General features: G+C 33.6%; 10 protein-coding genes across 20 annotated transcripts in view; 6 read left to right on the forward strand and 4 right to left on the reverse strand.

The window, feature by feature from the left end:
* Positions 1-12,120: 12,120 nt before the first annotated feature.
* LOC18105004 (uncharacterized) lies at positions 12,121-15,613 on the reverse strand. Of its 2 annotated transcripts, none has more exons than XM_006375003.3 (6): positions 15,166-15,613; positions 13,832-13,958; positions 13,196-13,335; positions 13,012-13,074; positions 12,854-12,922; positions 12,121-12,478 (listed from the first exon to the last, which is right to left on the reverse strand). In XM_006375003.3, the coding sequence occupies exons 1-6, from the start codon at positions 15,379-15,381 to the stop codon at positions 12,407-12,409; spliced, it is 687 nt and encodes a 228-aa protein (XP_006375065.1). In that variant the 5' UTR covers positions 15,382-15,613; the 3' UTR covers positions 12,121-12,406. The 2 variants fall into 2 exon arrangements, with proteins under 2 accessions (XP_006375065.1, XP_006375064.1); XM_006375002.3 differs by having other exon boundaries at positions 13,823-13,958; positions 15,166-15,610.
* Positions 15,614-22,802: 7,189 nt separating this feature from the next.
* On the reverse strand, positions 22,803-27,220 carry LOC18105005 (NAC domain-containing protein 79). Of its 6 annotated transcripts, none has more exons than XM_024585262.2 (7): positions 27,069-27,219; positions 26,693-26,726; positions 25,179-25,406; positions 24,456-24,679; positions 24,184-24,348; positions 23,630-23,957; positions 22,803-23,448 (listed from the first exon to the last, which is right to left on the reverse strand). In XM_024585262.2, exons 2-7 carry the CDS (start codon positions 26,712-26,714, stop codon positions 23,171-23,173), a joined length of 1,245 nt encoding a protein of 414 aa, XP_024441030.2. In that variant the 5' UTR covers positions 26,715-26,726; positions 27,069-27,219; the 3' UTR covers positions 22,803-23,170. The 6 variants fall into 6 exon arrangements, with proteins under 6 accessions (XP_024441030.2, XP_024441031.2, XP_006375066.3 ...); XM_024585263.2 differs by having other exon boundaries at positions 24,456-24,682; positions 25,179-25,388; positions 27,069-27,218; XM_006375004.3 differs by having other exon boundaries at positions 24,456-24,682; positions 25,179-25,394; positions 27,069-27,218.
* A 3,428-nt stretch (positions 27,221-30,648) lies between these two features.
* Positions 30,649-34,422, forward strand: LOC18105006 (methyltransferase-like protein 2). Of its 3 annotated transcripts, none has more exons than XM_024584547.2 (9): positions 30,649-30,992; positions 31,078-31,392; positions 31,589-31,622; positions 32,029-32,101; positions 32,325-32,604; positions 32,678-32,767; positions 32,889-32,988; positions 33,160-33,393; positions 33,614-34,422. In XM_024584547.2, exons 1-8 carry the CDS (start codon positions 30,720-30,722, stop codon positions 33,315-33,317), a joined length of 1,323 nt encoding a protein of 440 aa, XP_024440315.2. In that variant the 5' UTR covers positions 30,649-30,719; the 3' UTR covers positions 33,318-33,393; positions 33,614-34,422. The 3 variants fall into 3 exon arrangements, with proteins under 3 accessions (XP_024440315.2, XP_024440314.2, XP_006375069.3); XM_024584546.2 differs by having other exon boundaries at positions 30,650-30,992; positions 33,631-34,422; XM_006375007.3 differs by having other exon boundaries at positions 30,652-30,992; positions 32,427-32,604; positions 33,631-34,422.
* A 1,112-nt stretch (positions 34,423-35,534) lies between these two features.
* On the forward strand, positions 35,535-38,197 carry LOC18105007 (probable NEDD8-conjugating enzyme Ubc12-like). 2 transcript variants are annotated; one of them, XM_052446785.1, is made up of 6 exons: positions 35,538-35,733; positions 36,655-36,765; positions 37,199-37,307; positions 37,411-37,467; positions 37,564-37,702; positions 37,796-38,197. In XM_052446785.1, the coding sequence occupies exons 2-6, from the start codon at positions 36,660-36,662 to the stop codon at positions 37,934-37,936; spliced, it is 552 nt and encodes a 183-aa protein (XP_052302745.1). In that variant the 5' UTR covers positions 35,538-35,733; positions 36,655-36,659; the 3' UTR covers positions 37,937-38,197. The 2 variants fall into 2 exon arrangements, 1 of the variants encoding a protein (XP_052302745.1); XR_002977697.2 differs by lacking the exon at positions 37,796-38,197 and having other exon boundaries at positions 35,535-35,733; positions 36,655-37,503; positions 37,586-37,694.
* Positions 38,198-39,764: 1,567 nt separating this feature from the next.
* Positions 39,765-41,829, forward strand: LOC18105008 (protein BRASSINAZOLE-RESISTANT 1). The gene is made up of 2 exons (XM_006375009.3): positions 39,765-40,225; positions 40,772-41,829. Exons 1-2 carry the CDS (start codon positions 39,971-39,973, stop codon positions 41,468-41,470), a joined length of 954 nt encoding a protein of 317 aa, XP_006375071.1. The 5' UTR covers positions 39,765-39,970; the 3' UTR covers positions 41,471-41,829.
* A 3,065-nt stretch (positions 41,830-44,894) lies between these two features.
* Positions 44,895-48,223, reverse strand: LOC18105009 (uncharacterized). Its single transcript, XM_006375010.3, has 4 exons — positions 47,622-48,223; positions 46,070-46,211; positions 45,837-45,978; positions 44,895-45,463 (listed from the first exon to the last, which is right to left on the reverse strand). Exons 1-4 carry the CDS (start codon positions 47,992-47,994, stop codon positions 45,125-45,127), a joined length of 996 nt encoding a protein of 331 aa, XP_006375072.1. The 5' UTR covers positions 47,995-48,223; the 3' UTR covers positions 44,895-45,124.
* Positions 48,224-52,305: 4,082 nt separating this feature from the next.
* Positions 52,306-54,129, forward strand: LOC18105010 (anthocyanidin 3-O-glucosyltransferase 5). The gene has a single exon (XM_006375011.3). It carries the CDS (start codon positions 52,415-52,417, stop codon positions 53,867-53,869), a length of 1,455 nt encoding a protein of 484 aa, XP_006375073.2. The 5' UTR covers positions 52,306-52,414; the 3' UTR covers positions 53,870-54,129.
* Positions 54,130-56,581: 2,452 nt separating this feature from the next.
* LOC18105011 (hydroquinone glucosyltransferase) lies at positions 56,582-59,931 on the forward strand. Its single transcript, XM_052447016.1, is given in 3 exon segments — positions 56,582-56,676; positions 58,287-59,382; positions 59,384-59,931. Coding segments are annotated over 3 exon segments (1,572 nt in total). The 3' UTR covers positions 59,765-59,931.
* Positions 59,932-62,552: 2,621 nt separating this feature from the next.
* Positions 62,553-63,569, reverse strand: LOC18105013 (peroxisomal membrane protein 11A). Its single transcript, XM_052446755.1, has one exon. The coding sequence runs from the start codon at positions 63,454-63,456 to the stop codon at positions 62,689-62,691; it is 768 nt and encodes a 255-aa protein (XP_052302715.1). The 5' UTR covers positions 63,457-63,569; the 3' UTR covers positions 62,553-62,688.
* Positions 63,570-66,875: 3,306 nt separating this feature from the next.
* Positions 66,876-68,739, forward strand: part of LOC18105014 (lysophospholipid acyltransferase LPEAT1) — a 4,339-nt gene continuing 2,475 nt past the window's right edge. The window contains exons 1-4 of one of the 2 annotated variants that reach the window (XM_024585053.2): positions 66,876-67,644; positions 67,952-68,071; positions 68,207-68,244; positions 68,405-68,469. In XM_024585053.2, coding sequence (XP_024440821.1) covers positions 67,111-67,644; positions 67,952-68,071; positions 68,207-68,244; positions 68,405-68,469 — 757 coding nt within the window. In that variant the 5' untranslated portion in view covers positions 66,876-67,110. The remainder of the gene's footprint in view (positions 67,645-67,951; positions 68,072-68,206; positions 68,245-68,404; positions 68,470-68,739) is intronic. The other variant, XM_006375015.3, reaches the window with a different exon arrangement.

The following is a 68,739-nucleotide window of genomic DNA, read 5'->3' on the forward strand; positions in this document are numbered from 1 at the left end:
CATCGCTAAAATCGTGCCACGTTATTCATTTTGAACAGTCGGATTTGAGCTAGATAAAGAAAGCTTCTTGACAGTGGTGTTATCCTAGTATTCGTATTCGTCTTTGGACAGCTCAAATTAACCTTAACTGGAACAAAGTTTATTGACAATTCATTCGGTGTGTAGATGGGACTTGTGAAAACATAATAAAATCAACTATTATTTGATTAAATTTCAGAGATAAACCTAAGCATATGCAACCTTTATAAGCATAAAAACATTAGTTAATTATCCCTGAAGTACTTTGCTGTTGACGATGAATATCGAGAGTAATAATGCCTCACATGTTCTTATAGAACATAAAGATAACGATTCTGTTTTAGGTAAAAGAAATTGGATCTAATTAAAGGATAATGGTGCCGACGGATTTTGGGATTCTTAAATAAATCAAGTGGGTCAGCGATCTATAAAAAAAAGTAGAGAGATTTTTATCCAAAAACGATGAGTGACAAGTAACGAAGAAAACATTAGAAGAATCCATCAAAGAAGAGAAATCTTCACTCCAAGAATCCTTGTTTATTAACTGAATAAGAATTAAAGAATCCCAACAAATTGGGGGCTAGGAATCATGTTAGGCAGTCGATTCCAATTGTGTGCGTGCGTGCGTGTAAGAGATTCTTTACAAGCTAGTGGGAAGTCTACTACCCCCATCTTCCCACGAGCACAGTAGATGTTAGCCACCATCCAATTCATCTCTACAGTAAAAATGGCGGAATGCGCGTTTGAATCATCATCACATTAATCCATAAATCATGGCTTCTCGGTCCCCCCTCTTGCCTTACACTAAAACAGACAGAATCCCATGTAAGAATTGTTGGCGCACTTGGCGTGGAAACACCATCACCATCATGACTTCCCAAACCCAAGGGTCTCCCCGTTGTTGGAATCCGCCATGGCACCGCTCAATTTCCTTTATTAGACAAAACAATAATTAGTGAAATGCTTGTGATTTTCAACTAATATTGCAACTTCATGCCATAAAAGTTTGATGAAATCTTTGCTTTAGGAATGAATTGTTTCTGCGTAAGCCCACTGAATTTTACTAGTGTTGGCTTTTGAAACTATGGAGACTGACCTCATAGAAATAATGATAGCATTTTGGTGACAAAAACAAGCTTTTTTCCGACGAGGTCCACTTAGCCACTAGCTAGACATTATTTGAATTATGGGATTCATGAGCTTGGAGAATTACAATATAAATAAGAAAAAGCTCCTCCAACCACTTAATGATCTGCCACATGAGGAATGCACCACTATTCCTCTGTGATTATATTTTTGTCAATGACATCATATATAATGTTCCATACATGTTTATTTATGCTAGATCTTTACATTATTACAATCATACGTTAATCACATCCAAAAATGATTAAGCAAGATGGTCTATAATTATTCATGATACCATGCCAAAAGAAGGGCCATCTAAAATTAATTAGCCCAAAGGAAGAGGAGAGAGTGACGCCATGGCATTAATCCGGTTGCTAGAAAATGCTATAAGCATGATAAAAATGAAAAAAAGAAGCCCAGATTTGAAAACCTACATTAACCTAGATATAAAAGTTGCTGAATACTAATCGCAAAAGAACATGGAAGTCTATTTAATCTCTGGTGATTGAGGTGATTGAAAAGTAAAATATAAAGTAATTTCTTTTTGAAAAGTAATTTTTAGAAAAGTGAATTATTTTGTGATGTTTGGTAGTGTAAAGAAAAATACGTTAGAAAATATTTTCTAGTGTTTGGTTACGTCATGGAAAATGAGCTGAAAAATAACTTATTAATGTTTTATTTTTTTCAAGTTTATTAAAATAATGAGGAACAAATCTTACAAATTAAAAAGTTGAATGAGAATGAAATTGAAAAAAAAATAATTTCATAAATTATCTCAAATAAAATAAATAATAATCAAAATAATAGAGATCAAATCTAAAAAATAAAAAAATAATAAAAGATGAAGAAATTAAAATAATAATAATTAACATTTCATAAATTATTTCAAATAAAATAAGTAACAATCAAAAGAATAAGGATCAAATTTGATAAATAAAAAATTTCAATTAAAAAATGATAAGGGAAAAGTAAATAACAATTATAAAAATAAGGACCAAAATTAATATAAAAATTAAATTTTAAGAGATGAAATTGAAAAATAAATATTCAAAACAATATATATATATATATAGTAATCAAAAGTTTGAGGACCAAATTTGATATAATCAGCAAATAATATGACATTTTTAAATTTTTCACAACTTCCGGAAAGTGTTTTCCGCCCAGATTTTCCAGAAAAACACTTTCCTGAAAACCAAGTCAAATTTTTCTTTGACTGAAAAGTATTTTCTGTTGACCAACTTTTCTAATGGCAAACAAATACAGAAAAGTTTAAAAAATAATTTTTCAAAAATCACTTTTCAAAAAAAAAAACATGGCCTAATGCTCCGTTTAGAAATGCGAGCATGGCTACATTATTGTAATTATCGTAATGCATGTTTCATAAAAAATAATTAAAATAATATTTTTAATTTGAAAAGTCAGATGAAGCTGCAGTTCTTATCCACATTTATAAACGAAACAGATAAAAGTTGAAAAACAATTCCAAAATAAATTAACCAAGGACTATAAAAATCCTCTTCCATCAACTTCAATAGAAAAGTTGAGGATTCCTTAGTGCCACCCAGGATTAATAGGCTGATTATTAATTTTTTTAATGCTAATGGTGTTATATAGCATTGATTATTCTCAGTCCCATGTGCTGTTGTCTTCTTGGTCTCCTGTTTTAACTTTAATAACATCGTTCTTCTTGGATTACACTTTCCCGAAAGAAAATGAAGAAGACAACAGGAATTCTTGGTGCGAGAAAAGGAGAATTATAAAACTATAAGAAAGAAATGGGTGAAAGGAACTCGTAAAAGATGGTGATGTAGCAACTTGTATATATGTTGGATATCGGATTAGAGTGAGATAATTAACTCAATGTCGATTCATTTTTTTTCCAGAAAAAAGTTACCTACTCCAACTAATAGCTTTCACGTTTTCAACTTAATTAATTTAAAAACACATCAGCGTTAATGGTGACTTGGAACCAATTAAATTGATCATAAAGCAGGTGCACTGATTAGGTTCATGTTGTTATTAGACCTCGAAAGAATGCTTGCAAAAACTTTAACCACGTCCTTTGTGGGTGCAATGCGGTCCGAATCTGAAGCACTAAAACACATTATTCGAAAGAAATTGACAGGAGTGAGAGCGATGAAGTATATATGATATGCAGAGTATATTAAATTATATAGGATGAACAAATAGGGCTTGAGTCGGTTTCAGCACTCCAAGAATCAGCTTCGGATTCATTAATCGCAAGGGCCATGTCCCCTTTTTGTGGCTAAATGTGTACCAGTTTGGATTCCTCTAACAAGTGCACACCTGCAATTGATTCATTCGAAGTCAGTTGCAGCCACAGTTATTTAAGATAATTTAGTGCAAAGCCGGGGTTAGGAGAGTTAACTCAGATGGATATATTTAAAAAAATTAAAATTAAAATAATATTATTTTCAAATTATTTTGAAAAAATCAATGATTTTTAATGAGATTAACTAAATTTAAAAAATCCATTTCAAGTTGAATTTTTTTTTAAATCCAATCTAGATCAGGAGCATATTAACTAAATTTTATATTGGCCGTAGAGCCGTGCCGAGTTAATAACAATAGTTTTAATAGTGATTAACGTTACCTGTGACGGCTATAAATTTGCCATTTACACTAACTATTTCCCTGCTTCTTTCAAGGAAAAAAGAACAGAGAGAGAACAACTGACATTTGACAAATATATATTCTTGAAAGTTACATGTATATATATATATATTCTTGGAGGTGGTTTGAAATTATCAAATTGGGAAGAAAAGCAGCCATCCTTCAGAATCCATGCATGCTACTTCTTTCAACCAGTAGCTACTAGCTAGACAAATGATGCCGGCTTGAGATTTGGGGAATCGTAATCTCATTGTAGCTTCTTGTACCAGCAATGTTTGCTGATCCAAAAAGAAAAAAAAAGGAATACATGCCTATATATATATATATATATATATATATATAGAAGGTTTGTCAATGGTCTTATTGAAAAATATAAATATGTGCACCATATACTTTGCAATTATTTGGCAAATTAGGGTTTATATAAAGGGTGTAATTTTACTGGGGAATCTTTCTTTGTTCGAAATGCCACTGGGTAGATGCTGTTGGTATACGCACACCTAGGCATATCTAATGTAGTTGATATTTTGTGCCAATATATGGAGGCAACTTCCTTTGCTTCGGCTGAGTTTTTTAGTTCTCTCCTTTTAAGAAAAAAAAATTAGTTTGCTCGTTAATTAAAATCAAATATTTATTTATATGATTTTAAAAATACATTTTCACACCAGTTTCATAAAATTAAAATAATAATAATAATAATAATAAATTTATTCTCATATCAACCCTTTGAGATTAAATCTTTAATTTTATAAAAAGATGTTGTTGTTACTTTAATAGATTCATATCTAGCTGTGAACAGATACGAACTCTGCAGTGGAATTTATTCATATTCTCTCACAGTCGTCATTGTCATTTGATATGCTTACATCATGATGCTTAAATTTCAATGTAAATTCCATTCATGTTAAGCTTCAAGATAGATGCGTTTTCACATGCTACTTAGATGAATGTGAATATTCCATGAGCTTTGAAACATATAATTCTTGGTGCGGGAAGGGATATTCCTCTTCTCTAAATACATAGCTATTAATTTTGATCTACGGTCGACGGATTTGTGTGGGGTTTGGATCATTGATTAAATAAGTTGATTGGGATTAATAAATAATTTTTTTTAAAAAATAAATGTTGTTGCTTTTAAAAAATAAAAATATCAAATTAGATTTTGATTTAATCAATGGATCATAACTTGATTCATTAAATTGATCGGGTCAAATAAAATTATTATAGGGTGAATTTTTTTGACACTTGGACGGAGACTGTCGACTCGACTAGGTCATGGAATCAACACAACGATCTGGCCAGGGTTAATAATCTTGGCTTGATGGATTCGATGGCAAATTCAAGAGGGTTAGTTCTGTAATCTACACTCCACTAGTACTCTTTCTGTCACGAGAGAAACTTCGAGGCGAGTAAATTAGAAATTACGTACATAGAGTAAGTTTTTACTTAGTCCTTGTTTTCTTTATAATTTGTGTGCTTGCCCTTCTAGTTTTTAAAATCACAAGTTAGTTTTGTCCGAAAGACTAAAAAACAATTAAATTATAAAAAACTACTAACAAAAGGAGTAAATTTTAAAGGAATACTAATATGCAGTGATCCAATATTAAGGATTAAAACTAAAGAGATTAGTTAATTATTTTCTAAAAGAAGTATTTTAAATAAATATTATTTTAATGGTAAAAAAAGACAGAGATAATCAAGGGGATTCCTCTCATTATCTCCCGAAATACTCGAGAAAACATTTTGGCATTTTGCAGCCACAGAAGTCCTAAGACTAGCCCTTGCATAAATCAAGGGGTCATAACTCCTATGAGAACGTAGCTATGGTCAAATATAAATTGCCTGAAATCGATAGGTTCGTGTGACTTGCTCCTCCAATTTTGACTGCAAACTCAGCCTAAAACAATCGGAACGTTCACAGAAACAAGTTGCTAGGACCTGACCATCTTCGAGACCTCAGCAATTCCATTGAAGATAATTGAAAACTCAATATTTGAACCAGGAATATTAGCTGCACAATCCATGTATTTGCGTTAAATTAAGTGATGGAGAACAGAGAGTGAGAGTATTATTGAGCTGAAATGGTCGATCCTTTCAAATTTTCCCCACTTTTGTTTTTTCTGAGTAGAGCTTGTCGACAACTGACTGCACTTTCCATTATAGTTATAAAATTTGACCCACTTTATGATCCTTCTCCATCCAAAACAATATTATTCTAAAAAAAACAAATCATATTTTAATCGGTTTTAATCATATTGATTGGTTGTGTATTGACTCGTTAAGTTAATTCTCATCTAATTCAATATAAAATCCAACTTAGATGTTTGGGATATAGAATTATTGAATTAACTTACAGTGTCAAGTCGTCAAATCACCTGCTTTACTCTCTAAGTGAGGCTGTGTTTAATAATAATGTTTTTTTATATTAAAATACCATGATAAATATTCCATTAGCCAATGTTTGAGGAAAAGGCAGCCAAAAAGAAGTGTTTTTATTTAAATCCTTTGACCAAGTTACATCCAGTCATTACATGAAAACAAAAGTTGCTTAATTTGAGTTGGAGAAAAGCTGTAAAAGAAAAGTCCCTCATCGTGGCTGATTGATTGATAACAAAGAACGTCCACGTTGTGGGATCAAATTGAATTTTTGACCAAAAAGGGTTGGAATCTTTTGTAGTGTTCTTGATCGCAATAGCGAGTGATGTCGTGGAAAACTCAATCATGGAGACTTTTCCAAGAGTAGAGACGATGGAATTGTGGAAACTAATAGCAATAAATGATAGGAAGAACCCTTGTTCTCGGGGTGGAAAATGTTTGACAGCGCCATGTAGCCTGGATAAATGCAAAAATAATCGGTTGTTGTGACCAAAACTATTACGACTTTGAAGACTGATTGAAAGCTAAAGAAATTACAATAATTGTTCTTGCTTTTTATGGTCGGAATTTCCTCCTTCCACGGTGAAAATGCCGCTGATGAAACTCTCCATTCTTGCATTCTTGATATAGGCGCTTGCATTTCATAATTAGTTAAGAGAATCATATTTACTGTGATGGGAATTGGATTCATCATCGCTATAAACGTAAAAGACAGGCGAGGACGTTAAGAACAAAAGAAAACGATGTGTGTTATGTTCCATTTATGCCGAATTGTAAAAACGAAAAATCCCCCCAATTTTGGCAAAGACACAAAATATTCTTTTATTTTTCATCCTAAATAATATGATTTTTTGAAAGTATCTATCTTTTTGGTTTTATTGAGAAATTGATGGGAAAAACCTTTAAGAATCTTTCTGATTCCTCTCCTTTTCTCTTCTAATGAGAAAAAAAGGAGAAAAATATGAAAGAAATATTCATATATCTTTTTAATTAAACTTCATCATTAACACCCACCACTCAAATCAATATTCGAACTAAACCAGCAATACAATGAAGATGGGTTTTTTATATATATAATTATTATTATTAAGAGTTATAGAGAAAGAGATGAGTTTAGAGTATTTTCATGGGATTTTTCATAAATCCTTATTGTTTAGGAATAAATCTAAAAAAATCATTTTGTTTAGGATAGAAAATCAAGGATTTTTTTTCTTTTCTGGATGGTGTTTGTTTTCTAATTAAAGTTAGGATGCTTTTTACTAGGCCTTCCAGCACCACCTCCTTTAAAACTAGTTTCCTTGCTTCTGTCACCTGGGTTCGAGCCTCAGCGTGCACGTCTGTCACCTCCGCGGTGTCTTATCTGCCTACTAGGCTTGCAAGGTGTTCAGTGGGTCCGGGGATTAGTTGTGGTGCGCGTAAACTGGCCCAAACACCCCGGGTTACTAAAAAAAAAAGAGGGGGACAAACTAAACTTTGAGATGATTTGGGCCAGATTGGGCCTTATTCCCAGAGTTAGTCCAACTAATCTATTTCGATTATGGGCCCAGGCTAACCCCTTTATCAAACAACTTCTAGCCCATTAGAAACTATATAGATTAGACACACATATCCCCATTGCTTGGAACTGTTTGTGATCGGTGATGCCATTACTTGATCATTGAGGGCCCAATTTGCTCTCTTTTTTTTTGGAAAGACTACATGATGGTTGCAAGGGTTAGGAATTTACAAGCCATCTAGAGACAAGAATCGTGTCCGGGATATCCTAGTATTCTCTGTTCTTGATACTTGCACTAACGCTTACCGTGCTGATGGTCTCCATTGTCGAGCAAAGAAAAACTCACTTCACATTGTTCACCCATGGAAAATAAGAAAACAAAAACAAAACCCTTCCGAGAAAAACCATGAGGACTTCATTTTGCTTGAGGGTTCTTAATGGACAATGCTCGAGAGCCTGCTTGTCGCCAATGCTCTGGCCAGCCCAGTGAAAGATATAGAAGATGTTGAGGCCTGAGGTCATGAATCAAAGGCTTCCTCTAGTTACGTTCTAACCCTCTAGCCCAGTTAAAAATCAATAATCGACGGGGAAAGGGAAAAACTTGAATAAAAGGAACATAACGATGTAAATCCATTTGACAATTTTGTAGGTGGAATGCATTAATCCATAGTTATAAGGTCCTGCCGGCTCAAGATGGGTTGTGAGTTTCGAGGGTTAACCGGCTTGAGTTTGTTATTTACGGTCCTTTATTGAAAACAATCATGGCGAGCCGTGTTTCCTCTCTAGCATCATTTCAAAAAATGTTTTGGTAAACTGGCATAGATAATAAAATAAAATAGTTTGGTAAAAATCCTAGTTTTCAAGTGCAGAATTTTAATTTTAAGAGAGAGAAGAGAGGAAAGAGAGAATAAAAAAAAAAAAATTTCAGTTACATTAAGTTTTGATGATGACACTTTTATTATTATTAGAAAAATCTTGATTTGATGAATCAAACATTAAATAAAATCACTAATAATAATTGAAATGAATAACAAGAATCGTCTAAAGACAACGAGTACTCCAATTATTTTCTTTGCTATCATTGAATTTCTTTCATTAAGATTCTTTCAATAATACTGAGATTATCAATATATTTATAATATTTCATTTTATTTTTCATCTTTTTTCCTCTCCTCTCCCCTAAAAAAAAAATTAGATAGCATACTTTCCAAGGATGATATTTTAATTTTTATCAAATTTAGCTACATTTTAAAATATAGTTTTTCATTTTCTTTTAAAACAAATATGTTTTTTTTTTATTTAAAAAAATCAGATAGCTGATTACGAGACTAGGTGTGAAATTTGAGGCTTCACTTGTGTCATATATACACCCAGAACCTGCAGGGAATCCAAAGATTAAGGGAGTTCCGAAACTTTAACATGACGGCATCAAACTTCCTTCAGCAATTAGCATCTATGCCATGTCGTTATCAACTTCTATTCCATATGAGTTTGCCTGACATGAACGTCAGGCATTTAATTACACCATTAATTCATTTCCTTCCCCGCAGGGTTTTTTTTTTTTGCGAAACTAAAGCTCCGAGGATAAGCTATATAAAAGCATTTGAAAAATAATATAATTTTATATAATCACTAATAGAAATCATGCTTGAAATTAATGAACTGCTGATAAAAACTACGGTTGTGTTTAGTTTTCTTGCTTTCTTCCTAATCCTTAATCCTTGCACCTTTCCGGTAAGAATTCATAACCTTCTTGGACCCCGCATAGATTGACTCCTTTTATTATAACCACATTTTCTACTCTCTCTTTCTGTTTGATATTTCCCTCCTCTCCAAACAATGACTGTCGATCAGCTTTGAGTTGTCTCAGGTATCAGTTTATATAATTATTAATTTTAAAATTTATAAAATTAATTAAGATATACATAAATAAATTAACCTGAATATCTACATTAATTTAAAAAAAAAGATCGATCACCTCACCGATAACCAAATCTTCAAGTTCAGTAAAGCTTTCAGTCTCTTAGCGATTGCCTCTTCTCTCATCTCTTTTTATTTCTTAACCTCTTTCTTTCTCGTATCTATATGTTATTTTCTCGTTTTCTCAAGAGTTCTTGGTTTTTTTAGCTTGATTTGTCGACGTAACACTGAAATATTATTACCTGGAGCATGTATTGTCAAAGATCCATCTAGATAATTTTCTCTGATTGAAAATATAATAGCAAAAACCAGTCAAAACAATTTGTTGTACCCGTTGCTCCAATAATCAAACTAAGGCTTGCCATGCTGTGGAAATAAATGTAATTGTCAAAAGGGGAAAGAGAAATGTATTGTGGGGTTTAATTTGTTGAATAATGTTTGATCATAGGGACTACGAAGAAGAAGAAGAAGAAGAAAGAATTTGCTGGTATTGTCTTGCTTCTTAGTGTGCCGGGGGAGAATTTTTGATGCCTAGCTTTGAAAATCAGGTAGAACCATTGGCTTTCGAGCTCGTCCAACATGCATGTTTAGTGCTACTTGACCATCTCTCGTCCATGTTACCTTTTATCAAGGAAAGAAAAAAAAATGATGTATGTTTCAATCAACGCGGGGTCCAAGAAAATTAGGAACTTGAGTTAGAAAGCTGCAAGGGATAAGAAGGAAGCAAGAACATCTACGAATATGATAGACATGGAAACGAAAGATGCAACCGCTATTTTCATCAGCGGTTTTCATTAGCTGAACCGCAGTTTTCATTAGCGCTTATATGCCATTTCGCAATTATTCTTTTATCCCAAGCTATATCCTTGGAACTCTTATCATGTTAGTTTCGGAAAATACAAATATGGCAACAGTTTTCCATCGAACTCACTGTTAATGTGACCAAAACTATCAATGATCATGGCCCAAAGCAAATAGGTACGAAGCTGAGCTCTGGAAAGCAGTGTATTAAATACACACAGGAGTCATCGAAAGCAAGGGGTTCAGGAAATCTCATCCCTTGATCAGTCCTCTATACCGACAATAAAATAGTCCTAATAACAAGATGGGTCCCGTTTCGATACGTAAGATCATGTTCTGAACTTCTTCCGAGGCCTAGAAAAGGACCCTTCTCCAATCAAACAGTGCTAGCACAGCCACAGCCATGTATTTTAATCAAATTGAAAATGACGTTCACTGCCTCTGGTCCTCGGCAAGGGGATGGAGGGCGCATGGCAGTACCTTCCCACTACATTTGGGATAGTTACGACATTAAAACTTTTATATTTTTTTTTCCATTTGAATACATCAATTTCATACAGTATTGCCAATAAAGTATTTTCACTGCCTAAAATACTGAATTATGATTTTACCCTTTTCTTTGTTGGAGGGGACTTTCCCTCCCAGATGATTTGGAGCGTTTTCGAGTAAAGCTCCCATTCCTTCCATCCTTCATTTTCCAATCTTTCAATTGAACGAATGAAAAGTTGACCACTACCAATTTCAAGCTGTGCGCCCATTTGAAGAAAAATGGAGGCTGTAATATTTCCATTTGGATTGATCCCCCAATGTGTGAAAGAAGCAGAGTCATCATCCCTCGCTTATTGAGAAAAATCAATCAGATTAAAGCCGAGCTGTAAAGGAGCAGGAGAAATAGTAGAAATATTTGGTTACGGGTTTATGAATCGCCTTTCTTTATCTTCTATTTTTCAATACTGTTGACGCGGATTTCGATCATGGTAACAGATTATTGTGGAGGGAGGTGTAGTAAGTTCTATGTTATGACGATTGGATAAACCTAGCAACAAGTAATCGGCATAGTATTGTGTTAGGGGTAATCTGCGTAGCATGTGTTATGGGGTTTTAGACAACACTAACAATGTACATGACATGCTTGTAGAAATGCTTCAGTGAAGCTATTGTGTATATAAATGAAGTGAGAATCATGTATGAAGATGAATTTAAAACATGTCATGGATAAGAGTGGTCTTAAGCCCTGCCAATTTAATGCAAAATGCTTCTTTTGAAGTATGAATAATCTGTTTGTTAAAATGCTTCTTAGAAACAGTACAATTTAACAAGATCATTTGGGAGGGAAAGTTAGCTCCAAAATTGTTACATGGTAATCTGGATAACAAAAGGAAATTGACGGAAGTTTAACAGAACTTGTTTGGTGGTCTTGAAAAAAATAAAAATCCACGTATTCCGTCGAGAAAAACTTGAAGAATAGACATGCTTGTAGTGCAATTATCCCTTTAATTATTAGCTAATCACTTCTTTGTTGACCTAGCTAGTGGAGATTTGTTAAGGGTTTTCTTCACTTTAAAAAATATTCACCATGTACCCCGCTTTCCATGGCCAATTAAAAGTTTCCAAATCTAAAGCGGTAGCTCCCATTTCATCTTCAAAATTAACCAGATTATCATTTATGAAGCACGGGACCCGTGGCACGAGGAAATCAAATTGGCCTACAAAGATCCAAGAATATATACACTTTCAGAAACCCATTTCCCTCAAAGTCAGCAGTACATTAATTAAACCAAGCTTAGAAGACAGCCACGGGGACTTACTTCTTAGAGGTCCAGTCACCTCACCAGTTTTTACATATATCTACATAGCTACACTAACAAAAAGAAGGAACCTCTATAGCTCTGACAGGGTAAAATACTAACCTAGTGATAGATACGATGATAAGCAAGCCAGGGATACATATGTTACACATGGGGGAGGGGTATTCAAGTACCAAGTATCTGTTAGCATGGACAAAGAAACTCAGATATCTCTGTCTCAGGGTCATTTGCAGACGGTCTTCAGTCTTTTTGCAGCCTGGACAAATCCCACAATGACCTGCAACTCGTCCATTTGCTGCACCAGCAAAAGACATAATGTTCAGATTATGATTGTCTGAAAATCCGAAAACTATTAGTAACCTTCCATTACAGACCCTTGTGTTTCAAAACAGAAAGGGAAAATAAATCCTGATTAAAATTCATGAACACTAGTGTTTCAGAGAAGCAAGAGTTTTTCAAATCTCCAGTTCAGCCAGCAACTAGTTCGCAAATATGAGCAAAGTGTCCATCAAATATACTTGCCTACCATTTTTTTTCAAAAAGCATCTAATTCTCAGTCCCATACAATACATTTAAATCGATGAATATATATATATATATATATGAAAGTAAATCACGAGGAAATAACTGCGAGAAAACCATGGCATGAATTGTCCAATTTTTCAAGTACCTGCGACATAAAATGCCTCTGAACAACATCAATCAGTTGCTCCTTAGAAGGGTTGGGGATGGCATCCACCTAGAAAAATTCATGATGTTAATTAAGTTGGGCATGCGACAGAATGTATTGAGTTAATTGTTTAAGTTTCCCTCTAAAAAAACACTCACAAGATTAAAATGTCGCCAATATCTCCACAGAGCAGCCATCTCCAACTTGCTGAGGTCAACCTTCTGTAGTGGGAAGAGTCGATAAGAAAAAGATATTAATACATTTCTGTAGTTATTTCTTGTTAAAATTAGATCATGAAAGGAAAAAAAAATGAATAGAAGTACTAAGTAAAGTTTTATTTACCGTGGTCCCACGAGGTGTTGAGACAGAGCCCTTAGACTGCGAGTCACAAGAGAGAGACCTGCTCATAGTCTTGTGAGATGATCCTGTTGATTTATGAGTCCGATTCCTTGATCTATGGGACTTTTGAGTGTCATAGGATGCTGGAAAATTAGGGATGACAAAAAACAAAAAATTAAAAGGGAGGTGGACCCAACCAAAAGAAAAGGAAATGATACAAGGGAGCTTTTAGCAATAGTGAAAAGTAAAAGGTGGGAGACAGAATGGATCCTATGTGCCAAACTTTACCCCTTTCGCTAATAATAGCATATACTATTACGAACCTACGGTAAGAGTCCAAGCAAACATTTAACTACACCGAAAAGACTAAGGATTCCCCTAACCAATGCCATACGTTTTTTACCAAGACGATAGGAAAGGACACAGGTATCAATTAAGAAAGTTTATGCAGAAACATGGGTGCAATTAGCATAAACCAGCACAGCAGTGCAAGGTAATCATGAGATTGATAGCTTATTTTCTGTTGAATACCAGGATTGTTTCCACAACTTTTAACAGAGCTCTGCTAAAACAAGTCTCGCTAAAATTTGGGAATCAGAAGACATTATTTATGAAGAGAGATTTACTAACCAAGCTCACCCATATCCAATCCATTCCATTGCACATTATCAAATTCCAGATCATCATCATCCTCATTGCCCGTGGGAGCCTCAATCACACTAAGGGCATTCCTCTGTAGCTTGACTTCTATGCCATTTGTCAGGACCTGTATTTTTAGTGATCAGAGAATCAAAGATATCAGAACATTGCAAATGCCTGGAATGACATCATACAGATGATAAACTGATTCATAGACAAGTTGGTAGACATCAGCAAGAGAGCAAAAGTCAAGAAACGGTTGAAATGAAGCAGTGAAGTAAATAAAATAAGTTCCATTTTGGAGTTTAGGCAAAGATACATATTTTAGACTTTCCTGATCATTATACTAAAAATATCATGACAAGCAATTCACCTAATAGGTAAAATGCTTCACTAAGCAAAAAGAAACAACAAACCACAGCAGAAAATGGGAACAAATACCAAATCTTTTTTTTCCCAATAATAAAAAAACCAGTTAAAGAGAGTGATCAAACGTTTAAAGGATATTACCTAAAGTGGAGTGGAACATTCTTAAAAAAACCAGCTTTATTGTCTTTAGCCCGTATCGAAAGATGTTTCAAATTTCAGCAGTAAAAAATTGAGAGGTATATATCAAATACAGACGCTAGATAAACAAATAGAAGGGGTATTCGAAGGCAAAATTAGGGAATTCCATCAGTAACCCAGGAAGCAAAACAAGTTTCAGAAGATGTTAAAAGAAGCCTGAAAAAACAAGCATGCAAGAGAACTACGGAATCTAATAAATTATTTAGTCCAAGTGAATTCAGATAATGTCTGAAAAAACAAATTTGCATAACCAAAAGAATATCATTTAAAAATGAATCAAAACAAGATCCCCCGGCATAGCCCCATCATGCAAAGCTAAGAAGCAATCCAAAGCAGACGAAGAACACCAAAACAATCAAAATAAACCTAAAAACCTCAAAAATCATACATTTGAAATCCCACATTACAAAAGGCCCATCAAAACACCAGATCCATGAGTAAAAATCCACATGCAATGAAAACCCATTTCCTGAACCCCTTAGTTATAGCTTCCAATTACCATAAAACGCCTTAATTCTTGCAAAGTTTGACATTTAAGCATTCATTCTCCACAATTTTATCTTCTGTGATAAGAAAATGAAAAATTAAAGCAAGTGGTCAATAAAATAGTATCACATTAACACAAAATCCAGACCCAAAACCATTAGATTGACCTGCATTGCAAAAGATACTACCAATCAAAAGCAAACCAAACCACAGATGACAGTACATAAAAAACCCATTTTTCCTGGATTCTTAAAACCCAAAAAAAAAGTCGAAAAATTTACCAGCCAATGCCACCCGCCAAGCCCAACAGCCTTCTTGACAACACCTTGAAGACCCACAAGCACCGACTTGGTACGGTTATTCCCAGTAACTACCACTTTAGTATGACGTGGCAGCACAGAAAGCTCTTCTTCACTGCTGTCACCACAGCTCTGTAAGTGAGAAAACCCTCCTCCAACTCCTCCTCCATTGACTGAACTCTCCATTGTCTCGAACATTATTAATAATGAATAACTGTATCTATAAACAACTCAGTGAGTCAAAATTCGAGTTTCAAAACTCGAAATGAAGATCGTGCATTGCAGAGCAAGGCAGTGAATGTTTTGCGGGACGAGGGGAGAGATGTAGTAGTGAAATTTAGAGATTTTTGTAGGAGAAAAAACACAGTTTTTAGAGAGAGAGAGTTTTGTGTTTGTGTGGGAGAGAGAAAAGATGAGAGTGACTCCTGGCTATGTTTATTGGTTGTGTAACCATGAATCCCGACGAGAGAGAATGGACCAGTAGGAGGGCGACACGTAAGAAAGAGAAGATAGTGTCGTTAATCATGCATAAAAGCACTTCCTTAATAGCGGTTTTGGATTGGATTGTTTATTCAAGTGAGTTTGACTGTTTGACTTGTTGCAAGAGGCGAGGCTAGTGGGGGTGCGACTTGAAATGACGGAATTGACCTTGCTCCTGGTGCTGTGGTGCTTTTGAATTTGGAGTTGGTTTTTTTTTTTTTTATCTTGAATAACTAAACACAGGAATAGAACAAGAAGATATAGAAATTGGGGTTCTTGTAAGGCAGGAGTTGGGATATGTACCTTCCTGTGTTCTTGTTATTTTCAATTGAAGAATCATGATGTGATAGAGAAAAATAATTCTCGGGAGAAAATTATTCAGTAGTTATTTGGGTAGAATATAATTTTTTTAATTTATTTTTTTAGTATGTATTTAATATTTTAGTGCATGACGCTTTGTATAGATATTTTTTATTTAAAAATATATAAAAATATTTTTATCTTTATATTAACATATTAAAATACTTTAAAAAACACAAGCTCAAACACTTCCTTTATCTAAGAATTGAATTTTAAAAAAATATAAGGTAGAGTGGCAATTAATATAAACTTTGTTATTCGTCTTTGGTATGGATTCAAATGATTAAAGTTATGCAAAACAAACCTTTAATGATTCGATGAGGTGTCAAGGAAAGAAATAATTTCTTTGATTTTTCAGAGAGAAGGAGCATGTTTATATTCAATTAGTTTCATCTACGTATATATCTTAAGTTTTTTTAAAAAAAAAATTATCTGAATATCCTCACATTCTTTTAAAAAATGAGACCAGTTCCATTCGAAGTTCGTGACTGCCCTTCTTAATAAATACATTTTATGAGGATCAAACTTGTATTTTCATCCTTATAAAGATATAGTAGTGTTTTAACCGTCAGACCAATACTTCATTGGTAAGGGCTAATAATGATTAATTCTTAATATAAGTAAATTGACTTTAATTAGTTTTAAAATAGTAATACACTTAGGGGAAATTCTCATAATTTTTTTTTATAGTTTAGTTGTTTTTATAGTTATTTTTTATATTCTTAAAAATTATTGTTTATATTCTTGTTGAGTATAAAATAGACTAAGTTACATAATAATTTATAATGAAAATCATTACAAGTACAATAAAATTTACAATGAAAATTATAATTTTTAAAAACACAAAAAATAAATATGAAAATAACTAAACTATAAAATAACAAGGCTATTTTTTCTTAGATTTTACCATTGTCTATGTTTCTTTCCATGGTCGTCTATGAATGAGATAAAACAAGGGAGAGTTGTGTTTTTTTTTTTTTTTAAGGAAATGAAAAGATCTCAAAGGAAAAATGGTGTTTGGTAATTTTATCGCAGAGACAACAAAAGTTTTTTTCTTTTAAGAATAAACAACAAAAGCAAACGGGATGGAAAAAGGAAAAGGGGAAACGGCAGAAGGGAAACGTAACGGAAACCCGAAATTCATATGCGGGGCCCACGAGCGGGGAAGGCGCTACCTTCCGTCGGTGTTGTCCTATCCACCACGAAATACCAAATTTATTTGCTTTGCCTCCATATTGAAAATTAAAATACCTAAAAAAATATATCTTGCCTTTATTTTCCCTCCGGATTTTCCCGCCACAATTGACGACCATCAACAGTTGATTTCTAGTGACTGTTTAGGATTACAATTAGACATTGCGTTTAATAAGTATGTATTAAAATTGTGGTTGATTTGAAAAAAATATTAAATTAATATTTTTTATAATTTTAGCCTGCTAGTATAAAATAAATTTTAAATAATATTTTTATATATTTTTAAATAAAAAACATTTTTTTAAAATACTCTGAACTACAACACTAAACACGTACTTAGGTAGTATTTTTAGAGTGCAGTAACAGTAACGGTTGCTTTTTAAAATATTTTTTTTTTCAAAAATACATAAAAATAATATTTTTTTTATTTTTAAAAATTAATTTTAACACCTGCACATTAAAATAATAAAAACATTAACTTCAAGTAAAAAAAACTCAAAAAATTACAAAATCCGGTTTTAACTACAACAATAGTTGGATTAAGTGTTTTGCCGGACGGTGTAATCATTATTTTGCTAAATTTTGAGTTTTTTATGTTTAAAATTACATTTTATATATAGTTTAAGATCGTTTTGATATATAGATTTTAAAAATAATTTTAAAAAATAAAAAAATATTATTTTTATATATTTCCGAGCAAAAAATTCTGGCATCACATGTCCTACCTGATCATCAAACCATTTAATTGCCAGTTATGGGTCCAATACCTTATGTATTCTTTAATCCGGGGAGTGCATCATTATAACTTAGTGCACCACAGGGCACATAATCACTTTTATCCATTCTTGATTTACATACACATGCTCAAATAATGAATGCAATCAGGCTAAATTCACCGGAATTAGCTATCGGTTTGGAAATTAAAATCCGGTGCCGGTAGCCTTGACGTGTCGACAGGAAGTGGTTGAAAGGATAGTAACTCAGGGAGCGAGAACCGAAAAGATTTAGAAGATACCAGAGAATGGGGTGATAGCTGTGGCACCGGGCAGCAGGTAGGAACCCTCAGATAAGGTGTGATAGCTAAAGGAGACAAGACACTGGGCTCCACCATGTAACTAACCTTTTCTTTTCCCCGTCTTCTCTCTCCGTTGTGGTAATTCCGTAATTGTAGTAAACCTTTTCTTTCATTGAGATGAAACTTCTGCCAAGTTTCTCCGTCTGCCTGGATTTGTTTTGATTTTTAAAATATATTTTATTTAAAATGTATTAAATTAATATTTTAAAATTTTTAAAAAATTATTTTTAACACTAAAAAGTTGAAATAATTTTAAAATAAAAAATAAATTTTAAAAACACAGCTGGATTGAAATGTCAAGCATAATCTAAAAATACTTAATGTTGTGATACATGATATTTTTTTAAAATATTTTTTTATTTTTAAATATATTAAAATATAATTTTTTAATATTTTACATATGAAGTATTGAAGTTAATTAAAAAACATCAATTTATTATATTTATAATTAAAATACATTTAAAAAAAACAAAAAAATACTATATTCATAATACTTCCTGAATTTAAGGACAACTGTGGTAAAATAAAATGAATTTATTGATAAAAACATGTATAATTTTTAAATTAATTATTTTAATGACTAAGATTTTATGAGATTCTTTCATGATCATTAGATGAAAGTTGTTGTTTCATCATTTTTTTTAATTTATTTTCTAGTTAGATTGAAATATTTATTTAGCTTGATTTCTATTTAGCTTATTGTTTAAAATAATTCTTCAAGCTATTAAAAATCAATTATTTACATTTAAGTCTTATCAAATTAGAATGCTGTCTATAATTGAAGTGATTTTAAAGTTCGTGAAAATCTATTTTTACCACGTGTCGTGTATTGTTTGGTTGCTAGAATTGAGAAGGAATAATTGATCTCGATGGATGACTTGATGATGTTTTTTACTATGAAAAAAAGAAAAGGAATTCCAAATTAATCTCAGTATCTACCGAGGCCATTATCTTTGGTTTTCAAGCCTTATGCTAGGTGACATTAAATCGCTGGCACTAGTGTCCAGCTAGCTAGCTAGCTAGCTCGCTCGAGACTAGGGCTGAGGTTACAAGTTTGCTGGGAGGTTTAGATGCATCTGGATGGAATTGAATTAGAGGCGACATGTTTCACTGTTTGTCGTCTCATCGTAAATCTTAAAGAATGTCATCCACTGATGAAGCCATTTGAATAGCAACAACGTTTCTGGTGAAAATGGCAGTGGCAGGTTTGTAAGTGAGTGAAATCCCTCCTCCGAGTACATGTAATTACCGTACAAGACAGTTCCCTCGGCTTCCGATTTCACAATATTCTTCAAGGGGGATACTGTACACCTGAACCGCGACCCACTGCTCCCACATTACCTGGACAGGAGTGGCTTTTGCTACTGAAGTCCTGAGGAGGGACCAGGCAGGAAAAAGGCCCTGCTTTGTGCATCTGGCTTGGACCCATGGCATGCTTGTTTATTATAATTGCAGTTCCTGCTGTATTTTACTATTTTTGGCCTTCGAGATACATACAGTTGCACGCTATTTTCCCATCAAACTTACATAACAAAACAAAAAAAGGACGAGGGGAAGCCACGAGCCCTTTACTTGGAGAACATGTTCGATGCCCCCCCCCCCCCCCCCCCCCCGCCGGGGAACTTGATTTCAACTCAGGCCAGTTCGAAGAGTTAGGCACGGGCATGTGACTGGGGATAAATCGGATCAACAGTTACTTGTTCTGGGTCCTTTTTTTTTTTTTTTTTAATCAGATGGCTACAACACACATCGACACGCTTGGTCCCCTGAGTTTTTATATTTTCTGTTTGGTGATGTTAGCTGGCTTTATTCATGAAGGATTTGCTTCAGGCAGCAATATGTACTCGGATAAAGTTGCTGGCTGGTCCCATTACCTCGCATCCTTCCACCATCACTTCTGGCAACAGAGCTATCCAAATTACCGTAGTTCGGTCCAATCAAATGATTCTTGTAATAAATTGTTGTGCCCACTGTCAATGTGCACCATGAGGGTCATTGAATCACAGGGGACAATTCGCTCCAGAAAAAATAACAATACAAGAGCTAACAACAATGAAATAAATTATGCTGATCCAGGCTTTGAAGGAGTTCCATCTATGGTTATGAACCCGACTTGGCTTGGTAAGATAGATTTGGAGCCTAGTACAAGCCCGGTTTTTTTCTAATAATCTTGGAATTTGACTCATGAGAATCAACCATTTCAACTCTAAGAACTTTGTTTTTTATTTTTTATTTAAAATGATATTGTTTTTATTTTATAAAATTTTCTTCCAGATAATTTTGTTTGATTTTTTTTAAAAAAATAAAGTGATATTATATTATTTTAGGATGGATTTGAGTTTACCTGTTAATCTCGACTTGACAAGCACACAACCGGTACCTTCAAGCAGGTCTGATAAATATGGTTCCATAAGAGGACCCCTCGGACCAGACAGTGAGCATAGCTGACAAAATCCATGTAGCGGAAGGCCCATCTGTGGACTGAACAGAACTACACGTAATGAAGGCTTATCAAATCTTTGGATTTGGCAAACAAGGCCCAGCACTCGATCCGCAGCCCAGCACCAGGTCCAACAGCAAGTTCTGATTCAATCTTGTTAATAGCGTGTTTGGTATTGCGATAGCTGTTGTGGTTGTGGTTTGAAAAAGGTTGTTTTATAAAAAGTACTTTTAGTTGAGGTTAGTTTGATAAAATAGGTGTTTGGTTAAAACTGTGGTTGAAATTGAGGTTGAATAAAAAGTAGTTTAATGTGTTTGGTTAAGAATGCTTTTGAAATTGAAGTTATAAAATAATTTTAAAAAATATATATTCATATTGATGGTTTTTAATTTAAATATTATAGATTTAACTATTGCTATTACATCATGAAATAAATAATATTTTTTATAAAATATTTTTTATTGTTTCATTAAACTATCCACAATTCTATCACGTATGAAATATATCCGATAAAGACTACAGTTTTCATAAATTTTTTAAGAGCACAACAATATCAGGTAAAATATAATCAGGAACAAAATTGAGATTGCGATCAAATTCTATAAATGCAACGTTATCAAGCGATTTCCGTCTAATTTATGTAGTCATTAAATAATGTTTAACACTAGTTTTTTGAATAAAACACAATTAAAAATAAAAAAAATATTTTTTTATTTTGTTGGGTCAGACCTGGTTCAATGCATTTTTAGCTTTGATAAACTTAGTCGGCCTGACTTTTATATCTAACTGGATGAAAATTAATTTAATTAAAATTAATCAATTAAACAGGTTAATTTATGAATTAATTAAAATTAGAATAAAACTTAATTTAATTTTAAAAAAATTAAATCAAAACTTTATATTTTAAATTAATTTGAGTTAATTCATCAAACTTGTAACTTTAATGTTGGGTTATAACTATAATAACAAGTTATGTAACTTTTGCATTAATTTTTTTTTAATAAAAAATCATGTTTACATGGCATTATAAATAAAATCATGTTTATATTAAATATTACTGTTTTATGCTAAATATGACACAGATGATAAAAATTTATTATTAATTTATGATGTAGAATTATTTCTATTTTTTGGATATAATTATTTTATAAAATAATGATATAAGTAATAAATACAAATAAATCTTACTTGTAATAATTAAAAAAAAATACCAAGTATTTCGGACTTCCATGTGCTGGTTCAAGCCCTCAGCAACAGAAGCATTGTATTGCGTTAATTTTTAAACATGAACAGTGGAACATCTCCACTACTCATCCATTTTCCCATCACAAGAAGCAATTCTTTGTTGGTGGGACTCATCATTAAAAAATTGTGGTAAAAGCATAACCAAACGATAAAAATTGTGGCTGCGGGTGAACTTCACCCGCAATCACAATACCAAACAACCACTAAATCAATAAGAAGAAAAATGAGTGTTATTAATGTGGTTTGTATCTTAATAGCTTTTTATGGTTTCAATTTGAAAAATTAAATTCAATAAAAACTATAAATTATTATTATTTTATTTTTTTAACCAAGATCCTTTTAAAATATTTAAAATAAAATTATAGTATATATTAATTTTAAAATATATAATTGAAGAATACTAACCGCACTATCTCACTTATAAATAATTGAAGCAAACCGCATTTTTTTAAATTTTTTTTAAAAAATTATTAATTTGATTTATTTTTTTAATCTCAAAAATAAACTTTTAAAAATAAAAAATTATTATTTTTATATATTTTAAAAAAATATATTTTAAACCACAACTACTCACAATTCTAAACAACTCAGCACGTAGCCGCACCCTGGCCTAATGTCCCATTCGTATGTTTTCAGTTCACTGATTCTAGTGGCAATGGGAAAGCAGTGAATCACAAGGCACAAGGCATGATTAGTTGTTTTTTAAAATATTTATATTTTTTTATTTAAAAATATATCATAATATTTTTTTAAAACTATCAACATAAAAAAACATATAAAAAAATTTCAAATAAAAAAAATCAAGGCATTCCGAAAACGCTACCATTGCTGAAAACAGCAGTTTTATTATATTACAAAAATCACAGGAATAATTAACAAATACAAGCTTACAAGAGGGAAACGCACAGGATTATTGTATCCTTGCATGCAACAGAACAATCAGTTTCCTATCTTTTTCCATCAGTGTCCGCTTGCTACTCTTGACCGACTCAAACACCACCACCTATGTATACCCTATTATCCTTAAAATCTAAAGTCCATTGATCATTTGAAAAGAAAAATACCTGACGACCTAACTATACCAGCTTCTGTCACTGACCTGGTAATTTTAGGATACACTAAGCAAACAAGAATCGTTAATTTACGTGCTAAGATAATTTGATTTTATACAAATGCTCAATGAAAAACTGATATCAGAAGAAGAAGTAAAATGGAACGAAGCACAGATACTTCTTCTTGGACTTTTTCCTTCTGCGTCTAGCAGCCTTCTCCTCTTCATCTGGAGATGCAACATGGCCACCTGATGATGCACCTACAGCATGAAAATTTGATGATGGACCCTCACCCCAGTGATTTGCACCTTGATTTCTGACTGCTTGTTGAATATCTAAATCTCTATGACCATTTCCATTGATGGACGAATCAGTTTCAACAGCATGTGGCTTGCCTCCTTCATTGCTGATATATGATCCTGTTGATAAACCATAAAAACAGTCTAAGCCTCCTCACATTCAAAACTTATAAAGGTAGATGCATGAACTAGTTTGTTTTTTTCAATTTGAAGATTATGTGCATTTCCCAGGAAAGCACAGAACAGTGTAGAGACGAGCAGCAGGGGTGGATAGGAGCGGGGAAATTGATAATTGACGTACCATGAGAAGCTGGAAGCACAACCACCTCATCTGGTCTGAGAGATGCAGCGACACTAAGCTTGCAGTCCTTATCCTTTTGTGCCAGGGCCTGATTACTTTCAGATTCTAGGTCTCGCAACAAAGCGATTGAGTCAAAGTATTCATCCGATGACATGGTCATGCAACTCGAATTATCTGAACTAGAAGAACGTGAAGCTGGATTATCAAGATCCAGCAGTTCCAGGTAGTCACCTCTGGAAAAACAATCAATTTCAGGCAGATTTGCGACCGGGAGATTTGGTGGTCTTCCTGTTGCAACCATGTTTTCAGTTTCATCATCCTTGTTCACCTAAAAAAGCATTAGAATTCAGCACAAGAGGAGACCAGTATATGGAGGAAACACTAGCACGCATGGACATTCACACATTTTGCTCTACGATCCAATGTAACCATAAGAGAGCAATCCCTCGACGAGGACTCTGTTACAAGTCCAAGCAACCGGTCTAGAAGGAAGGAAATATGAAAATCGAAATCACAAAGCAGACGTTAAACAAAGGCCACAATCAAGGTCACACCTCAGGATTGCTTGAGGAACCATGGCTTGTATCAGCAAGAGTCCCTGGACCAATTGATTGTGTAAGGTCAATGTGGGTATCACTGTGGGGGCTAGCAATCAGTTGATTTTCATGGTCTAGAGCTTGTTCACCACCCAGAAATACTCTGCATAGTGATCTGGCTTCCTGCAAAATGTCCAACCAAACTGGCAGTTGACTGGCAGGTTGGGAGGAGAGAATAAAATACAAATGTTATTTAATGAGAGGAGAGGGTTGCATATTCTATTAAGTACCTTGGCCTTTCTTTTTTCAATATGTTCCTTCTGAGTTATCCAGTATTCCTGCATCAACCAGTCAGTTTTACGCTCATGAGGCACTTGGCCTTCAAAAAACTCGAAGGTGGTTCTCCAGCCAGTGATGGCAGAATTCGAGAACAGCTTACAGGCCTCCCCTTTGACCTTCCAGAATCCAAGTCCTGTATCATCATTCTCCTTGACGCGAAGCAAGTACCAAATGTCTTCTGCATAAGCATCTTCATCAGCTATACTATTGCAGTGTCAATCACACCCTAGCATGTTACTTTTGGCATGCAAACTTAGCATGTTATGGTTAATACACAAGATCCGGTAGACAATGCCCAATAATGCATAATATCCAGTAAATGAATGAAAATTGACATGCTCGATTAAAAGAGATCATAAACCACAAATCTGTGACATACGGTGGCTTGTTTAGCAGATAACTGTAATGACATTTTTCATATCATTAAATCCAATACATGGATCCATTATTCATGGCTACAGAAATAAGCCTTGATTAAAAATGGAATAGACATTCTATTCAATCAGGATAACACAAGTCTGATTAGGCCACAACATTGGATGGTGATTTGTAAAGAGGGAAGACAAAGATGATGGATTGTTCGGACCATGATGCTACATTGCAAAATGCACAGTAATGTTGAATAATTCAAACCATTAAATCCTACCACCTTTTTGAAGAAAAATTACTCTTACCTGGTAGATTTGATGGTGCATAGATGTAAGGATTGACATCAGTAATCACATTTCCTGGGAGAGGGGATCCACTAGTAAGTTTATACAAAAACATAAAGAGCTCCTCATCTCTACAATGAAAATCAATATCTGCAACTGGAGAAGAAGCTGGAGGGCACATAGTGGCTGAATCCAAAGGGAAGCAAACAGCACGGGGATCAAAATATCTCTCTGCACCTTTTGTAGTAGCTAAAAAAAGAAGAAGAAAAGCAGTGAGTTATGAACTATCAAGTTGCAGATCAGTCATAGTAAACAAATGAAAGGGATGAATCACACAAATAAGAAACCAAATGATAATTCAATACACAAGTTCAATTCACATTAATGGAAGTGCATGTCTATCAACTTTTAACATTGTTCATTTTAGTTTATCATCATTCAACTAGACAAGAACGATGCAGGCTAAAACTAGCGACAGCAAAAGATCAAATAAAACCAAATACCCCCCCCCCCCTCCCGGCAGAAAAAGAAGTCTCAAATGCCAAATAGAAAACTAATTAACACTCTCAGTTCACAAGGAGAAGAATACACAGATTCAGGTGGGATGAACATTTATAAAGGGTAGAAATATGAGCAGAACTCTCAGATCTTCATTAGTCGGATTGGTGAAAAGAATGTTGGCAGAAGGACCAACAATATATTACATAATGCTTGTGTTTCAAAACCAGTGATGCTAGGAAAAATAGGAAATTGTATTATAAATATTGAAATGAGAGAACCACACAGGCCAGAGGCAGAGATCAATTCGACCATACATATGAGTTCCAAGCTTGGTGAGATTGTCCTTTTTCCTACAATAAGTCATGTTCCAGCCAAACTTTCTATGAGTTGTTATGGAACTAAATCCTGTTTCTTTACATCAGGAAACACCTCATTGATTTAACTTCCATATTCTTTGCTCCTACTATCCCAGACCGAATCTGATCACTCTTTTTATACAGATGCATCCATAAGTCCAGGAACCAAGTTATTTAAGAAATAACCATGGTTTTCTAACCCTAATCTGATCAACATGAAAGACCGAATAAACCCTCGAAACAAAAATATGGTCACCATAACAATAAATCTGAAGCAGGATCAATAAAACCTAAAAACAAAGGAAGCAGAATAACAGGGAACAAAAACTTTCTAAGCTCTTATATGATATAATTTTAAAAATGGAAACAACTCAATCGTTTTCATAGAATCGAAATTCACAACCAAATTTAAAGAAAATTTATTCCTTGGCATAAGTAAGATTATCAAAACTTTCTATTCAAAACATACGAAAACCAGAGCCTCCTTCACCCAGCACCAGTGAAACTTTTGAATTCCAGGACACATAGCAGCAGAAGCTATATAACTTTTACATCATTTTCTAATCAATCAAACAAATGGTTTGCTAAAGCAATTGCCAGATTTGCAACAGAAAAGGATCAACATAGCTGAGCCAGAAATAATAATAACAACAGTAATAATAAGGGTAAAACAATTACCTGGAATTGCTTGCAAGAGCATCCAGCGGTGAATCTGTATCACAAAATCAAAACCCCAAGATCAAGTTCAAAGAAAACGAAGTTCTCGACAAACAATCAAGAATCATTTCTCAGTTTCCAAGAAGAAAAAAGGATCAGCCAAAGCATAAAATGTCATTTCCACTCAATCCATTCGCTTTGTTAACATAAACCCTTTTGCTTTAAAGCAACAAAGTTTCTTTTCGTTTCCTTTCTCCGTCTCCCACTTCCCATCAACCAAAAAAACGATAAATTAAATCTTTAAAAAGAACAAAAAGTACCAGAATAAGCAAGAATTATGATATTCAATGAAGATACAGTACAGAAACCTACACGTTTAGATGATCAGAGTTCTAACCTTTTAGGACCAGAGTCCCTGCACGGTTCCTTCTTAGCTACTCAACTAGCTCTAACAACCGAGTAGAGTGGTGGTGGGGTATTTGTAGGCCAGTAACACTGTTAGTTAACCATGGTTAATTACTTGCCGCGCACACAGTTAGCGGTTTTGGTTTCTTTGTCTTAATATTATAGTTTTTGAGTCATCTGGCCACTAAGAAATAACCACATAGTATTTCGTCATTGCCTTAGCTCATGCAACTCTAGTTTGTAAACCCCACCGTGGTCCTTTCTTGGAAGTTTCTTTCTTGGATAAACTATACTTTACCCCCTGAATTTCACTATATTTCATTTTAGCTTGCTATAGTTTAAAGTTTATGATATATGTCCTCCTTTAAATTATTACATGCTAAATAATATTTTAAAAAAGCCTCGTACAACTAAAAAAATAATCCAAAATCATCCCTTTTTTCTCTCAAAATAACTCTTATTAGTGGTATCATTTTTTCAGCTACGTGTCTTGTATAGGCATACTTTTTATATGACAAGAAACAAAGCAACAATATAAGATAATGGAAAATATCTAAAATCCCATTTAATGCGATAATATTTTTTTTGTAAAATAAAATGAGATTTTATATATTTTTAACTATTTTATAGATATTTTATTTTTGTTTGTAAAATACTATTATTTTAGGAGATAATAAGAAAAGAAATAATAAAAAATAACCATATTGAATATGCAGTCCTTCCTGTCCTTTTTCTTATTATTCCCTTTTAAGTTTGATTTGCCTTTTCTAGTGCTCTCATGTACTGTACGAGCTTGCTTTTGCTCCTTTTTTTAGTAGCGTACGTCTGGCTACTATTATATTATGGGTACGAGAGATAAAGATAGTTGAGAGAAATATGATATTTTTCATGGTTTTTTTTTGTTTTAAAATTATAAAAAATTATTTTAAAACTATCTTGGATACATTTATTTTTATATACTCACCTCTAACCCTGCAACCAAAATATATTTATTTATTTATTTATTCATTCTGTTTCAAGACAGAAACTAACTTAAGACAACCTTGTGTCTTCTATCAATCCACTTTGTCTTGTAAGAAAATATAAGAAAAGGGTGACATTGAGACTTTTGGAAAACTATAGGGTCTATATTGAAAAACTCTGATCTTTAGGAACGTTAAAATAAATAGCTTATCCTTCATTCTTCAACTCGCGATACATTGACCAGACAGTGCCTTCATCCACAGCAAGAGAAAATTCAAGACCTTGGAACAACATGACCCGTGTTCGAACAGGACGTTGAAATGTTAAACGTTGTTTTAGTTAATCCTTCAAAGTAGATAAACTGGTTAGGTTTGAAGTTGTCATTTAAAGATCATCAATTAATTAAGTATTATAAATCTTATGATTATTGAAAGTTTATTTGGTTTTTAATTTTAGAATTTTATATATTAGTTGAGGCGTGTGTAAGTTAACAATTAAAAAAAAATTGTTTTGGTTTGTTTTGTATTTTAAAAATATTTTTTAAAAAATGATTTTTTTTAAATTAATATATTTTTTAATTTTTTTAATAATTTTAATGTATTGATGTTAAAAATAATTTTTAAAAAATTAAAAAAAAATTTAATATATTTTTAAATAAAAAAATACATTAAAAAACAATCAAACTATAATCTCAAACTTAACTCACTGTAGGCTTTCCACAAACCAGCTTCGTGTTCAAACATATCGTGTTTTAAATATGTTTTCTTGGGGTATTTGAAGGATCAACAAACAAATCAAAGCAGCTGCGGGACTCGTTCTTTAGCTAGTTTTATATGGGCTGGTCAATTAAAGAAAAGGAGAATGAAGGGAGATTAATAGAGCTAGTTGTCATATGCCCGCCACCTGCTTCCCTCGAGATGAGATGGTTGAGAAGGGAAAATTATAGCCATAAAGCGATCCGAGAAATCCAAAATATCAGTCAAACTGTCGAGCACTGCCTGATAGTGTCACGTGCGTACTGGGGTTAGTTTTCGCTGTCCAAGTTATCTATATATTATTGCGAGATTTGGTTTCTTTAATTTGTCGCAATAAATTGACTCTTATGTTAATTAATTATTTCTATATATTAAATGACAACAAAATTATACATTTATGAGTTTAATGGGATTATTATTATATAAATACAGGGATTTGATCTTTGAATTCACGCATTAAAAATACAGATTTTTACTTACAGGATACACTTTTAAATCTTGAGTGTGTCAAATATTAGAAATATCAAAATCTTTAAAAAATAATATGAGAGTGTTTTTCATCAATGACATGAGATATATTTTGATCTATTTTATCTTCTCGTATAAGATCTAAATATAGATTATTTAGAAAACATATTTAAATTTATCAAGTTTAACGGTTGATATCATAGTTTATAATAATATCTTTTTTTTATATTCATGTTGATATATTTATTTGAAAATTTATGAGCTTGAATAAATTAATTCATCTGCTTAATTATACTTTTCAAAATCTTTAAAAAATAATATGTAAGTGTTTTTCATCAATGACATGAGATATATTTTGATCTATTTTATCTTCTCGTATAAGATCTAAATACAAATTATTTAGAAAATATATTTAAATTTATCAATTTTAACGGTTGTTATCATAATTTATAATAATATCTTTTATTTGATATTCATGTTGATATATTTATTTGAAAATTTACGAGCTTGAATAAATTAATTCATCTGCTTAATTATATTTGTCATTGGATTTGTAGTGGTTAATTGATATTTTGATTTCATCATATTTTACATGTCCAATTTCAGGAACAATCTGATTCCAAAGTGAATTAATGATTAACTTGACTTTATTTGTGGCTTTAAAGTCTAATTTATAATGGAATGAGTTTCATAATTGCCATACATATAGTACCTAATAGCAAATAAAATAATTGCCATCAACATGGTGTACGGATAAATTGAATTGATCGTGTTTGGAAATGTGATTGTTATTCAAAGTACTTTTCACTCAGTAATGTATCAAAATAATATTTTTTATTTTTTTAAAAATTATTTTTATCATCAGCGCATCAAAATGATCTAAAAATACAAAAAAATATTAATTTAAAACAAAGAAAACAATAAAAAATTTCTAAATTTTGTTAAAAGCGTTTTTGATACGCAAAAATAAACATGACCGAAAATTATTTGTGCCATAAATAAATATTTGAGGGTTTTTATTTCATGGGTTGTTGTTTTGATGTTTCATATAATTATAAATCATTAGAAAAACTTATTTCTAATCACTCAATGATCGGGTTATCGTTTTATTTTCCTCTAGGATATGGGATTTTAATTCACATGACTGTCACTTTGATTTTTACGTTGTTTATTTTCATGGATTTTTTTTTATTTGGTGTTTCTTTTATGATTTTTTTAAATGTAGCACATTATTTTATGTTATATAAATATAATTAGAATAATTGATCAAAGTTGATAACCCCCAGTCAGGTCATCCAACTCGGCACACGAGTCAAACGCCTCACTGGAAGCCCACGCAAACGTTGTTGGGCCTGAAATAATCTCACATCTTAATGAGCGCAGACCTGATACCCGAAGCTGCAGTTTTTACCTTTTAGCAGTAGAGCTAGAAAGTGAAGACACTTGAAGTGCTAACCATGGAGAACTCGAAAACAAGCGACAAGCTATCTGCCTTTTTAGAATCTGGAATTTACAGATTCGAGAATTCAAATGTTGTTTTTATTGACCCGGTTCGAATGTTAAACCGGTCCTATACCCGCTTCAGGTCTTCACCATCTGCCTACTATTCTCGTTTCTTCGATTCCAAAGAAACTATTGTAACTTCAGATTCAAAGAAACGAAAGCGAAAGGAGAAGAAGACACCCCACGACTTAAACGAAAGAGAACAAGCTGCTACTCTGCGTCACCAGGTAACCATAAATTCGCTGCCCATTTACTATTATTTGGTGTTTATGATTGTGTGTGCATTTATTTTTTATTCTGATCCTGTGGCAGCAAGCGAGGCCTATGTTGTTGAAGGCCCATGGATTTTTGATGGAAGCTACTGATCTCTTAGCGATTATGAAGGATTTAAGGGGTGGCAGTAATATCTGTTCTTCAACAGAATTGAGTGAACAACACTCTTTTATTGAGCTTGGAAAGGTCTGGCAAGCTCCTCTCTATGAAATCGTTCTTAAAGGTGCTTGGAAGGGGTTAGAAAGAGTGGTTCCTGTTTTTAACAATTTGGTTGTTAACGAGACAAGTGATGATATGGAGGCAGAATTTCTAAACAATAAATATATATTGCCAAGAGAGAGTTGCTTCTACATGGTATGTTCTGTTGATCTTGTCTACCTCTTTTAAAGTAGCCAGCTTTAGCTTCATGTGTCTATTCAATTTGGTATCTTTCGATTTATGATTCTTTAAGGCTGCTTCTTTTTCTGGGGGAGCAGTTGATTGGCTTTCCTGTGGAGTTTGTCTTACTTATTTTTTTGCATGTTTTTTTTTTCCTTCTACCATGTGGAAGTCTGATTTGGGGCAGGTTCACAACCTTATTCACGGTAATTACTTTCTAGTAGCCATTGTTCTGCATATTTCTTTTCCTGATCATTTGACTCCATGTTGCATCGGAAGAAAAATATAGAGAGCTTTGGAGGTTAAGCATCAAGATATAGGGTGTTGAATCCATTCTAGCAAGGAACATCCTTTGTCTGCTAGTCTTGGGATCCATTTGTATTATCAGGCAATTGCTAGTCCTGCCAATATGATTTGATAAATGGCAGCTCTATATCCAGCATCCTATGTAGTTTTAAGAAACGAGTGCTAGTTTACGCATAAAATTTCTTACTTGTTCTATTGATCAATGGCAGCTCCATTGCCAGCATCCTTTGTAGTTTAAGAAATGAGTTATGCATAAAATTTATTACATGTTCTATTTGTCACTCATTTTTGTTCTTAACGTTGCAGAATGCAATGTTGGCTTCAATCTTATAGTGATCGATCCACCATGGGAAAATGGAAGTGCTCGTCAAAAACTTAGGTAGACATTTCCATCCATATAGGATTTCATTAATTTCCATCTGGTTGGTTAAAAGTTAGCTTTTAGTGATAGTTGTTTCTTTTTCCTGTAAGTGCATTTTCGGTTATAGAAGTATTTGTCAAACAACGTATGTTTTTGGTACATTACTCCAGCATGTGGAAATGAGCTGACTTGTGAATAAATGATGGGAAAAAAAGTTTCACTTACTTGACTCTGTACGTAGGAGAAATTTTGAGCTGCAATTGCTGTCTTCAACAAGTACCTTTTGCCCCAATTTGAACATCAGTAATTATGTCAACCTCGTCCTTTTTTTCTTGTCATATAGGTACCCAACTCTGCCAAACTGGTATTTCTTATCCCTTCCTATTAAGCAACTTGCTCATCCAGATGGTGCACTTGTAGCCTTGTGGATGACCAACAGAGAGAAATTGCATAATTTTGTTCAGAAAGAGCTATTTCCTTCATGGGGAGTCAGTCACGAAGCTACTTATTACTGGCTGAAGGTGATCCCTCCCTCCCTCCCATACTTATTAATGGTTATCATTCCATTGATTGTGTTTTACTCAAACATTACAGGTGAAAGCAGATGGCTCACTGATTAGTGATTTAGATCTCTTTCATCATAGACCTTATGAATGCCTTCTATTGGGCTATTTTCATGGACAGGTGAGAGTATGAAGTTTCAATGGATTTGGATTTAGTAATAATACCTGAATGTTCTTTGTCTGGTGTTTCTTTAAACTCTAAATTACTGGTTCATAGCTCATCCTGTTGATTTATTTTCCAGGGCACAAATTCTAAACAGCCGCCAAGGCTGAGACCTATAAAACATGATCAAATCATCATAAGCATCCCAGGGGAGTACTCGAGGAAGCCTCCAATTGGAGGCAAGTTTGTTCTGACGTGGTATTAACATTTTCACATGCACACACACTATCAGAAATTGGTGTTGGCAATCACATCTCCTCTTACCACTTGCCGTCAAGGTTATTCAATATGCGACTTTTTCTGTACTACTCATAGATTCTTAATGCTTGTTCTTCCCTTGATATCAATAGAGTTGCTGCTGGAGCATGTTCCAGACTTTAAACCTGCTCGATGTATTGAACTATTTGCTAGAGAGATGACAGCTGGATGGACTTCTTGGGGAAATGAACCTCTTCATTTTCAACAGTCGACATCTTTTGTAAGGGATGAGATCGATGATACATCCTGATGAAGGCACTTTTGTAGTGAACTTGCAAGGGAGCCTGGAGCTGTTGGCATCCCTCTTTTCCAAATATATGCTCCTTGTAAGTTGTTATTATTATTACTATTATTTTTCCTTTCTCATGTCCTTCTGAAGTGGTATCGTTATAGATTGAGAGGTTTGGACTAGCCTTCCAAGTGTTGTTTTCGCTTGAACAGGTTTCCTTGATTTTTTCCTTTTTGTATACGTATTATTACCCATGCCGTTAACAATTCATTTTGCCTTTTGTGAAGCCTTGTCTGGATTCTCTCTTCACTTCACAGATTACATTTGCGTGCAGGTAGCAAGCAGGTGGTGAACTGGTTTGGTCACCATGTTCAAAAGCCAACCAGTTCCGGAACAAGAGTCTAAGTAGTGTGTTATTGTGGTCACTTTGCCGGTCCCAGCTAATGGAAATGATTTTTTTAACATGTGCAATGAGTATTCAGATCAGGCAAACGAGATTAGGATAGTGAAGGAGGAGAGGATGTTCTGGGATATTCATGGAATGCTTTTCCTGATATTCAAAGATGCATAAAAGTTTCACTAGGCAATCTGGAGTAGATTGAAACAACCTGAGCCCTTCCTTGTGTTTGTATCACTTCTCCCAATTCTGTACTTGAGACCGTGAGGCATCTCAGAATTTCCCAGTAAAGGATGTACTTGGTAGGTCTAGAGAAAAAGGTCCCACAGAGAGTCTAACATCGTGCACGCTTGCGAAGGATTTCTGACCACCGGCAACTGACCTGAGGGTTGTTTGTGATTGCTATAACAAAATCACCTGCCACTATACTATCTCATGACCTATCTGGGCAAGTGATCATCCATGCCGTAACAATCCTATCCATGTGTTCTTGTGTTTGTCTCTCATGTGATAAGTCTGTAATGCAATCTATCAAATATTTCACGAAATAGGTTCTCCTGTAAAGAATGAAAAAAAAAAGGTTACAGGAGAAGGAGCTTACCATTCTGCAGAGCTTTAAAAAGAAAACAAAGGAAAAGGACTGCAACTAGAAAAGTTTCCAGCTCCTGCAAATAGCATAAAACTGGCTTTGAAATACATGTATCGGAAGAAGCTTCGTGTTGTGGAACTTGTACTGAATCTCTTGCTCAATCCAATTAACTAAAGAGCAGCAGCTGTTACACTTGTCGCCATAAATTCGTCCATTTCTTTTCTTCCATGTGCAATAAGTTGCAGCATTTCCATGCAACCTCGTTAAGACAACAAGAAACATCTGTCTTGCAAGTTCATTCTTTCCCACTGGTATTTAGCATTTTACATCCTCTTCATCCGAACTTTTACAAAGAACACAGGTTGTATCCATTTGTCTACCCATAAGAATTCGAATGAGCATGAGAGCCCAAACCATTTAATGGTGGGTTCGGATTAAGCTTATCCGAGCCCACCATTCATATGATTTGGGCTAGGATTTACTCCTAGAGATACACCAACTCGAGCCCGAGAGAACTTAAGATTTAGCCTGGATCTTACTAACCTGAATCCACTCCATCTTGGTGGTTTCGAGTGAAGCTTGTCCGAGCTCATTACTCATGGAGTTTGGCCCTGGGTTATTCATGAGAGATCCACCAACCTGAGTCCACGAGAGCTCAACGCTCAACCCTGGTTCGATACCGGCAAAAGGGATTTTTAATGTTGAATATTTTGCTTTTGGGAAAAAAACGAACAAGGTAAACTATAAAGAACATAATCACGACTCTTTCAATTCATTTTTTTTTTTATCTCCAGCTAGTTGTCCAAAGCTATTTAAAGGATATTTAAAAATGTAGATTTTTTTATTTAAAAATATATTAAAATAATATATTTTTTATTTTTTAAAAATTAATTCTACATCACCACATCAAAACAAATCTAAAACTATAAAAAATAATTTTTAATTAAACCCTAAATAGCAATCCCAAACCAACACTTCACCTCGAAAAAAAAGTTTAAACCTGCGGTTTTAATGTGCAGAGGCAACGTGCAGGAAATAAATTAAAACAATTCTAACAAATAATAAATTTGGGAATTTTACTGATTGTATTTGCAAACAAACATTGCTCTTCCGGTCAGCAAATTGACAGTATTTTCATGGAATAACAATACATGCTAAAATTAAAAAAAAATTCCAACTAATGAATTTCTTGTAAAATCTCAACAATACCCCTACTACATGGCGGCATACCACGTCCGACTGCACAGCATCTAAGCAATACGCATACTCTCTCGCACTCAACAAACGAAAGCCAAGAAACTGCGGAGCCGTGCACTATAAATGCGAGTGCGAAGCAGTTTCTCTGCAGAATAGGAGAAAAACACACTAGAGAGACACCCCGTCTGCAAACTCTCTCTTCGCTTACCTCTTCAAAGTCTAAAATTCTCATTGATTTTAATTTGCTCGAGCAGGTCTGATTCCTTTTTTTTAATGTTCTTAATTATAATTTTCGGAGTCCTATGTATCTGTAATCAATTCCCTTGTTTTCTTTTCTTGAGTAATTCTTAGTCTTGAAATTTGCTTAAACTTATCAGGTTGATCAGACAAAGCATAATCAATAGATTTTGGAAACAAAATAATGGGTTTACTAATCTTTAGCTCTCAATACAAGAACAGATATTAGTTAATCAAGCCAGGTTGTTTGAGTTTGAAGATCAACTCAGGCTATACTCAAGCCACTAAACCCTCCCAAGTCCTGGCTCAATGGATCCGATTCTTAGATCCATAGGTTATTTTCCTTTCTGGGTTATTGTTAATTAATTAGCACGAAGAATGTTTTGATACCTAAGGAAATAAGTGTTTTGGTTGTGTTTGTTGATTAGGATAGGTAAAATTTAGCCAAGAATTTATGTTATGCTATCATGTTAATCTTCTTTTCATGATAAATTGGCTCAAATAAGGAAAAAAAAGTATTGAAATATATTTTTATTGACCAATTAGAACCTATTCCTAAGATTCATATGGGTTTAAAAAGGTTCAATATACAAACGTTGTGAAACTTTTTGAAGAACAATCAAGAAAACCTTATGAAAATTGAATGTTTTTGCATAGAAGATGTAAAACATATATTAAATATAGACATATATTTCTATTTTTTTTTCAAAATTTGAAAAAGTAATTTGAATCTTTAACATAATCCATATATTCGTAAAATATACCAAAAATCTAATTGAATAAATGTTATCTGCAGTGAAGCAACTATTCAAAGAGAAAATACTAAAATTATTATTTAGTATAGTTTCATTGGAAATAACTTGGTGCACGAGGATACAGAGTCGTTGAATCAAGATGTCAATCCATTACTAAATTTTCTGCTCCTTTTCTTCTGGCAGGCATAATGATTAAATTGTTCAAGGTAAAGGAAAATCAGAGGGAAACTCAGAGTGCAGATGGGAAGCCTCCAGTCAAGAAGCAAAGTTCTGGGGAATTACGTCTTCAGAAAGGTAATTCTTGGTTTGATATACTCGGTTATAACAGCATCATGAATGACACAAAATTAGGCACAATTCACACACTTTGACAAGAGTTTGAGGGAGCTGAAAATGCAAGAACAGGACCAAAGTGCACGATACAATCTACTAGATCAAGGCTGGAACTACTGAAGGAATGTGCTTATTTCCTCAGCCCATTCTTCTGTCCACTATTTTATGGGCACTTGGTTCCATCTTTGGCTAGAAAGATCAAGGCTGGAACTACTGAAGGAATGTGCTTATTTCCTCAGCCCATTCTTCTGTCCACTATTTTATGGGCACTTGGTTCCATCTTTGGCTAGAAAGTACAGAACGGCTGCAGGAAAGTTTTCTATATGAGAGATTATACATGAATATTTCTATTTCCTCTTAATTCATATCTGTATGTTTACCCTTTGGCTTGCAGATATAACTGAGCTGAACCTACCGAAATCATGTTGCATATCCTTCCCCGATGGAAAGGACAGCCTGATGAACTTCGAGGTCACCATTAAGCCTGGAGAAGGATATTACAAGTAATTTGAAAAACCCTTACACCTGTGCTCAAAATCTCTGGCTCATTCCCTTACCTATGGAATTGCCTTTTTCTTCAAAAACTCTCTTTTTACCTTGTCATAGGGGTGGCAAATTTGTGTTCTCATTTCAAGTTTCACCTCTCTATCCTCATGACGCGCCATAAGGTCAAATGCAAGACGAAGGAATGGATGCGATGTTTGGTTCTGCCATCAATCTCTCTCAACGACAGTACTTGCCTAAGCATTGTGATCACACGGAATTTCTTTGCTGTTTGCAGGTCTACCATCCTAATATTGATCTGGAAGGCAATGTGTGCCTAAATATTCTTCGAGAAGACTGGACACCTATCCTAAATATAAACATCATCATCTATGGATTGTTTAACCTATTCACGGTATCTACTTTACAACTAACTTTATCTAACCATTTAGCCCACAAGAAACAAGACCCTTTGATGACTTGTGATCTTGAATGTCTTAATGTGCAGCAACCAAATCATGAGGATCCTCTGAATTCTGATGCAGCTAATGTGTTGAGAGATGATCCGGATGAGTTTAAATCGAACGTGAAGAGGGCAATGAGTGGTGATTCTTTAGGAGATGCTCACTTCTCTTCCTGCCTAACTTAGCATCCTAAGGCATAATTAAGTAGCAGTATAGTCATCTCTTGGTGGTTAATCAAAATTTAATGCATTCAAATTCTCTAGCAAGCTTTGTGTGTTCTAAAGTCCGCCCTTGCTGTTTGCATGGATAAAATATTCGGGCATTTTATTGATTCACAATCTTGAATGTGTCCACGCCCATAAACTTCCTAGATGAAGAGAGCCTTGCTGAATTGCAACCACTGATCTTTCCAATCAAGCCAAGAGGATTCCAAAGATTTTGTACTGTATTCTATTTTAATTTTCTCCCTTGCCATCGCACAATCAAGTGAGTTTGGCATGATTTAACCTAACTTTTCATTTTGAATTTCACCTAATTGTTAAATAAAATATAACAAAAAAGAGTTAAATTAAGCATGTTTGGTAAAATCTAATGGCTAAATGATTCAAACCTTCCCCGAATCTTTGTTATATAAAAAAATTTATAAATTTTATATAAATAAAAATATGATTTAATTTTGAACAAACTTATTCATCTAACTTAAAAAAAATTTCTAATTATATAAAAAAACTGAAATCGCTAAAAATCTATGAATCAATACTCTTATGACCATGTAAATTTATTAATTATTCAAGGTATTATTTAATCAAGGTGTTATTTAAACTTCAAATTTAAATTCAGACCCAAAGAAATATTATTTAATAAAAAATATTAATTTATTAAGATTATATGGTATTTGATAAAAATAATTTCAAATAATTCTGATTATTTGAGTGAAAAAAAAGACTAAAAGAAAAGAAAAGAAAAGGTGAATGTTTAATCAAACAAGGATAAGAAGAAATTGTGAAAGGGGAAGTGTACATGGAAGGTAAGGGTGGATCGGGTCCCAAGGAAGCCGGAACAAATCTAGAGGGTTTTAATTCGTTCAGTGTCTTTGGTCTTATCAGTTTCTAACAACTGGGAGAAGAGACACGTTCTCTCAAATGTTGGGTCCCACCCTCAACGGCTTGGACCCCATGTTTGAAATATTAGGTTATTACATGACAGGTACCGTAAACATGACATAAACCCACACACGCGGCAAGTTCCCCGGCCCCACTCTTTCTTATTTTTTTCAACAAAAACAAGCGCCAGAGCAAATTCGCGTGCTCAAACAGACACACACCAGTCCATGGTTGCTTCAGCATGGAGGATTAGCCTACAGAATTCGTGATTTCGTCCTTTTAATACTATTTTCTCTCTCTCAAATATCATTTCTTAACTGGATAAAATTATTTATTTTAAGTGTTTATTTGTTATTTTGTTAGTTTATGCTTTTAAAATTATTTTTTAAAAATTATTTTTATGTGTCAAAATATCAAATGGATTCTTCTTAGATATTTTTGATATAAAAATAAAAAAATAAAAAATATTATTTTAATTTAAAAATACTCACTCGATATTACTCAACACGCTAAATCTGATAGTTTGATCAATTTCAATTATTTTACAAGTTAAGTCATAATTTAATTAATTTGATCAAATATGATTTATTCTTGACTTAATCAATATTAATATTTTTTTTAAATAAAATAATATTATTTTAAAAATAATTAATTTGAATTATTAGATCTGCAAAAATCCATGATTCTGCCATGATTTAATTAACCTGACCAATACCGACCAAGTCAACATTAATAATTTTGTTATAAAATGAAATAATATTTTTTTTTTAATAAAAATAAACAATTCAAATTAACTTAATGACTCACAAATTAATCTAATAACCAAGTTGATCAGACATGAAACTGAGTCTAGCATACAACCTTTTCATGTAATGAAACACACCCTATCATTTCTAGCGGTAGTAACAGACTTTTCCTTTTTCTTTCTCGTCTTACTATATAAAGCTTTATTAAAATAAATCCCCAGAGAGAGATCCTTCTATTATACTTCCAGCCAATTAAAACCGTCTTCCTTGTGAACTTCTCTTCTCTTCTTCCCTGTCTTTTCCTTTTACTCGAGGGAGTTGTGTATACAGAGAGGGAGAGGGAGAGTTTGTGGTGGGCTGTTGTCGGAAAATGACGTCAGATGGGGCAACCTCGACGTCAGCTGCAATGGCGGCAGCTACAAGGAGGAAGCCATCGTGGAGGGAGAGGGAGAATAATAGGAGGAGAGAGAGGAGGAGGAGAGCTATAGCTGCAAAAATATTTACTGGGTTAAGGGCTCAAGGGAATTATAATTTGCCTAAATATTGTGACAATAATGAGGTATTGAAAGCTCTCTGTGCTGAGGCTGGTTGGGTTGTTGAAGAAGATGGAACTACTTATCGCAAGGTATGCTATATATATGCCCCTGTTTTTCCTTTTATGGATCTGCACTTATTGCTTTCCATTCACCTTGTTTTCCTCCCTTTTTTAGTCAGATCAAGCTTCTATCTCAGCTTAACATACTCTTTTGTATTTGGTTTTTTTCATGCTTAATTGCTACTACTACTCTACTAGGTATTGATTTGAGCATTAAGGAATCTAAGATTTAACATCCGGTCAATTGATGCTTAAAATGTTAATAAAAATGGCTTTAATCTGAAGGGTTCTTTTTTTAAAAAAAAGAAGAAGAAGGGAAACTTGAAATTTATTGAATTAAGTGTGATTAGATATCCCTGATCGATTAAATAGGCTGTTCTCTGTTCTTTTTCTGTTTTAAAGCGCTTAAAATCCAATTAATTAAGCTTGAATTGCTGTGATCTGATTCTAATCACCTTTCGTTGCTTAACCTGAAATTTCTTCACCAATGTTTTATTGTCTTTATGACCCTTTATGGTTAGTGGTAATGATTTCTGATAATAGCAGTGCTTTGTTTGATTGATTTTTAATGTCCAGGGACACAGGCCACCTCCTATTGAGATAGTAGGTACTTCGACGAGGGTAACCCCATACTCATCCCAAAATCCTAGTCCACTATCTTCGTTGTTTCCCAGTCCAATTCCTTCCTATCAAGCCAGTCCCTCCTCCTCCTCGTTTCCTAGCCCTACTCGTGGCGATAACAATGCCTCTTCTAATCTCCTTCCATTCCTTCGAAGTGCCATTCCATTGTCTCTTCCTCCTCTTCGAATCTCAAACAGTGCGCCTGTAACCCCACCTCTCTCGTCCCCGACCTCAAGAAACCCCAAGCCAATTCCCAACTGGGATTTTATTGCCAAACAATCCATGGCCTCCTTTAGTTACCCATTCAATGCAGTGTCTGCTCCGGCTAGCCCAACTCATCGTCAATTTCATGCTCCAGCCACTATACCTGAATGTGATGAGTCTGATACATCCACTGTGGAGTCTGGTCAGTGGATAAGCTTTCAAAAGTTTGCGCCTTCTGTGGCTGCAGCAATGCCAACCTCTCCTACCTATAATCTTGTGATACCCGTGGCTCAGCAAATTTCGTCTAGCAATTTGGTCAAAGAGAGTGCAGTGCCCATGGATTTTGAGTTTGGTAGTGAACAGGTGAAACCATGGGAAGGAGAGAGGATTCATGAAGTAGGATTAGATGATCTAGAGCTCACACTTGGAAGTGGCAAGGCTCAGAGTTAGAGCGAACTAATACTATATATCAGTAAAAGTCATGGCAAGGAAATGCAGGAACATAAGTGAAGTTTTCCTTTTCTGGTTTGTGGTTCGCAAGCTTGGTTTGGAAGAGCATTTGCAGTTTGTTTCTTTGGCGCGAAGTACATTTCCCGAATCAATATTGGTTCTTGAAAGGAAGTAAATTTTCATGTTTATTTAGTTTCTGTTTCTTTTACTCATTTGATGATTAAATTTACCAGCTGAATTGTTTGGAATGTTTCACAAGCATTACATGTAGATAGTGTGGGATATTTCTCAGTGTGATACAGACTTTGAAAGAACCTGCTGACAACATTAAATCATTTGTTGATGTTTTACTCCACTAAGTTAATGAATGTTCCTTGCTACAAACACCTTTGTATTTCAACGCTGCTTTCTTTTGTCTTTCAAATCTGTTCTCCCGGCTACGGTATATGGTCATGGTGTTCATGATCCTCGCAGCATATCGCGTGCTCATCAAATGAGGCTGGATTTTGAATGGCATTGCCCGACAAATCCCACGTTCACTCGTATAGAGACTCAACACTAAAACAAGGGAATGGGAATTAAGGAATTTAAATAATGATTACATGAATGGTTGTTATGTAGCAATGTCATCTGCTGTCGAACCAGAGGGGTCTGGTTGCCATCCGTATCTTTTTACTGGAAATTTCTATGTCGCTTATCATTTGCACCGCTCGTGTTATCCGCCAAGCTGAATGCAATGATTTGTTAGCACGAAAGTTTTCCAGGTTTGTGCATTGCATCCAGCCCATTGCTGTGTAGCCCTTCATCAAACCACCCTGCTTGATAACGTCACTTTAAGTGTATTTTTTATAAGCAGTAGTTTTTGGCGGGTGTAGTTTAAAAAATTAAATCTAAAAAAAATTATAAATTATATTTTTTTAAAAGACTTCAAAAGAGAGTTTTTAGTGAAAAATATACAAAATTATAATATATATTAATTAATTAAATATTTTTTAAATTATAGTTGAAATAAAATATAGTTTTCAACTATACCTACCACACTTCCAAAAAAAAAATCCAAAATGATTATAGATGTGATTTAAGAAAATACTAATCTTCTTGCAGGGCCTTCATATAAATTACTAACACATACCGAGGGAAGTAGAGCATGCAGGAACTCCTAGTGTAAGCAATTTAATGTAAAAAAAACACCAACAGATTTTTCCTCAAGGGGGTGTGTGGCCTCGTGTTTTTAAAAATATTTTTTTAAAATTAAAATTTTTAGTGTTTTTAGATTGTTTAGATATATTAATATCAAAAAAATAAAATAAAATATATTATTTTAATATATTTCTAAATAAAAAATATTTTAAAAAATAGCGGCTACCAATACTACAAGCTTTCTCTGCAGTAAAGATTTTCATGATCGAAGGATTTTAAATATCGTTTATGTCCCTACAAAAATGATGTATAATGACATTTATAAAACGTTATGATACGCAGAAAATTGTCATTATAGACAGTGGCACGGGGGGAGCCCCTGCAAGAAAATGCCCCTTCCTTGTAAATATTTTGTAATTTTAATAAAAATAACTGAATTTTTTTCTTTGCCCCCTCTAATTTATAATTTGCCCCCCCTAGAAAATGCCCCTCCCTTGTAAATATTTATAATTTTAATAAAAATAATTGAATTTTTTTCTTTGCCCCCTCTAATTTATAATTTGGCCCCCCCTAGAAAATGCCCCTCCCTTGTAAATATTTATAATTTTAATAAAAATAACTGAATTTTTTTTCTTTGCCCCCTCTAATTTATAATTTATTAAAGGTTATTGCAAAAGTGTCGCAATTCTCTAGAGTTTTGTTCTTTAATTCAAATTTTAATATGAAATTCTCATTTATTTAATTCATTTTCTTTGAACTAATATAATTGTTGATTCATAAATTTGATAAATATTAGAATATTTTTAATAATTTCTTTTAACAACTGATCGATAAATTGCAATATAGCAAACTTATCAAAAAAAAAAACCCATAAATAATTTTCAAGCTAATTTTTTATTTCATAGGTAGTCCTTCCCTTCTAATGCTTCAAACACCTTATTTTCATTAACCTTTTCAGCTTGTGTATTAGTATCCTTCAATATCTAAATAAAAATTTTATTCTATAATTTTGTGGGGAAAAAAAAAACCATGGTTAGTTTAGTGAATTAATTAGCTAAGGAATTCAAATTAAAAGCATGAATCCTTGCTTTCCCCTTTCCGTTACAAATGACTTGCCAGTCCCGAAGATAGATTTTAAAAGAATCATGCTTTACATGAGACATGGAAAAGAAGGTTTGCAACAATATAAATCATTAGACAGAGAATTTGTTTTTTAATAAAAACAGAAACAGATGGTAATGTGTTGTTAGGTGCATCAAAAGCTTCATGCTTTTAGTGTCCGACAGTATAATAATTTTTGTTTTTGATACATTTTAAAAGTGTAATTTACTTAAAAAAATATCAAATTAATACTTTTTAGTGTTTTTTTAGTTTTGATATGTTGATATTAAAAATTAAAAATTATTTTGATTTATTTTCAAATAAAAAAAATCATATACCACAATACCAAACATATTATTCTAGCATAATATAATTATAATTGTTCAACATGACTGGTAACTCAATTTGATAAGAAATAAGTTCATCTAAGAAATTCCAAACAAAATTTAATCCAAATTGATTTTTTAATAAAAAAAATAAATATTAACTTGATAAATTCAGTTGATGTGCTGAATCCGATCAAGTCAATAATGAGGATTTTCTTTTTCTTTCAAAAAGAATAAATAATTGATCCAAGCTGATAAGTTATGCAAGCCTTTTTCCAAGGTTAATCCTTCAATCCGACAACCATGAACATAACACACATTTTCCAATTGAATTTGTTTATAATTTCGCATGAACATTACACGTAGATTGTAGATAACGTGAGATGTTTTTGGTCAAGAAGGAGGAGCTTTACGGGGCTGGCTTTGAAGGGATGGCCAGACAACACCCACGTTCAGACATTTAATAACGAAACAAGAGCAGAGAAAGAGAGGAATATAGATAAGAGGGGATCGATATAAATATGATTATATGATTAGTTGTTGTGAATCAAGTCATCTCACTGTCTGTATGGAGGGCTATGGTTTTGATTATTTATTAGAGATTCATTAATAATCAAAATAAATCTATTTATTCTTCTTGATGAATAGGTTTTAAAAAGTTAGCCAAAATAATAATTATAACTAAATAAATATTCATAGATGGTAGAACTCGAGGACCACAAAGCGGTGATGACTGAATGATGAGGGTTTTTTTTTTTTTTACCTCCCATCTAATTTGGTGCTGGATTTTGAAGGAATTAGTGGGTACATGCTGAGTTATTTTTCATGCAAACTTAAAGTTAACGAGATAAACAGCATGCTTGAACACCAATTTATAAAATTTACCACTATCAAATAACAATGATTTTTTTTTATTACAGTAATGTTTGGTTAGGAAAAGGATACACAAGTGGAAGAAGAAACTATGCTGCTTAGAAAATCCAGATGAGATTACTGACATTACAAAAGAACAACTGCTCTGCTACTTGTCTTGCTATAGTTTTATGAGTGTGATTAGTCAGGGAAAGGGATATATGGTTCAGACGGATTAGTTATGAGAAAAGCATGTGTTCCCCAAAGCTTTAGTAACTATCTCTATCTCTTGACTCTTGGGGGGTTTGAAATCCTTTTCGACGTCTGCATTGCATTCTTGGTATCGGAAGCATGATATCAGATGATCATTAGCAATTCCTGCCACTTGCATGAATGAATAAACAACAGTGGGTCCAACGCAGCGGAACCCTCTTTGCATCAGATCCTTGCTAATCAGTTCGGCTTTTGGGGTCTTTGCAGGTACTTGGCGCCCATAGCGAAAACCATTTCTTAATGGTTTCTGGTTCACAAACCGCCAGCAATAGTTGCTGAAGGAACCAAATTCCTGCTGAATCTGCAAATTAAGAGCAAAAAGAAGCTCATTAGCTTCTGTCATTTGTGCAAATGAATTTCAACTTGATGCAGCATTGGTCCAAGTCCAAAACTTAGTTGCTCTTGGATTTGGATTGCCCCCTACCCCAAATCAGCCAGCGAACAAAAAGACAAGTTCAATGTTCTCTCGTTGACACTGATAAGATGATCCTCTCTGTTTTCGCATTTCTAGTGTCATTAGAATGATGCGAAATCCAAATCTTGAAAACTAAATTAAGATAAACCACGAATTGAGCCCTTTAAATTTGTCTATGCTTGCAACCTCCACTAAACTCTGCCTCCCACAAGCAATTTGCAACAATACTGGGAGGCTGTTGGATTGATAACTTAATTACCTTGAGCATCTGTTTAGCATTCTCCACTATTGCACGAAGCTTTGGTTCAGATAGCAACAGATTCCCATTAACTTTCAATGATAGGAGCTTCTTCTCAGTAAATTGTGCAATGGATGATGGGTCAAATTGGTCAAACAGCTTCCTGACAATAAAATACAACAAAAACATCACCTAAAATTCATGAAATCTATTTTTTTAAAACCAATAAACATAAAAAGTGAAGACCAGCATACCTGAATATGTCTCTCATGTGAAGAATTGCTAGCCAGCTGAGTTCTGCTAATGCTTGTGAAAATACAAGTAACTCAAACAGCTTCCTGTCATCATGAACTGGAACTCCCCATTCTTCATCGTGGAAAGACATATAAAGTGGGTCTGTGAATAAAAGTACCATGAAGCAGACCTTAAAAGTTAGTCAATTTAGTTTCCAATAAGATAGGTTGACAGTTCAGGCAACTTGGAGAAACTAGGGAAAACAATAACCTGAAAATAACACAAACTTGTAAATTGAGATAACTGACCAAAACCTATACCATGTTAGTAGAATTCAATGAAATTACCCGTACGTGATTCTACCATCTTGATAGGCGGCCCAAAAGCTACTCTGCTGATTGCTCATTGACACGCTATTAGAACATCTAGCACTAAAAACTATTCATGGTATTGGTTTTTCAAGGACTAGTTCAAACTCTCCATTTTGTCAATAAAGTGAAAACAATCCATGGAAATATTTTGCATCTTCTAGGTACTTTGTTCATCTTGTCCATGTACTTCAGAGATCTATATGTAATTGCTAAGAAACTTTGTGATTTTACCTCAGTTTATTCAATAACAATTTGACGAGTCAATAATAATCTCACGGTATGTGCAAGAATTATCTCTGGATCTGGGCTTTTAGTATGGTAATAGATTTCATCAATAGTAATATGTCACAATTTGAAGCTGATTCAACAAGAAACTTGTTATGTCTCAACCTCGGTGCAAAGAAACTCATATTCGCTACTTTGGCAGTGCTACCAGTCACGTTATAAAGGATGCTATTATGCTAAGCTGGATCAAAGAAAGACAGCAAACTCAAATTTATGGCAGTAGCATGGCTCAATCTCATCTTTTAGTACGAAAACTCCTTTTCCAAACCTGTAAAATGATGCCTATTTAAGAAATAAAGACAGGATGAACACAAATTACCACATTAAGCAAATAGAAAAGCATCTTTGACCAAATAATGACACAATTGCTGGTATAACTCATGGATTTTCAGTCTTTCTTAGTGTTCTACAGTTACTAAGAAGCTATGCCAAGTAAAAACTTCCCAACAGCCCCATCATCTCAAACTTCAATACCTTGGCTGGATTCTCATCTTCCACTTCACCACATTTGTTGCTTACTCGCCCTGTTTAATTATTAACCAAATCTTGCATCTAACTAACAATCCAGGAATAAAACCATTCGTAAACTGCTGCCATCTTCACTATTTCCAGCTACCATTTCCTCAAAATTAATCAATTATATGATCTCAAACACTAAAACTCAGCTAAACCAACCAAGAAAAGCATCAACCTTCTTAATTTTAAGCAACTAAACTATCCCCTGTTTTCTATTGTTAGAGAGTGATATAAAATCTTTAAGCTTTAGTTTTTGGATCGGTGATTCTTTGAAATGCTACTAGAACCTCAATGATCAAGCGATCAGACGTTTAAATCTCATAACTCCATTTAATTAATAATAGTAAGTGCACGATAACAATAAAAATGCATATAACCTTAAAATTCACTAATTTCTTACCAGAATTCGGAGTAATCCAATCACACCTTTTAACCGGCCCATCTTTCTTCGACGAGGCATCCTTAATTTCACCTCCATTAGGAACATCCTTGACTTGTTTTATTCCATTACGCTTCACATTCCTTCCAGAACTTGAAGAAGAAGAATAAGAATCCGAAGAACACGTGCTATCCACTGACAAGTTATTCTTAACAGCAGCTTGAGACATTTTCTCCACAGGTTTCTTTGGTTTCTGCAGTGATTTCTTTAAAACCTCAATCTTCCTTTTAGCCTCCTCCGAAACCCTAACTCTGTTTCCTGCCGGACCAAGTATCGCTCGTGGTGGCTCCTGCATTTGTTTTTCAGCCGATCTTAGCTTAGTAGCCCCAGACATTGCTGCAAATAACTGAAATTGAGTACAAATTGAGGTCTTTTGGGGCTTCAAGAAATGGAATCAGTCAAGAGAGTCAAATGCAGTGGTTTCGAAAGGAAATTTGAAGGGCTGGAGAGGGTAAGATGGGAATTTAAAGAGAGAAAGGGTTCGGGTAGCAGGTGGGCAGAGAGAGCAGATGTGAGGGGAGAGCAAGGGAAGGAGGGAAAGGGCATAAAAACGGTCTAAGGCTTCTGGAGGTTTTAAAAAGGGAAGCCTGGAGATGGCAAGGCACCGGTTACAGCAGGTCATGTTGCTTGCGTGTCGGTCGCCTGAGACCGTTTTGGTGTTTGAAAAGGACGGGGATATGAGCTCATTTTCCGAGTTTGCCCTTCTTGAATGAATACAAATAAAGGTCATGGGATTTAAATTAGTTAAATCTTGACTTTGCATATATCTTTAATGGACTATGAGAGTTACATTATAACCACCTCTCAAGTGCCCAAAAAAAGCATAATCAACTAAGGTCATGGATGTATTAATTGATAATTATGGTAATGATTTCATTCCTTTTTCATTAGATTTAAGGTTTCGAGATAATGTTGAAAAAAGACAAATCTAATGGTCATTAGCTTATGCCAAAATAGCATCATTATTTGGAATGAGAGGAAATGCATGATCATTACCACTTCAATAATGGCATCCTCCTTGCCTAGATGATCCCATGAACCTCATTTCTTTTAACCATTAATGTAATATGAAATGTTGAAAACAATTACGATTAGTTTAGAATATAGTTATTAAATCCAATCATGTCTGGCTGGTTGATATAAAAAACTCGCAACTCGATGAATAAAATTTTGTTTCAACTAGAAAAAATATTGACTTAGCTAAAAACTAGATTGATCCATGATTTGATTAATTTAATCAAATTAATTAAATCAACACTAATGATTTTATTTAAAATAAATAAATAAAATGATGTTTTAACTAGAAAAGAGATTTTTTTTCTTCTGATCAAGATCTTGGATCGGGTCTGACAAGTATGCAAACACTACAATGAAAACATGAAGAGTAAAGTGGCGAGGGTAAATGTGGTATCTTGAGGATAAAGAGCAAGACTGGGAAATGGCGGTTAGAGTAGGAAAGGAGCAACCTTAGGCAAGGTGTCAAGATCAGTTGGCAATGCAAAACTGGGTGTCGTGTGAAGGGGGCATGGCATGGTGGTGAAGTTCCTTACCGTTAAGAGAAAGAATCCAAAGACTCCCGAGCTCACCAGAAGAAAAAACCAAAGCAACAACAAGAGTGGGCACCTAACGGCTATGTAGTCCTCTGCTCTATCCAGAAAAATACGAGAATGGGCCTGGGCTGCTTTTGTTTGCTTTAATGATAAGTTTCTAGAGTGGGCTACAAGCGGATAAGGAATTTGAACCTTCACTGCTGCTTTTCGTGCCTGCTTGGCAACATGCCAGGTGCAGCTTTCGCTTTTGTTTGGCTACGATGCAAACTACGTTTTACGTTTAAAAACATCTTTTTTTTGTGCCTTTTTTTTTCTTCAAACGCAGTTTACACCGTAGTGAAATTAATATATGGTTTAGAAATCAAATTGAAATCATGTTTTTTAAAATTTTTAAATTTATTTTGTTAAAAATTATTATTTTTATGTTTTTAGATAATTTTGATGTGTTGATCTAAAAAATAATTTTTAAAAAATAAAAAAATACTATTTTAATATATTTTTAAACCAAAATAATTATTATTATAATTTCAAATAAACAATCTCGGGACCTATTTAATGTCTGTGTTATCCCCATGATGGTTAGAGAACTTATTCAAAAAATACATGAATTATTAGATTAACTTATGTATCTTCAAATAATCACTTTTTATTAGAATTAAATTATTATTATTATTATTTTAAATTAAGTTAGACCATCAAGTTTGATGGTTTTGCTCCGCGTGTAAAATGAAAAAAACCAAAACCAACTCTGAAGAATTTAGTAGTCTTTGGGTATGATTTTGTTTTTTTTTTAATAATTTATTTATTTTTATATTTTTATTATTATTTTAATGTACCGGTATCAAAAAAATCTTTTAAAAATAAAAAATATTATTTTAACATATTTTTAAATAAAAATAACTTTAAAAAATAATGTCTATTATAATGTCAAAAGGTGAATGAAATCATCATTGTATATTTGTGTTATTGCGTCTTTAGTCTTTACGATGTGCTTTTGTTGACTATTAAAAATATCTTCTAGTGTAACAAAATACTCTTCACCTCGTTTTCCAGTTGCAAAGCCAAACAGGCAACCAGTTGTCGTTGATCTATATAGACCTTAACGAGTATTGAATGAAGATTGGTCCGACAATACATTTGATATTCTTGATATTTTTAAGGAATCTTGAGATTTATAACATTTTTATGAATATCTAATCAAATATAAATCTCTTTAAACATCTGAACAAACTTGTTGTAGGCATTCATCGAATATACATAGCTGGAGTTCTATATTTTTTTAGAGGTACAAGTTGTATTGAACTGTATTTATGGGATACAAAAGCTTTTCTCTGAACTGAGTTTCTTATATTTGATTATTTTTATGTTTTTTTTTTAATTTTATATTTTAATATTAAATTTATTTTTTATTGGATTATCTTATTTTCATGTCACGGATCGCAGGTTTAGCGGGTTAACCCGATTGGATGAAGTTTTTTTCTTTCTTATTTAACTTTCTCCCCTCTCAATTTCATCATTTGATATTGGATTAATTACTTCATAATTTTTTTTATTTGCTTTTTACGAGGTTATTTTGATTTTATAACTTGAAAATAGTGCTTAACATATTAACCCAAATTGACCCGAGTTGTTTTTTTACAATGCTATCGTTTAATATTAAGTCGGTTGAAAATTAAGTTTCATAATTTTTTTTGATTTGTTTTCTATTAAAATTTCTTGATATCATGATTAAGGTCACGAGTTTTGATATTTTAACTCTAATTAAATCATATCATTTTTTTTTCTTTTAATGAGGTTATTTTAATTTCATGTCCTTCAACATTGAATTTGCTTTTTAATGAGGTTATCTTAATCTCATGTCCTTCAATATTGAATTTGATTTTTACTGGGTTGTCCTTATCTCATGACCTAGGTTACAGACTTGACATGTTAATTCAATTGACTTAGTTTTTTTTAATTAACTTTTTTTTTCTATAATTTCATCATTTAATATTATGTTTGATTGAGAATTAGGTTTTTTTTATTATTTCAGTTTGATTTTTATGAGGTTATCATGACCCGAGAATATTGCTTAATGGGTTAACCTATATTGACTTGACTCATTTTTGTGTCAATTTTTTTAATTATTTTTTTTTATATAAATTTCATCGTTCAACATTAGGTTCGACATAATCAATTGAAAATGAACTTTATAATTTATTTTGATTTGTTTTTTATGGGGTCTTCCCAGTCTCATGACTAGAGTTGCAGATTTGACAAGTTAATCCGGGTTAAATCGGATTGTTTTTTTATATTATTTCTATGAGGCTATCTTGGTCTCATAACTCGAGTCATGAGTTTGACAGATTAACTTAAGTTATTTTTTTAATTGATTTATCTTTTTAGTATCATCCTTCAACATAAAATTGATTAGGAATTGAACTTTGTCATTTGTTTTGATTTTCTTTTTATATGGTTATCTCAGTCTTATAACTTAAGTCACGAGTTTGACAGATTAAACCGAATCGCTTTCTTAAGGTTTTTTTTTAATTGATTTTTTTTTTAATTTCATCATGCAACACTAGGTTAATTGAAATTAGGCTTTATAATTTGTTTTGATTTGTTTTCCATGAGTTATCATAATCTTATAACACATATCAAATTTTTGATAAGTTAACACAGGTTGATCCAAGTAAATCCAATATGATATTTCAATATTAAAAAAAATATCATCTTGAATTTATTATAGTCAAACTATATTTTTATAGATCATTCGAGTTATTTTTAGACCCATAAAGTTAATCATGTCATATCAAATTAATCCCACATAATTTAAATTCTTTTCCATTAAAAAACGTTGACAATATCTTACATTAAAGCAAAATTTAACTAGGCCACGACATGTCACGATAAATTATCTAGTATATTAATCTACATTAGGAATAAAGATGGACGGTTCTTCGGACGAAAATATAACAATCATTTCGAGCATGACCAGTAAAATTGGCTCAGCCTTCATGATATTTTTTTATTGAATTTAATAAGAAAAATCAGCCTTGATCTCTAGTCTTTTCAACAAATGAGATCACATCTCTCCCGCTTCTTGAAAAGGAGATAATGGTAGCCAATCAGCTAGAAGAAGCACGTGATAAGGGAGGATACGATGCTTATATACACATTCTGAGCAAGGCTTTGGTCCTTCCTTCTCCTTATTAAAAAAAATATATGGTGTCTGTCAATAACGAAGAAACAATGGCAGTAGTTGAAAATGAAACCGCAAAACCCCATGTTGCAATCATGCCAAGCCCAGGCATCGGGCATATCACCCCTCTTCTCGAGATCGCTAAACGACTGGTTGTCCTCCATGACTTTCATGTCAGTTTCATTGTCATCGCCACCAACGAAGCCTCTGCGGGCCAAGGCAATCTACTCCAATCATCCACCCTACCTCCAGGCCTTGACGTGGTGTACCTCCCTACTGTCGATGTTTTTGCGGTCACAACAAATGGCATGCCGTTGGCCGCTCGTCTTTGTGCCATAGTAGAAGAAGCCATCAAGTCCCTAAAATCTGTCCTCGTAAAGTTAGGAAAGATCAAAGCTGTTGTCGTTGACTTGTTTTGCACCCAGGCTTTTGACATCTGCAGCGAGCTTTCAATTCCAGCTTACTTGTTCTTCACTGCATCCATTGCCTTGCTCAACTTTTCTCTGTATTTACCGACTCTTGACCGTGAAGTGGAGGGCGAATTTGTTGATCTCCCCGAACCTGTTAAGGTCCCTGGTTGCCCTCCAATTCGACCTGAAGACCTCTTGGACCAGGTCAAAAACCGTAAGATTGATGAGTACAAATGGTATTTATTTCACTCCAGCAGGTTCCATTTGGGAGCTGGAATATTTCTCAATTCCTGGGAGGATCTTGAACCAGCGAACTTTAAAGCTATCACAGAGGATCCATTCTTCAAACAGATCCACACACCACCGGTTCACCCTGTTGGACCCCTAATCAAAATAGAAGAGCCTCTGACTGCCTCAGATGCTGACTGCCTGGCCTGGTTAGACAAGCAACCTCCTAATTCAGTTCTTTTTGTGTCACTAGGCAGTGGCGGTACGTTAACAGTTGAGCAACTCACTGAATTAGCATGGGGACTTGAATTGAGCCATCAAAGGTTCATTTTTGTTGTTCGTATGCCAACAAATAGTAGCGCCTCCGCAGCATTTTTCAATGCAGGCAGTGATGTCAGTGATCCAAAGACATATCTGCCAACAGGATTTTTGGAGAGGACACAAGAAAGGGGGCTGGTGGTGCCATCATGGGCCCCGCAAGTTCTGGTGCTCAAACACCCATCAACCGGCGGGTTTTTAACACACTGTGGGTGGAACTCAACGTTGGAGGCTGTGACTCATGGTATGCCTATGATCGCATGGCCGCTCTATGCGGAACAGCGAATGAATGCTACAATTCTTGCAGAGGAAATTGGAATAGCTATCAAGCCAGTGGCGGAGCCAGGAGCGAGCTTGGTGGGACGTGAAGAGGTAGAAAGAGTGGTGAGACTTGCGATATTAGAAGGGAAAGAGATGAGGAAAAAGATTGAAGAGCTCAAAGATAGTGCTGCAAAAGCCATGGAGATTGGCGGGTCGTCTTATGACTCGCTAGCTTGTTTGGCCAAGGAATGGAAGTCTTAATTAGTCCACTGTAAGCTCCTGAGGATCATTCTGGCTATTAGAAAATAAATCTTTGTTTCCATGCCAGTGGCTCCATCACAAGTTCGTTTAATTTTCTGTAAACAATCAAGCACTGCAAGTTCTTGTAATAATAAGCGTGCATGTTTCCGTAATTTCTTAGTGTAGAAAAAGCTCTTAAACGCGCGGGGGTATAATTGTCTTTACAATAGTACATGTTACTCATTGGCAAGTTTTATGTGTTAGAGGGGTGTTTTCTGGTTGTTTTTGCGTAGTGTAATGACATAAATAACCTTAGGAGCCACAAAAGTTAAGCTTCCGTCTAGGCGCTTTATTGACATCAAAGAATTTAAAACTTCGTTTCAGGGGCTTTCTGATACTTGAACCTTGGTTTTTTTTTTGCATGCTCACTTGGGATTATGGGTAATTTGGTCTTTCTAAGAATATATGGAATTATATAAAACTAATAATTTTTTTTATGCACAATATAATTACTTTGGTGCCCCTAAACCTCAAAATTTCAAAGCTATGAAAATTTTTAGTATTCTACCCTTGGCTGTTTTCGTTATATTCACGTGGGATTAGAGGTAATTTGATACTTTTAAAATATAAAAACTGTTGGCTCGTGACGCGTACATGCCAGCAGATTGACGCCGCCTGCGCCCTTTATGCATCATGTACAAAGACGTCCAACAACGTAAGTAGTTCAATGCTTGTTAACATGCTTTATTTAGTGGTGTGATGTGTGTCCCAGTTAGACTAGTAGTTAGGTTTCGATGAACTTTGTTATTTTTCTTCATTTCTCTCTCTTTTCTTTGCCAAAATATTATGTCGTCCTCTCATTTATTTTGTGAATCCAATTTAGTCATTTTTCTATTAATTACTTTTTTTTTGTTTTTATCTTCTTTTTATTATTATTTTTGTTTCCAATTTTTCTCTATTATTTAGTTTAATTTGATTTTTATATAGAATTTGATCATTATTTTTTTGATTTTTTTTAAACCTTTTTACTAATTGCATCTTGTTTAGAATTTCATCACTCGGCATTTGATTTTAATTTATTTTTATGTCAAATTTAATTTTTATTTTTTTATTGTTATTTGTTTTATTTTGGATCCTTTTCTATCATATTATTTTTCAATTTCATCCCTCAATATGTTTTTTTTTTATTTCTCTTGTCTTCTTTAGGTTTTAGTCCCAACCTCATAACCAGGATTACAAGTTTTGAAGGTTAACACGACTTGACCTTGGTCTTCTTTTTAGGTCCCTTTGTAAAATTGATTTATTTTCAATTTCATCATTTAACATTTGATTTTTTAGAATTGGTCTCGGGTTTTTTTTTGTGGGGTTATCTCAATCTTATGTCTATGTTTAGGGGATTAGCAGGTTAATTTGAGTTGGCTCAAATTTTTTTTTCATTGCTTTTTAAAAACTTTTTTCGACCCATGTCATCACTCGTTATTGTCATCACTCGATTTCGACCCATGTTTTTTAATATATTCTCAAAAACACAAAAAAATAACAAAAATCATAAAAACTATATTTTCAACATGTTTCGCCCAATTACATGCTATTTTGTGATTTTAGACCCTTATACCTTATTTTATTTACAAATTTTCTAAAAATTAAAGAAGTAAAAATAAAAACAAAATTTTTTTCTTAAAAAAAAACAAGTGCACGAAGTACACGACACTAAAATACAAGAGCATTTAGTGCGTCGCATCTAAGAGCCTGTTTATTTTTGCGTTTCAAAAGAGCTTTTGAAAAAAAATTTAATTTTTTTTGTTTCAAATTAATATTTTTTTGGTGTTTTCATATCATTTTAATGTGCTGATATCAAAATTGATTTTTAAAAAATAAAAAATATTATTTTAATATATTTTCAAGCGAAAAACATTTTAAAAAACAACAATAACCACATTTTCAAAGGCAATTAGAAAGACACGCCCCAGACATGGAAAAGAAAATTATAAAGGGGTCAGTGTACTAAATGTGGTGCAGGATGACTTTCTCTTTCTATATCGGGATTTATTTTTTTTATAAAAAATTAAAAGTAAAAAAAGTAAAATTTGATATCTAAATTGAATTTCTAATAACTAAAGGGCCAATTTACATGTAAAATAAAAAAAGATAGGGATCAAACTAAACTTTTCGTATAAAATTCAAAGATGCTATTTTTTTCCTTCTAGTTTTCTATATTTCAATTCCATCATTTCCTTTTAAGAAAAAAAACAATTGACTATTAATTCATGTATAAAAAGATTCAATTATACCAAAAAAAAAAACTCAAGAACCGAATTGAAAACTTATGAAAAGTCATAATGATTTTTTGATTTTTTTAGAGGCTGCATGTGCAAAGTGAACAATAAAAATGCCTCACGGCCTAGTTTTTTGTGTAATATAATAATAATGTTATATTTGTACTCCTAGGCAAACCAATAATTCATGTTAAAAAAAGTCTAATATTTTTTTTTATTAACATGGATTTTCAGACTAATTTATACATTCTTTAATTAATTTCATGAGCTTTAAAATTAATAATTATATAAGTTTTCAGTGACTTTAAAATTTATAAAATTCAAATTAGTAATTTTAAAAAATATAAATTTAAAATCTAGTAAGTTAAGTTAAAAAACCTAATATTTCATTGATCAAATAGGTGTTTAAAGTCATGGCCCAGGTTGATTCTGTCAGTGATTCGTGTTTAATTAACTAATGGAGCTCCGCTGGCGTAAGAGTTTGGATTATCTTAGTGTCGGTTTGCCTGCTTCACCTGCCCTTGACTTATCTGGGGAAGAAGAAGAAAGAGGGCGAGTCTGTGTATTTTTTTCAAAGGGAAAAGCTTAAAATTATCCCCTCCATTCAGATAAAACAACTCCGTCTTAAATAATAAAGATTCCCTGGCTTTTTATTTTATAGAACATGAATATAATAATATATATATTTTTTTAATTTATTTTAACTAAAACTTAAATAGCATGGATGTGGAAGCTTTAAATGAACAATGAAAGGACAATATTTAGTATTATTGGGTAATTGTTAATTGTAATTACGTGTTGTAGACTTGTAGTTTGAACTGTTTATTTTTATTTTAAAAACGTTTTTTTAAAAATTAAAATTTATTTTATTTATTTTTTTATTTTAAATTAATATTTTTTAATATTTTCACATATTTTGATGTAATTATATTGAAAATATTTTTTTATAAATAAAAAAATATTATTTTAATATATTTTTAAATAAAAAATATTTTTTTAAAAAAATATTACTACACTCAAAAACACCTCAATTACATCATCACGTGAAAACCGGAAAACCATGCGCATATTATGTTATCAAGTGTTTTTTTTTTTTTTTTGGGGGACTCAGTAGCATTACTCTAGATCCAAAGGCACGGAGGTGCTATATAGATGGACAGTGCATGCCCTCGCTAGCTGCTCGCTCATTGCTAATCAACCTCCTCTCCATCCACCCCTCACCGTTAATTGTCAAACTCTTCTTGCAAAAACCATTTCACAGTGTTTACTTTGACTAAGAGACCGTTTGTTTGCGTGATTGCTTCTGTGTTTGAAGCAATCACAGCAAATATAATGTTTAATAATATCAAAAATGCTAAAAATAACTGGTAGGATCCATGGCAATTCACGTTTTAAACGCGACATTGACGAAGCAGCTCATGGCTGCTTTTTTAAATTTTGTATTCGCGTGCACAGTGCAATTCACTTGCACTGTGCACGCAAACAGTTAACTGGTAGGATCCATGGCAATTCACGTTTTAAACGCGACATTGACGAAGCAGCTCATGGCTGCTTTTTTAAATTTTGTATTCGCGTGCACAGTGCAATTCACTTGCACTGTGCACGCAAACAGTGCAAATTCACTTGCACTGTTCGGGTGATTTTTTTTTTTAGTGTGTATAGTTTTTGTATATATTTTTTAAAAAAAACTAGTTTTACATTGTCATGTAAACAATATTTTTTTCCTGAAAAACTAGTATAGAGCGAATTAAATTCACTCGCACTGTAATATCAAATTAATTTTATTCCTGATAATATTTTATCTAATTTTATTGCACGTTCAAAAAATCATAGAAACTGTAGTTCTTGTCGAATGAATTTTGTATGTAATGGAATTGTAGATGGTTTAATGGCATAATAAAAAATATTTTATATAAAGTATTATTTATTTCATGAAGTAATAGTAATAGTTAAATCTACAATATTTAAATTAAAAATCATCAATTTTAATATATATTTTTTAAAATTATTTTATAACTTTAATTTCAAAAGTATTTTTAACCAAACACATTAAGCTACTTTTTCTTCAACCACAGTTTTAACCAAATATCTATTTTTTTCAAACCAACCTCAATTAAAAGTACTTTTTATAAAACATTTTTTTCAAACTATAACCATAACAGCTACAGCAATAGCAAACACACTCTAAATGTATCTGAGATTGAAGCCACAAAACCCCATGTTGCCGTCGTTTCAGTTCCACTCATGGGGCAAATCATACCCCTTCTTGAGTTCTCTAAACGATTAGTCGTCGACCATGACTTCCATGTCAGTTTCCTTGTCATCACCACCAGCAACGAAGCTTCGGCAGCGCAGGACCAGCTCCTCCAGTCACCCACCTTCCCTTCTGGCCTCGACGTTGTCTACCTTCCTCCCATCGACGTGTTCTCTGTCACCACAGATGACATGCTTATGCTTACTCGCCTTTGTGTCATGGTAGAAGAGAGCCTCAAGTCCCTGAAATCAGTCCTCAAAGAGTTGGGGGAGCTCAGAGCAGTTGTCATTGATAAGTTTTTTACCCAAGCCTTTGATGTCTGTTGTGAACTGTCAATTCCAGCGTACTTATTTTACACTTCAGCCATTGTTATGCTTACCTTTTCCTTGTCTCTACCAACTCTTGACTGTGAAGTGGAGGGTGAGTTTGTTGATCTCGCTGAACCATTGAAGGTCCCTGGTTGCCCTCCATTTCCTATTGAAGACCTATTTGACCCACTTAAAAACCGTAAGATTGATGAGTACAAATGGTTGTTGTTCCATTCCAGCCGTTTTCACCTGGCAGCAGGGATATTCGTTAACTCTTGGAAGGAACTAGAATCTGTGACCTACAAAGCCATAACTGAGGACCCATTCTTTAAACAGATACCCACACCTCCAGTTCTCCCAGTTGGACCGTTGATAAAAGGAGAAGAACCACTAACTGCCCGAGACATTGAGTATCTGGCTTGGCTTGACAAGCAACCATCCGATTCGGTGCTTTTTGTAGCACTTGGCAGTGGCGGTACATTAACAGCTGATCAACTCACTGAATTGGCATGGGGAATAGAACTGAGCCACCAAAGGTTCGTATTTGTTGCGCGTAAGCCAACAAATAGTAGTGCATCAGCTGCAGTTTTCACTGCTGGAAGTGATATTGGCAATCCAATGACTTATTTGCCGGAGGGGTTCTTAGAGAGGACTCAAGAGAGGAGATTGGTGGTGCCATCATGGGCACCACAGGTGGCATGCAGTGCTTAAACATCCTTCCACCGGTGGTTTTTTGTCTCACTGTGGGTGGAACTGATCAACATTGGAGACTATTATTAATGGAGTGCCTTTGATTGCTTGGCCACTTTTTGCTGAACAACGAATGAATGCCACGATACTTGCAGAGCAAGTTGGAATAGCCGTCAAACCAGTGGTGAAACCAGGGGAGAGCTTGGTGGGACGTGAAGAGGTTGAAAGAGTAGTAAGATTGGTTATCGAGGGTGAAAAGGGGAGGGATATGAGGAGAAGGACGGGGGAGCTGAAAGAAAGTGCTGCTAAAGCTCTGGAGATTGGTGGATCGTCTCATGATGCGCTTGAGCGAGTGGCTAAGGAATGGAAGGCTGAGTCTAATGTCTGATCGTTCGTACAACGAGTTTTGTTTTTTTGTTTAAGTGCAAGAGTTGCTTGGTGTTATATTTGCAATAAGGATACGCATGTGAAATAAGTTGTCACTTCTCTTTTGTGATATGTTGCCGATTGATGCAAGAATTATATATATAAAAAATATTAATAGGCATCAGTAAACTACCGTGGATTCTCATTGCATTGTGCATCACTACAGTGCATAGTGCAAACCAAAGAAGCAAAATAGTCTTTTTCTTATAAGGTTAATTAAACTGATCAGGATAAATTGATTTTTTATTATTTTTTTAGCAAAGTAATATAATTTAATTACCCTTTAAATATGAAAACTTAAACTAACATCCAAGAAAATTTTAGTTTTTTTTCATTTTTATAGCAATACCTCAAAAGCAAAAATTACTAAACTTGCTTCCAAGGGCCTTTTAGTAATTTCATTTAGGTTTTTTCTGTTATAATTAAGTTGATTTAGAGGTAATTTAATGTTTTAATAAATAAATAATATTATTAAAAAATAGTAGGTGCATGCAATGCACACGCTATCATGTGGACCATCTTTACGCTTTTCAGGAGGCATGTGAAGTGTTGTCAATAGCAATATCTTTTTCTTTTTTTATTCTCTTTCCCTCGAAAAATAACAAAAAAAAACTAACTCTAATTAGCATGCTAAACACGCGACCAACTTATGAAAGCGGGATAACTTCGGAATAAAATAATGGAGATAAACCCCTAGACAAACAAAATAATTGAAGGCAAAACTAAAAAAAATATAAAAAAAATATTGAGTCAACTCGACCAACCATAACTTGAGATATGAGATTGGAATAACCCCTAGAAAAAAAAATCGACAAAACTCACGAACTTGAAGGCCTGGTGATATAATATCGATTCATGAAATTGAAAAAAAAAAGAACCTAGAAAAAGATCGAAGTCAAACCTGGCTAATATTTGAAACTCGTGTCCCATGTCATGAGACCGGGTTACCCTGTAGATAGTAAGCCCAAAAAAATCACGAACAAAATTCTCAACCATCCAATTTTTTTTTTAAATAACAATAAAAAAAATAACAAAAAAATGATACAAAAATCAAATGAAATAAAATAATGATGGATGAAATTGAATATAAAATAAATCAAGAAAATGATAAAAAAACAAAAAGATAACAATAAAAAACAAAAAGTAATTAAATCATTTTATTGTTTTTTAAAAACTAAAAATACCAAGCACAACACCTGAATGTTAGGCAAAAGAAATTTGCTTTTCAAAGCTAATTTAGTATTTTTAGTGTGCTAAAAAAATTAAAATAACCAATTTAACCACAATTAACTTGATAATGCCAAGTTAACCATGTGAAAATATGATTTTATCCTCTAATTTATGCCTTCCTGGCTTGTATCGTAGAGAATAAAAACACCATTTCACTCTATCAATCCATGGTTGTATGAATCTTGTTTCAGGGTGATTCAATGATACCTCTTTAGTGATTTAATGAGACAGTCGAGGTTTTATTCGTTCACCTAATATGTTTTTTAAGAAGTGAGGTTTCTCAAATTTTAAAAAAATAAAAATGATACCTCTTTAGTTTTTTCAATAATTAGTTTGCTAATGGTACTATTGGATTCTCTAACGAATATGATAATAGAACAAAAGCTAGCGAGTATGAAGACCATTATTAGGCAGCAAGATTAACCCCCACCTCCCATGCTTACTTGTATTTATTGTAATAGGGTGTTCGGTGTACCATTAAAATAAATAAAAAATTTATAATGGTCAAACTTTAACTAAAAATATTTTATTAATTACTCAATGAAATATCTTTACCTACTCTCTGTTACTTGTATTTATTTTAGAAAATTTCTCATTAAATAATTTATTATTTATAAAAACAAAATAAAAAAAAGTAGAGAAAATTATTAAGATCTTCCGAAAGTATGCACTCGATTTCACTTTCCTCTCATAGTTTTAGAAATTACATATCAAGAACGCAAATTCTAGTGAAAAGACGAAAATACCAAACGATATATCAATCTGGTGTACATAAAAAAAATCAATTCTCTATCTCCACGATTTCTTCTCTTCTCTCCCTCTTCACGAACATAAAATAGAATATAAATCAAAACAAAATTGTTTATGTTGACCTGGTATATAAAATCAAGGGTGAGATAAATTTTCATTAGCTTTCCCATTAGGTTATCTTTGATTGGTGCCTTCAAGAAAAAATTCTCTCAGTGTTAACTTTGCAGACATGGAGACAAAAAAATTGGAACTCTACTCCACTTTTGGATTATGAACTGCAATTTGATGCTGTGACATTCAGTTTAAACAATTCCAGAAGCTATTTGCAATTGTTCCCATATCCATTATAGATGTCTACGAGAGTGCAAAAACCCACGAGTTCAAAATTGACAATTTGTTCATCACTTTGGCAAGAATCACAGTTCAATGGATTAGAGGTATTTGAGTGCTGTCTAAGCATTGCTATTTTGAACCTTATTAACAATCACGTAGAGAAGATATTTACGCATCAAGAATTCACTTGGAGCAAACATTCCTGGAGAGAAAACTTGAAAAATCAAAATGCTCGTATCTCGTTCGGTTGGAAGGGTAGCAAGGACAAGAACAAACCAGGAGCAGGAGCAGAGATATCCCTTCAAACCACAGTTTGTTTCCTGTAATGCTGTAGGCATCTAGGACTCACTTGGAACTGACATTACCGCATAGAACATGATTCAAATTTGATGTCTTTTATGTACAACTCTGAAAACCATGTAAAAAAAACGGTATACTGATTTCCAAAGGCTATCACTTTATTATTCAAATCCAACAGTTGAAGAATTAGCACATCTCTTATTGCAATTTGGAATCAATTAATTACGAAGAAGAATTCCTTAAACAGCATACCTTCCACGATGAGTGACAATCTCAGCAAGAGACCCAATTCTTATGAGTACTAATAAGAGCAGATAAAAGGCCTGCACAAGATACCAAAAGGGGGCCTGAAAATTGCCCTCTGCCGTCACGAATATCAGCCAGAGCCATTAGCCCATCAGCAAAATCCTGCACAATTGATAATTTCTTCATCAGCTTCTTCTCTCTCAGCTTCCACAATCTCCTCTCTTCCTCTTGACGCCCAACTCCTCTCGTGACTGCAATTTCAACGCTGGATTCCAGGCACACCTCATCTTCACTCAATTTCTTTAAATCTCTAAATTTCAAAGAAATACTCCCAATATACCCAACAAACTCCGCCCAAGCACTGATTTTTCCTAAACTTTTGGAGTGTTTGCTATCGATCAACCCCGATTTAGCCAACCAAACAAATTGCTCAACAAAATAATACAAACCTTCACCTCCATAGGCAATGAAGGAAAGGATGATTTCTTGTTTTGAATCAAAATGAGAGCCTCTTAATGCGTTGACATCTTGAACGAATTTCCCAAGTCGGAATGCTTTGCGACTGAGTCCAACACTTGATTCGAAACTCTTGAGTCGTTTCGTTACGATTAAGGTTTCGGGGAGGACGGATGAGGCTAAGATGATCTTGGTTGCGTAACGTGAGATCTTGAGGAGCTTGTCAACCCCATCTCGCTTTGCAAGGTATACCTCTAAATGATTCAAAAAGTCTCTTTGTCCCTGTTTATTAGGGATTTCATTGGCGTTTTGTGGGGTTGGTGAAGGCTTGGGATCCATCGTCACAGGAATTTCTTAGTCGGTAGAAGTCTTTCGCGAGAGAGAGAGAGAGAGAGATGCGAGGGGAGATGGAATCCCTCGCTCGCTTACCTGCCCTTCCTTTGTCTCGTCTGCTTGCTTCTTGTTCTGCGTGCCACGTTCACCAGCGAACTAAAAAGCAATATTAATTTAGTCCTCCTTCTCTTATTATTTCTTTAATATAGCCATTCTATTATTTTCTTAATTTATTTGGTCCCTTTACTCGTGAAAAATCCCTAATGTGGTCTTTCTGTCTAATTTTTTTAGCAATTTTTCATTAGCGTATGGCAGGTGACGGTGAACTCACATGTCAGAATAAGCACGACATCCTAAACAAATCAATGTTGCTAATGCCTACAAATATAAAAGAGCAGATTAGAAGATGGAAAATTGCTGTAAGCCCTAGCGTTGAACACCTTTCCTGTGTTTTTCTCTGGTAAATTCGATAGTCATTATTTGTTTTTTATTTGAAAATTATTAAAATAATATTTTTAACATTAGCATATTAAAATGGAAAAAAATAAAATTTTAAAAAATCAATGATTTCAACCCCATTTTCAGACAATATCGTGAAATCATGTCACTTCAATCACCTTCTGTAATGTAACAGTGCTCAGCGTGACCATCACCCTTGAGCAAGCAAGGTCTGTTACTAGGCATCTGGGTGCACTAGTTTTAAATTTTGGTTATTTTTTAAAACTATTATATTTTAAGTATATATTTATAATTTTGATATATGGTTAAAAATAAATATATAAAAAAATTATTTTAATATATTTTTAAATAAAAAATATTTTTAGATAACATTTTATACTATAAAATCAAATACACACTGTTGAAAAATCATACGTCGGAGCATCAGTAGGTGGATTCCATCGAGGTTGGGCTAGTCCTACCCGGGCATCGGATGGGTTTGTGCATCCCTGAATGAGCGTAAGCTACACGGGCTTTCTTTCGCAGGTTAGTCAGTTTGGTCTTGGGATAAGGAAAACTTACTCCTTTTTATGGGAAACCCGAAGACGGGTTGTGGTTAGCTAATGGGCTTCGCACTGGATCCATCCACTAAAGTGCTTGTTAGCATTATGATTGAAAGCATATTTAGGTTTGTTTTAAAAGTGTATTTAATTTAAAATTTTATAAAATTAATATTTTTTTGATAGTTTTTTATGTGTTTATGTATCATATAACTAAGTTAAAAAAATATATTATGTCATTATATTAGATTTCAAGAGCTAGATCACATACTGATGGATTAATTAAAGTTGATCAGGTTGAATTTAATATATTATTGTTTTTATATTTATTTTTTATTTATGTTCAAAGAATCGACAATTAACATAAGCAAATAAAACTATTTGGATTTGGCATTACCTTCCATCATCCTTTCTAATTTGCTGTTAATTTAGCTTTCCAATTATATGAACACATGGCACTCAATCATCAGTCAACATCTTGATAATGACTTTTCGTTTTGGAAATTATTTTAATTGTTTTGTTCTTTTTTTAGATTAACGTGGTGTTCGGGTAGCTTGCGCGTACCCCGACTAATCCCACAGATCCTAAAGTTAACGACCATATAAGTCTCCAGTGATCCTGAGATTTGTGAGACTCGAACTGGTAATCTTTAAAAAATAAATCCATGATCTGACCAGTTAAGTTATACGTCAATGAACATGCTACATAAGTAAATAAAACTACTTGAATTTGGCACTACGGTCCATCATCCTCTCAAATTTGCTGTTAATTTTAGCTTTTCAATTATATGAACACATGGCACCCAATCATCAGTCAACATCTTGATAATGACTTTTTTATTTTGAAAATTATTTTAATCTTTTTATTATTTTTTTAATTAATATAAGTGTTAGTTTCCGTACATCTCGACTAATTTTACAGGTCCTGAAGTTAATGACCATATAACCCTCCAGTGGCCCTGAGATTTGTGAGACTCGAACTAATAACCTCTAGAGAGCAAACTCAAGACCTGACAAGTTAAATTATACCTCTCATGGTTATTATTTTTTAATGAACATGCTAGTTCGGTCTTTTTTTTTTCTGGATAATTTAAACTAACCTCATCAAGAAAATTAAAAATTTATTTGTTTGAAAAACTGTTTACTTAACCAACCTAATCTCACAACAAAATGAAGTTTTAGTAAAATGCTGAAGCAGAGAGTATACTCACCAAACCCAGTCTAAGATTCATGGAAAGACCAATTAATTTGAGTTTCTTTAAAAACAACATCATTTAAGTTAGTTTGTTTTTAATTAAATGATATTGTTTTAGATAATTTTTTTAATAAATTATTATAGTTGACTCAATTAAATATAACGAGGGCCAATTGAATCTTAAGTTAATCTACCGAGTCTTCTAGGTTTGCCCAACTCGATTAAAAAAACAAACACAATCCGGTTAAACTCGGCAGATCTTCATGTAAACTTGCCGAGCCCAAAAATGAAAATTACAACAATAATAACGTGTTTATTCCCTTCGGTATATTCCTATCTCATGTGATGTCATTCCTAGCAATAACATATTTTATTCTCGTGCCGACGTTTGTTCATCTTCTATTTTACATCTCTAGTTATAAGATTCCGTTCAATACTTGTATCGGAGAATGGTTGGATCAATTCATAATTCAGAATCTAATTTTATTTTTTTTATTAAAATAATTTTGTTTTGAGATTTTTCTAATAAAATAATATTTTTTTAGTAAAATAAATATGATTCAAAATAAAACCCCAACTATGTCAAGTTTCAAACCACTAAATTTAGAAACTATTTATTTTTGTATTTCTTTTTATCTAAATCCTGATATTTAAAAATTTGCTGAATTTCAATTAATCTGATTGAACCAGTATGACCTATTAAGAAATAAAGCTCTTCCTAGTAATAGTATAGTTCATTTACAATACTTGCATTCAAGATTTTATTTAAAGAACAAGAACAATAATTTCTTTTTGCATGTAGTAGTGTATTTAAATTAATGTTTTTTTTTTTAGTGTTTTTAATAATTTTGATATATTAATATAAAAATAAAAGGAAAAAAATAATTTTTTTAATATTTTTTTTTTTTGAAAAATAACTTGCACGCCACCACCAAATAGGCAAATAGAATTCAGCTGCTGACCTCATCGTGATTTATAAGTATCCTTTCTGGCAATGATTACATCCTTCGTTGATGATAAAAGAATTAAAATTGGAAAAAAAAAAAAAAACATGTACGATTCAAATCTTGTCCTTTCACAGGCTACACAAGTCAGAAGGCAGTGTTTAAGTTGGTTTGAAGGCCCACATCGACAACCGTAAGTTTGCTGGCTTATGATCACAACCGTCCACTTAATTTAATCCAACGACTATAATCACAAACTTATCAAATTTCACAGGCTAGATACATATCATGAGCCGAAAAATCATTTGACGCCAAGCCGTAACAGCGACCTTCCTTCCTCCCTTCCCTGGCGAGAGTAAAAATAACACTAATACCACACCACAGCATAGCATGTCAACTCCCCTCCCCTCTCCTTCTCTAATCGGATCTGCTTATCCTTTCCAAACTCTATCTATCCAATTATTAAATGATTTTTAATCCTTGATTACTCTAATTATTATTATCATTATAATCTCTTGCCATCATGGATACCGAGCTCAAATCCATGAATCCGGACCCGCCCAAACCCGAGCAACCCGACCCGGCATCCCGAGACGATGGCTCGAACTCGAAAGACGACCGTCCGCTGCTTAAATCGGACTCGAACAGAATCAGCTCAACAACAGGTGAGAGCATCGAGGAGCTGGAGAAAAAATTCGCTGCGTATGTCCGCAATGACGTGTACGGTCCGATGGGACGTGGGGAGTTACCATTGGTCGAGAAAGTTCTGTTAGGAATCGCGGTGGTTACGCTGGTGCCGATACGATTTGTGCTCGCATTGATTATATTGGTGGTGTATTATATAATTTGCAGGGTGTGTACGCTGTTTTCGGCGCCGAATCGGGACGAGGAGGAGGAGCAGGAGGATTTTGCGCATATGGGAGGGTGGAGAAGGGCGGTTATTGTTTGGTGTGGGAGGTTTTTGTCTAGAATGCTCCTTTTCGTGTTAGGGTTTTATTGGATTAGTGTAAGCTATAGAGATATTGAACTGCCTGATCAAAATAAATCTTCTTCCCAGGTATTTTTATTATTACAGCTGCTTTTTTGTAATTTTATTTGGAGCTAAGTGTAATTAATTCGATGATAATGATTTTAGTGGTGAAATTATTTATGCTTTGATGTTGATGCTTTTTTACTTTGTTTAGCTTATGTTTCTATTTGGATTTTACATTAAGATTAATGACTGGGACTATTATATTAAGTAATTAATGTCTAATGGTATGATTATGATGGTAGTTTTTTTTTTCTTAATCATGTTTAAGTTCTGATCCAAGTGAACTAACTCTTGTTATCATTTCCTCTCCATTATTTGATTTTTTGGGCAGAATGAGGGAAAAGATCAATCTGAAGAACCGGAAAGACTGGGGGCAATAATATCGAATCATGTTTCATATTTAGATATCTTGTACCACATGTCTGCTTCTTTTCCAAGCTTTGTTGCCAAGGTTTGTTCGTGCTCTGTTTCTTGTATACGATTTAGTCTCTTAGAATTTACCTATGCTGACAGTATTTCTTGTGGTGTTATTGACCTGATTCTGGTTTAATTGTGATGATTTTGATCCTGGATTTTATCGCTGAAGAGATCAGTGGCTAAACTTCCTCTGGTTGGTCTCATCAGGTTAGTTCACTATGAACCGTATTTATCTGGAAATTTATTTTTATTATTGTGGGCTTCATTTGGTATTGCTAAATGACATGATAATTGTCTCTTCATATATGATCTCATATGGTTTGAATGGGGGGAAGTTCTGATGTTTTTTTATGCTTGTTTTTGACAGTAAGTGCCTTGGTTGTGTATATGTTCAACGGGAGTCGAAGTCATCTGACTTCAAGGGTGTTTCAGGTACAGTGATTGTTAGTGTCTATACACTCCACTATTATTTGATGCACGGTGAAGATTAACAGGCTAGCTACTCTCTCAGTGTATATCTTTTTAGTTTAGTAGTGTTGGACTAAGCATGATTAGTGCATGCCATAGATTTCATGTTCACAGGTTTCAGTAATTTTCAAGCTGAGTGGCATATTTATCAGCCACTACTCTGACCTTGCTTGAGTATTTGATAGTTGCAACTTGCAATAGAGAACTTAAGATCATCCCTAGAAAGAAAGCTCA

Source organism: Populus trichocarpa, chromosome 14 (genome assembly GCF_000002775.5).
Source record: "Populus trichocarpa isolate Nisqually-1 chromosome 14, P.trichocarpa_v4.1, whole genome shotgun sequence".
Taxonomy (NCBI): Eukaryota; Viridiplantae; Streptophyta; class Magnoliopsida; order Malpighiales; family Salicaceae; genus Populus; species Populus trichocarpa.

Excerpts from the sequence above, each read along its gene's own strand:
- LOC18105004 (XM_006375002.3), bottom strand. The coding sequence starts at position 15,381 with ATGTTCGAGACAATGGAGAGTTCAGTCAATGGAGGAGGAGTTGGAGGA. Across the intron at positions 13,075-13,195 it reads CAACACCTCGTGGGACCACG|AAGGTTGACCTCAGCAAGTT; the intron begins GTAAATAAAACT and ends TTCCCACTACAG. Across the intron at positions 12,479-12,853 it reads AGAGGCATTTTATGTCGCAG|CAAATGGACGAGTTGCAGGT; the intron begins GTACTTGAAAAA and ends TTGCTGGTGCAG.
- LOC18105005 (XM_006375006.3), bottom strand. The coding sequence starts at position 26,714 with ATGCTCTTGCAAGCAATTCCAG. Across the intron at positions 25,407-26,692 it reads GCTCTTGCAAGCAATTCCAG|CTACTACAAAAGGTGCAGAG; the intron begins GTAATTGTTTTA and ends TTCTTTTTTTAG. Across the intron at positions 23,958-24,183 it reads GTTCCTCAAGCAATCCTGAG|GTGAACAAGGATGATGAAAC; the intron begins GTGTGACCTTGA and ends ATGCTTTTTTAG.
- LOC18105006 (XM_024584547.2), top strand. The coding sequence starts at position 30,720 with ATGGAGAACTCGAAAACAAGCGACAAGCTATCTGCCTTTTTAGAATCT. Across the intron at positions 32,102-32,324 it reads AGTGCTCGTCAAAAACTTAG|GAGAAATTTTGAGCTGCAAT; the intron begins GTAGACATTTCC and ends CTCTGTACGTAG. Across the intron at positions 32,605-32,677 it reads CTACTTATTACTGGCTGAAG|GTGAAAGCAGATGGCTCACT; the intron begins GTGATCCCTCCC and ends CAAACATTACAG.
- LOC18105007 (XM_052446785.1), top strand. The coding sequence starts at position 36,660 with ATGATTAAATTGTTCAAGGTAAAGGAAAATCAGAGGGAAACTCAGAGT. Across the intron at positions 37,308-37,410 it reads CCTGGAGAAGGATATTACAA|GGGTGGCAAATTTGTGTTCT; the intron begins GTAATTTGAAAA and ends ACCTTGTCATAG. Across the intron at positions 37,703-37,795 it reads GATTGTTTAACCTATTCACG|CAACCAAATCATGAGGATCC; the intron begins GTATCTACTTTA and ends CTTAATGTGCAG.
- LOC18105008 (XM_006375009.3), top strand. The coding sequence starts at position 39,971 with ATGACGTCAGATGGGGCAACCTCGACGTCAGCTGCAATGGCGGCAGCT. Across the intron at positions 40,226-40,771 it reads ATGGAACTACTTATCGCAAG|GGACACAGGCCACCTCCTAT; the intron begins GTATGCTATATA and ends TTTAATGTCCAG.
- LOC18105009 (XM_006375010.3), bottom strand. The coding sequence starts at position 47,994 with ATGTCTGGGGCTACTAAGCTAAGATCGGCTGAAAAACAAATGCAGGAG. Across the intron at positions 46,212-47,621 it reads TTGGATTACTCCGAATTCTG|ACCCACTTTATATGTCTTTC; the intron begins GTAAGAAATTAG and ends TTTTATTCACAG. Across the intron at positions 45,979-46,069 it reads CACATGAGAGACATATTCAG|GAAGCTGTTTGACCAATTTG; the intron begins GTATGCTGGTCT and ends TTTTATTGTCAG.
- LOC18105010 (XM_006375011.3), top strand. The coding sequence starts at position 52,415 with ATGGTGTCTGTCAATAACGAAGAAACAATGGCAGTAGTTGAAAATGAA.
- LOC18105013 (XM_052446755.1), bottom strand. The coding sequence starts at position 63,456 with ATGGATCCCAAGCCTTCACCAACCCCACAAAACGCCAATGAAATCCCT.